This window comes from Cannabis sativa, chromosome 2 (genome assembly GCF_029168945.1).
Source record: "Cannabis sativa cultivar Pink pepper isolate KNU-18-1 chromosome 2, ASM2916894v1, whole genome shotgun sequence".
NCBI classification, from domain to species: Eukaryota; Viridiplantae; Streptophyta; class Magnoliopsida; order Rosales; family Cannabaceae; genus Cannabis; species Cannabis sativa.
Window position 1 is genome coordinate 62,849,712 of NC_083602.1, and position 60,948 is coordinate 62,910,659.

At 30.1% G+C, this 60,948-nt stretch overlaps 2 protein-coding genes and 1 long non-coding RNA gene across 5 annotated transcripts in view; 1 reads left to right on the top strand and 2 right to left on the bottom strand.

The window, feature by feature from the left end:
- LOC115718547 (telomere repeat-binding protein 5) overlaps positions 1 to 2,115 on the bottom strand; it is a 5,870-nt gene extending 3,755 nt beyond the window's left edge. The window contains exons 1-3 of one of the 3 annotated variants that reach the window (XM_030647346.2): positions 1,771 to 2,115; positions 248 to 448; positions 1 to 146 (exon numbers count right to left, since the gene is read on the bottom strand). The exon at positions 1 to 146 is cut by the window's left edge and continues 698 nt beyond it. In XM_030647346.2, the coding sequence (XP_030503206.2) occupies positions 1 to 146; positions 248 to 328 (227 nt within the window). In that variant the 5' untranslated portion in view covers positions 329 to 448; positions 1,771 to 2,115. Of the gene's footprint in view, positions 147 to 247; positions 449 to 1,063 lie in introns of all 3 variants that reach the window. The other 2 variants (XM_061110740.1, XM_030647347.2) reach the window with 2 other exon arrangements.
- Positions 2,116 to 22,356: 20,241 nt separating this feature from the next.
- On the top strand, positions 22,357 to 23,532 carry LOC133034434 (uncharacterized mitochondrial protein AtMg00810-like). The gene has a single exon (XM_061109521.1). The coding sequence runs from the start codon at positions 22,357 to 22,359 to the stop codon at positions 23,530 to 23,532; it is 1,176 nt and encodes a 391-aa protein (XP_060965504.1).
- A 16,640-nt stretch (positions 23,533 to 40,172) lies between these two features.
- On the bottom strand, positions 40,173 to 60,496 carry LOC133035068 (uncharacterized). Its single transcript, XR_009686347.1, has 2 exons — positions 59,784 to 60,496; positions 40,173 to 40,662 (listed from the first exon to the last, which is right to left on the bottom strand). It is a non-coding gene; the product is annotated as an uncharacterized LOC133035068 (long non-coding RNA).
- Positions 60,497 to 60,948: the final 452 nt, after the last annotated feature.

A 60,948-nucleotide genomic window follows, 5' to 3' on the forward strand; every position in this document is an offset into this window, starting at 1 on the left:
ATTATGCACTTGTCTTTCTGATTCGATGTATTACTTGAAGCGGGAGTACTCTCTTTCTCAAGCAATAACTTACCAGCTACAGTTGCCAGCAAGTCAAATGCACACATTTGATTTTCTTCAGCTCTCTTTTTAACTGTACCCCTCCGCTAAAAACACAGAAAAATGGACAATATGAATAACTAATGTTTGAAACAATGGAGAAATTAACAACAGAGCTGATATTGATTGAATAATAGATTGTACTTACCCTAGCTGATCTAGTAGCTCGAGGCATGGCAGGTACTTGATAACCATTGAATCCATAGTCTAACCTCTTCTGCAACACCATATCGGGAAATCATAACACTTATTAATCAATCACAAAGAGATAGCATTCCTGGGGACGTTTGTTCACTACACTAGGGCCTTCACTAGTCACTTTTGATCACAAAGTCCGAAAAGAAACACCCTGAAAGAAGAATGAGACAAATCAATTAGTACGATCAACATAACTGCGAATATAGAACATTAAACATCTATAACACCAACCCTCTATCACTAAAATGCTTAATGTAAGATGAGGAAGGAAAGACATCACCCTCAGCAATAAAGAAATTATATATAATTCATGTCTTAATCAAGATTCAATCTCAAACTTTCATAAATTTTTCATTTTTATAATGGTAATTTGCACAACATCAGGATTTCAAACATTGTCCAGGACTTGAGGTTTAAAGACCACTTCTATCTCTTGAAACTTTTGAAAGCGGAAATGAAAATTAACACAAACTAGAAGAAATATCTATAATTAAACCCCACGACTCTACCAGATCCACATGATCTGCCTATACGAAAAATAAAAAGCATTTAAAAGCCAACCCAGGTAAAAAAAAAATGTGATGACGGGGAAAAAAGTACACAACACAGAAAAGTTGCATTATTTCATAAAAGATGATAAACCCAAGAACCCAATTGTCAAATAAAAAGAATCCACCCAAAAGGTAAGTAAAACAATTTTGATACAGAAGAAAAACACTAATTTGTAAGGAAATCAACTGAATATTATAATTAGAAGAAAGAAAACCTGTTATAATATGAACTAGTATTGCATACATAGCAACGAACAAGGGAAACTAGACGAAAGGAAAATCCTTAAACCACTGCAAAACCCTAAAAGACAGAGAGAGCGGGATACAGATCTATGCAACAATTCTGGGCGTGGACGGAGAAAAGTAGGTAACAATTGGACAAAAATGGATTCAAGAGATTTATTATTAAAAAAAATCCAAATTTTCAGAGATCCAAAATCTCACAAAAGAAAAACCCTGAACTTTTTTCCATCCTGCCCCAGCAATCAGAAGATGATTAGAAAATTGATCATACAGTCAACTTGCTTGAAATTTAGAAACAAAAATGAAATATATTTATATAACCACCCATCGCGGATCAAGTCCACAGAAAACTCCGAAATTTGGACGAAGTATGAATCAACCGGAAAACCCAGATAAAGGAGAGAAGGGAATAAAAACCGACGGACGTTCACGAGAATTTAAAAAAAAAAAAAAAAAAAAAAAAAAAAAAAAAACCAGAATTTGTAGACATGGTGGAGTTATGAAGCTGAATTGCACCAACAAATCACATTTTTCCCTTCCATTTCCTCCACAGATTATCGGGAACTAAACAGGGGTTTAAAGGACAAACATCGTCACAAGAACCCAAAACCCACAAACAAAAACGCAAGCTTTTTGATCATTCGGGAAGCGAAATCGACGAGAAACACGAGATTCTCACCTTTCGGAACCGAATTTCTTCTAAAGTTCAAAACTTTACGGTGGAGAAACAAAATTCAGTGAAATTTTGAGGAGAATGTAGGATCGTGGGATTGTCGGACAATTCAGAGAATAAGGAATTTTCCCTCCACAAAACAAAAATAAACACTTTCCCACTCAATTTTCTATCCCATATTTGCCCGGAAAACAAAAATGATACAATTTTAAGGTTCAAACACAATCCATTTCGGTGATCTTCTCTTTCTGAAATGAAAAATCTCAACCTCAATCTCAATCTCTATCTGATCGCCAAAACCCTCTGAAAACCACCCAACTCTTGTCTTAAACCCCCAACTCTTATACCATTGACCCCTTTACAGGACTTATAGGTAATTTCATTACGGCCAACGGGCTATAGCCGGTTTCATTAAACCACCTAAAGACCGGTTCCTCGCTATCGAGTGACCCACCCATATTTTTAATGTCCTTAAGATTGTGACACGTGGAAATTTCTCTAAATCTTGTGGCCACCTACAGTCTGCTTGATCGAGAAAAACGTTCATTCACGAACAGGACTATTTATTTATTTATTTATTTTATCTATTTTCTTTTATTTTTGTTTCTCACCCCATAATTTTGGATTGGTAGAAAAGGATATCCATTTGTTTTATTCTTTTTCATTTTATTTGCAATTTGTTTTTTCTTTAATATATTATAACTACCAAATAAAATCCCAGTGTTTGGTTATCAAGAAAAAGAACGCCAGTTTGTTCATTTCACATATTGGTAAGTTTCAAAGCAAAAAAAATTCACATATTTTTTCTTTTTTAACTTTGTTAAGGTCCAATTTTGCATAATTAGTTTAACTGCCCACCAAACTCAAACCAATTAAACTCAAACTAATTACAAGGTAGTAAATAATATCAATAATATTTTCCTCATATATTATTAACTATTTTTTTAAATAAAATACATGAATACATAAGAAAATGTCAAATTTCGTAGTCATTACAAAATAAATTAGTTAGTATAAAAAATGGACTGATCATACCAGTTACATTACAACTAAACACCGACTTAATTATATTATGACCGTAAAATTATAGAGTCTAATAATAAACCAAAAATTACAACTTTATTAATTATCACACCATACATATATATATATATATCAGGTAAAACATTGTTATTATAAATTATAATGCCATGCATATTAAAGTAATCATGTAATAAGCAAGGAATTAGGGGTTTTACTCTTATTTTACGTTTATTTATAACTTTACAGTTTAAAATTTTTAATTATCAAAATATATTTATAAAATTTTAAAATTACAAATTATATTTTGTTCAATAAAAATAAAAGAAAAATAACTAAAAAATAATAAAATATTAATTTCACCATATCTATAAAATGTCTAAAAAAAATAATATCATCACAACTATAATATAATATAATTATAAACAAATCATATTTATAAATAAAAAAAATTAAAAAAGATTATAATAATGTACTTTTATAATTTCTTTTCTTTTAAATTTTTAATCTATTATTTAAGTTTTTCTAATAAGCAAGTACAGTAGATATAAAAAATTATTCTGAAAAAAAAAACAAAAAAAGTACAATGTGTATTTTAAATCATAGAAGGTGAAAAAAAATATGGTAGAAAAAGTAAATAGTAAAAAAACGGACAAGTTACAATGATCAAAGGGAAATAACGCACACAAGCAACAACGTTAGATGGTTTAGATTAGAAGCGGTTGTAGAGTTGGAGTAATTTATCACGTGTGGGTACAAAAACAGATCTAAAGGAACTAAAAATATTCAAATTCATTTATCAAAAAAATATATATATAAATATATTCATGTTTATATAATTATTTATTTATTAATAAATTAAAAATATATGCTTTGCTTGTTATTATGGGATGAGAAAGATCCCCTTCTCCTTCATCAGATCTAAAAAGAAAAGGTAAAGGTTCTTCGAATAGGATCCACGAGGGTCACATTCGTCATTTTAACCCTAATGCAGACGTATTTGTATTCGAGCAGTTATCCCGATAAGCATGTTAGATTGTTAGCACACTTTTTTCTTTCTTCAATTTAAAATAAATAAAAATTGGGCACAAAACTTGTGGTCCTCTTTGTTTTTTTAATTTCCTTCTCTCTTTTGGAGTATTTTGCCACGTAGGAAATAGGTCCAAAATCCTACATGGAAAAAGGGAGGGTCTCTATTGGTTACTTTTTAGTCACCATTATCATAATAAGCCATAAAATAAAAAAGGTAAAAAATATATAAATATATTTGAAACGAGAAGGAATATTCGTAAAAGAAAACGTTGACGGTGGAGGGCAACAAGCACCGAGACCGTAACGTAACGTGGGTGGTGGAGAGGTGAGATAGTTAACGTCGTTAAGTTCGGGGATAAGGAGGGAGGGTATGTGGGTGGTGGGACCGATTGGAGGACTTGGTGGGCCCCAAATTAAGGGGTCAAAAAAGTCAAATTCATAAACCTGGGGCGATGTAGAAAGAATGGGACGTACCACGGTTAAACTAAGTGATGACGTGGCATAAATGTTATGTGTGTATTTTAAACACGTGTCGAAGGAGATAGTAAATTGGCCCAAAAAACATGGCTCTTTTTCTCTCCTATTACAAACGGGGTTATCTTTACACGTGGCATAATTTAAGTGGCTTAAATCTTACTCTTCAGTTTCAGGAGCTCTCTATTCCGTCGCCGTTTGTTTAGGAAGTGGTCGTTAGGGACACTCGGCTAGGAGCATTAAGTTATCAACACGCAAAGATTCTTTATTTATTATTTTAATAATTTTGCAAATAAATATCAAAGTGAACCGACTTCCTATTGTTTGTATTTTAAAATGTATTTCCATTGCTTAAAAAAAAATTCAAAAATTATTGTGTGGGTCGCCTTGAATTAGATCTTTGTTTTAAGAATATGTAGTGTTTTTAAAAAGGTAAATGTGATTAAAATGATCCTAAATTTAAATTTAGAAATTAAGTTAGTAATTGTTATTGGGTGATTTTATGATACACTCCTTTAAAAGTAATATATTTATGCACTCCCTACTTGTTTCGACATTTAAAAGATTTTTTTAGTCTATTTTTTTTTTCATATTTATGTACGTTATAGTTATTTAAGATATTTTTACAAAATTTTAAGAAATTTGAAATAATTTACAAAATAAAAAATAATGTTCAAACAGGCTATTTACACGCGTATAAAATAAAATAATCACTTGTGCAACACACTATTTAGAATACAATTTTCAGCGATGTCTTAAATAACTATAATTTACATGACCATGAGAAAAAATTTGATAACAAATTATTTTGAATATTAAAACAGATAATGATGTATCGGTACATCCCTGTTAAGGGAATGCATTATAGAATTTTCTAATATTATTTTTAAAAAAAAAAAGTTAAAAAAAAATTGTTAAATATAATAAATTAGCTAATAAAAATTATAAAAATATATACTATATATTATTTTTTAAGAAAAATTATATAATAATTAAATGAAGTTATATAATTTTTTTAGCATTCCATATTATTACATTGTAATAAAAATGAATAAATATACTAGATCATTAAATATATACAATAGTATTTGATATATTGTATCACTAAAAATTAATATATCATATTAATAAAATTATATACCACAAAGAATTATAACAATACTAAATTAATATTCAAATATATATATTATGCTAACAAAATTATTTATACCATTATAAAAATATGTATACATACTAAAAAATTTATATATAATAAAATAAAAACTAAACATCATAATGATATACTATAGACAACAAAAAATTTATATATACCATACAACAAAGTATATATATACCAACAATAAAAAATAAAATAATACAATGCAATATTATTAAAAAAAATTGTATATACTATATTAACAAAATTATATATTATCTTCATACATAATAAAATAAAAATTAAACATTAATGATCTAAAATAAAATGATTACCTATACAATAAAATTTATATACTGTATAACAAAAAATATATACCTTACAATAGAAATATATATATAATAACAACAATAAAAAATAAAAATATATAGGATGCTAATAAAATTATATATCATGTCAACAAAAGTATAATAAAAAATAGAACTTAAATATTATTTTAAAAAAATATATACCGTATAACAAAAATACATATACTATTCAACAAAACATATATACAAACAATAATAATAAAAAATATATACATTACTAATATATACATATATATACTATACTAACTAAATTATATACCACAATTAAAATATATATCATGACAACAAAATTATATACTACCATTGTATATAATAAAATAGAAACTAATTAAAATATATATATCTTACAATTAAAATATATAAAAATAATAATTAAATATATATATATCATGGCAATAAAATTATATACATACATAATTAAAATATTTGTATTATGCTTATAAAATCATATACCACTATTATACATAGCAAAATAAAAAATAAATAACATATAAGAATAATAATATACCATACAATAAAACACAAATATACTATACAACAAAATTTATATACCAACAACCCACAACAACTCATAAGAAATTTATAAAAAAAAAAAAAAAAAAAATCGACATAACATTTAAATAAAAAAGATTTTGACAAAATTAATATAGATATATCATAGTTTTTAAGTAATTTGCTTTTAATTCTAAAAAAATATGAAAAAAAAAATACTGATTTTTTTATGTGGCAAAAGACAATATAAATAATAAATAGTCTGAAAAGGTCATTTCTCTACAAGTTTTGAAACGAGGATATTTACTAACATAGTCTTATGATTTGGAGTCATTTAGTATAATTTTCTCAAATGTTATTTGCACCCCACAAAATGATAAGTACACCTTAATATTTGAAAACATTAAACTTAAAATAATTTTTAAAAATCACTCTTAATATTATTTTTTATTAAGTTTTACTGGTTAGGTTTTGTTAGTTTAGGTCCAGTTGGTTGTATCTTATTTGTATCTCTGTTATTGCACATTGTAAGTTAGTCTTTTAGTTGGTTAAGTTCGTTTTCTGTTATAACGGTTTTGTTAGTTAAAACTGTTGGTCCCTAACTTCTTGGTCCTTTTCTCTACTGAGGTTCAAGCTATATATAGGCTTGCCTCTCTTTTGTTCTGTAATTAATGAAAATTCCCTTTTTCCTTTTTCTCAATATGGTATCAGAGCGGGAGAGATAAGCCCTCCTGTCCGATCCTTCCAGCCGCCGTGTCTTCTTCTCCGGTGTTCCTGCGTTCCTCAAGCTTCATCTTCTCTATCTCCGGTGATCCTCTTATCCGTTCTGTACATTAATTTCGCACAATGGCTACAGAAGAAGATCAAACCAGAACTCATGAGACTATTGTCGATCTTGGCGATTCCTCTACTAATCAAAGTCTTCGAATCGCTGCTGCCAAGAAACCATTGGAAGACCCTGACAGTCCTTTCTTTCTTCACCACGGAGATAATCCTGGAAACGCCCTGGTGTCTTAACCTCTTACAGGGCAAGACAACTACGTTGCATGGAGCAGGGCGATGCAACTCGCGATCTCTGTGAAAAACAAGATCGGATTTCTCGATGGTTCCATTCCTAAACCCCATATTTCTGAACGGAATCTTTATAATGCTTGGTATCGTAATAATAACATTGTCATATCTTGGATTTTAAATTCTGTTTCTAAAGAGATTTCATCTAGTATTCTTTATGATGAAAGTGCCTTGGCTATATGGAATGACTTGAGGATCCGTTTTCACCAGAAAAATGGTCCTCGTATATACAATTTAAGAGAAGATCTAATGAATCTTAAGCAGGAAAACCAGAGCATTAGCATGTATTTCACTAGGCTCAAGACTATTTGGGAGGAGCTAACAAATTACAGACCTACATGTACATGCAACGGATGTACATGTGGAGGAGTCAAGAAGCTTCAAGATCATCATCACATGGAGTATATCATGTTGTTCTTGATGAGGCTCTCGGATTCTTACTCCCAAGTCTGAGGGAGCATACTCCTCATGGACCCTTTACCCGAAGTCAACAGGGTGTTTCATCTTGTTACTCAAGAAGAGCATCAAAGAGGAACTGGAACTAACTCGAACAATGGCAATTCTGCCATGGCATTTGCGTTTCAAGGTGATAAAAAGGGCAACCAAAAGGATGACAATCAATCCATGAAATCTCATCCTCCTAGGAGAAATCGACCTTTTTGCACCCACTGCAATATATTGGGACATACAGTAGAAAAATGCTACAAAATCCACGGATATCCTCCTAGATTCAACAAACAGAACAAGAACAAGGAAGTCGTTGCAAATCAAATTCAATTTGGGGAAGAGAGCAACTCGACTACCAGTGACAATCATGCGATCCTCCCTCAATTGTCCACGGCTCAATACCAACAGTTGCTTAACTTGCTTGCTTCACAACAGAATGGTATGAACGTTAATGACCCTAGTACTTGTTGGAAATTATTTTACCAGGATCTTAGATCTACTCACAAGTATGTTTATTAACATCCTAAATAAGAACTTTCTAAAACGATAAATTAAACACATATAAAGTTTAAGAAACCTTACATTGGTTGCAGCGGAATTAAATGACTCCTTCCGTTCAGATATCTAGCCCTTGATTCCTTTCTGTAGCAGAGCATTATCAATATCTGAACCTGGATCTCTTTCTCTGAATCTTTTATGCTCAAACTCCTTTGCTGATGATCTTTCTTCACGATCTTCCTCACTATGATTGAGGTATCACTTGCTGTGTGTGGGCACTACTCATACACTAAGAAATTTCGAAATTTCAAGAGGGAAGAGAAAGAAGAAGTGGCAGCTAAAGATAGGGAGAGAGAAAGGCTCAGGTTTTTCTCTGAAGGAAAAATAGAAAATTTTAGTGTAATTTTCCTGAAGCCTTCACTATCTATTTATAGCATTCCACTAGGGTTAGATTTGAATTATATGGCATTAAAATAATGAAAAAATCAATTTAAATTTCCTACAAAAGTGGCAGGCCATACACTTAGTGGATTGGGCCTTGCTTTTTGCAATTTTGCAATTTTAACACCTTTTGTATCTGATTTTCTCAAAAATGCCAATTTCCTAATTCAAACATTTAAATGCCAATTCTAACTATTTAATAACTATAAATAATTATTAAATAATATTGTCATTTATCATATTTATTAATTGAACCATACAAAGTATCATAATTAACAAATATGCCCCTATTAACTCTTTCTTTACAATTTCTCCCTTACTTAGTGAAAAATTCACAAATAGACATAGTCTAATTTGAGAATTATAATTGATTAATCAAAATCAATTACATGAGTCTTACAAGCAATATTATCTCAACTAGTGGGGGGACCATGGGTCTATATAACCGAGCTTCCAATAAGTAGATCAAGAATTTAGCACTAAAATTCACTAACTTATTAATTCTTCGTTGAATCCACGCATAGAACTTAGAATTGCACTCTCAGTTATATAGAATGCTCTATATGTTCCACCATATAGACACATCATTAGTTATCCATTGTTATAATCCTAATGTGATCAATGATCCTCTATATGAATGATCTACACTGTAAAGGGATTAAATTACCGTTACACCCTACAATGTATTTATTCCTTAAAACACTTGACCCCGTATAAATGATATTTCAGCTAATGTGAAATGAGTACTCCACCATTTATGTTCGTTTGGTCAAGCTCGAAGGAGATCATCCTTTGCTTACTATTCGCCGGTATAGAAGCTATAGATTCCATGTTTATGATAGCGCTCCCACTCAATTGCACTACCGTGTTCCCAAAATGTACGTATCACCCTGACCTAAAAGTAGGCTTAACTAACAAATCAAAGAACACGAATAGCCTTTCAAGATTGAGCCTAATCATATCTGGATTAAGATCATTTGATCTAGGATCAACTAGGCGATATTGACTTGAATAGATTTTACGGTAAGTTTAATTAAATCTAAGTCAAAGTTCAATATCGGTCCCTTCCGATGCATACTCCATGCATCCAACCTGAGCTTTTACTTTAACCAATGTTCTGGAAAGAACATAGTATTTCTCCAAATACAAGTAAACTCTTGTTGTAGATTATCATATCAGTAAAACCCTGTGTCTGATAAATCTAGGAAACTTTATTCACATAGTCATGTTTACTTTCCAATGTGTTGACGGCACAATAAACAGGATCAAGTATGTGAAAAGGGTTTCAGATGAATTTATACATTATGTACATATAATCATGAAATAAATCATGTGAACCATGCAACATTAAATGTTATTTCGATCTATATTAATAAACAAATCGATTATATTGAAATGAGTTTTATTTAGGGCATAAAACCCAACAAACTCCCACTTGCACTAATATAAAACAAAAAGTGCGTTTCAAATAATCTCAACACCTTGATATGCAAATCAAGTGTAGTAGTAGTAAACTCCTCGTAATAGGATCTGAAAGGTTGAATTAACCACAACCTTTTCTCCACTATTACTCTTCCTTAATCACAAAATCATTGATAATGTGAAATTCCTCTCTATATGTTTACTCTCTTGGGATACTGGATTCTATATCTTTGGCAACTACTTTTGGTTAATCAGGAAATTAACACTAGTAGTTTAAGGCAATTTGGAATGGTGCCAAAGATGTATAGAACTTTCCTTAGACTGAATAAGTACCTTTCCTGCAGCTTTAACATTCAGTCTCTCTCTGGTAGACCTAGAGACTTCAGATAGGTTTTTACACTTCTCCAAAATCACTATTCCACCCCCAGAGTAACCACCATCTTATCAGAAATATTTACTAGCACATAGGCAAATTTCGAAATCTGATATGGTGTAGTCTAAGAGTTTTAAACACACCCTTATAGACTAACATATAGTTCCTCTTCTTTATCTTAGGATTTACTTGATTGTCTTCCAATGTTCTTCTCCTGGATTAATCTGATACCTACTCATTACTCCCACTCAACAGCAGGTGTCTGGTCTAAGGCATACAAAAGCATATCTAAGACCTCTCACTGTTGATGTAAGAAATTCTTTCATGGCTTTATCTTTTCTGGAATAGTCAAGACTTTTCCTTAGATAAATAAAATCTATACCTAAGAAGTTGTGAAGCTTCTATAGATTGCCATTAGAAAGAAAATGCTTCAGCATCTTACTAAAGTAAGTTGCTTGCATTAGAGTAAGTAATTACCAGGTATACCACAAGCCATAGGTTTAGATAAACTCAAACCTATAATACTAGGAACAGGAAGTTCGTTAAGTCCATTGAATAGACTTATTAACTAAAATTTCCTTTTATGTCCTTGTGATAGAAAACTTTAGGTTATTCCATGTGACTGGATTAAACCATAGTTCTTTTGGCTTTCTTCTTAGTTTCTTATCTTGACAATCCATTACTTGTTTAAACTCACAATGTATTTTAATCACTAGTGTCTCCCAAGTCATAAGAAGGTGAGTTCCTAGAAACTCTCCCACTACGACAAGGTACCGTGAATTATGTCGAAGAAAACTAAATGGTATTGATCTCTTCGGTTGTGACAAGACAACAGAGGCAGTGGGATCATCATATGTTATATAAGATGATAGAACACTTTTGGAATCAAGAAAAATATCTCCTTTATTTGCTACTTGTTTTCAGGCTTAGTCATTATCTTAGAAAAGTAGTATTTGTTTGAACAAACACTTTCTTATCTATTGACAATGGGATGGTCCACCCCTAATCACTTAGAATAGCTAACAAACCATGGTTAACAGTTCTAGCTTTTCTTAAGATTTTGATTAGGTCATCCATGAATCTAGTAATGATCTACATTAAGTATACAACCATTACATCATTCTGAAATTGTATTACCATAGAAGGAATTAGGCAACGACGAGTAACTAATCATCAACATGCAACTCGAAATTTCTGGGGAGGTAAGTTTGGATATAATTCAAAAATCAATTTAATGATCTTTGAACTGCATATCTACTAACTATTTCTCCACCCCTATCAGTTCGCAAGATCTTTAACCACTTACCTTAATGGTTTTAACCATTGCTAGAAATTAATGAAATTTTTCAAACATTTCAAATTTCTTGCTAAAAGGTATAATCTAGAGTTATCGTTTGAAGAATACAACGAAAAACTCATATCCACCCCTGAATGTACATCCATCTGCGAATGAGATGAACTACTTTCAGTGGATATAGGCATATTATCTCTTTGCAGAGATTGATCTTGTCAAATCCACTATGAACAAGATACAAATGCCATAGATTAAAAAAAATGTGGTAGTGTCTATGATGACATAGGTTTAGTTACATCAAAGAGTTCTTAGAATAGTGCAAGTGGATCCTGGTCACAGAATACCTAACTCATATTCCATACAGTTTGAATCCACTAATAAAAGATGGATATTTAAACACTTGAGAAAGTGTAACTGTATTGTATTCTGGAATTAGAAATATAAGAAAATTTCTATTTGGAATCTAAAATTAAAGTCAAAGACTTAAATTTATACCAAATATTATGAGTAATTCTATCTTGGACCACCACTACTGATACAAACTCTAAGTCAGATTTGCCTATACAAGTAGGAGATTTCTAAGATTGAGGATTTATATCAATTGGGAATAGAATTTCGGGATTATAATCATAAGCGTCATTTAATTTCTTAAGAGAAAATATAATGACATGAAATGATTTATAGACCATTCATCCAATGATATATTTTTAAAGCTAATTCGAAATGAATAAGCTAAGAGGAATTAGGATAATTTCGTTTATAAATAAGAATCCAACGATGTTTCGATTAGCGAAAGACAAAGTAATCTTATTTATGTAATCTTCTTGTTTCATATTGTAAAAATACTAGTCTAAGGTGTCATCAATTGATGAACAGTTAGTTGTCGCATATACAATACTTATCTTTCGAGATCTTACACTATTATGTATGTCTAATGGTGAAAATCCACTAGGGATTTACTCATTAGATAAACAAACATGTTGGACCAACAATGAAGATTCGAAATCAAACTACAACTTAATAACAGAAAATAACATGGTTCAATATAAATTCATACACAATTCAGAAATTATAAGCATATAGCAAGTAGGAATGACTAGTGAAAATACTAAAACATACAATCCTAAATAATTTCCAAGGTTTTCAACAAACTGATACAAAGGTCCCTAAGAGGGCGAGAGTCAAAGCATCATTTATTGAATAGAGTTGTCAGCTCTTCTAAAATAGAAACCATTCTAGCAACCTTTTATTCGATCAAAATAAGAATCCAACGTTGTCCCGGTAGGCGAGAGTCAAGGTTATTCTCATTTTATGAGCTTCCACCATCGTTTCATGTTTCATAAGTTTATCTCTAAGTAGTCACCGTAGGGGAGAGTCTAATAGAGACGAAAACTTACAAAACACTTATCAAATGAAATCTTACGGTGTTAAATGCGTTCAACGAATAACCATCCATAGGGGGATGAAGTCTAGCGTCTCGAGGTTATATTGAAAACATTTAACTTTTGTAAGACCAACAATGGAGATCGAATATCTTAATAATAATCAAGCTCATTATTTAAAGTGAGTTGTATTTTCTTTGATTCTCTTTATTTAATCTATTTATTTTAAATATATATTTATTTAAAATTTCCAATTTAGAATGAAAAATTCTAAATATAAATTTTAATTTAATATTTATAAATTTTACTTAGATGGATATGAAAATAATATGAATTATTTCCATCTTAGTAATAATTTCCAATAAATATTTAGAAAAATATTCAATTTAAGTTGTTACAAAATTAATTTAAATTAATTTACAACTCAAATTTAATTTTCTATAAATATATATTGCATTTCGAAAAATTAAAGTATTTAAGAATACAATTTTCGAAAAATGCATATTAAAATAAAAATAAATCCTGGAAAAATTATTCTAATTTAATGTTGGCCCAAAATTAATTAATAAAATTAATTTACAACAAAAAATATAATTTTCCTATTTAATTAAATATATAAGAAAAATTTCAAATATTTAAGTATGATGATGAAAATCAACTTAAATATTAATTTTCTATTTAATTAAATACACTAGAAAAATACTTCAAGCAAAAATATCATCTATCTAGATTTTTCTTTGACTAATTAATTCAATTTCTAATAATATACTTTAATTTAATTTATTTTAAATTAATCAATAAATGAAAAAAAAATCATTGATTTAAGTTGATCCAAGAATTAATTAAAATAAATAATTAATTTACAACTTAATCTATTTTTCAAGATAAAATTCGAAATTCTAGCATTTAAGAAATGCAATTTCGAAAATTGATTAATAAAATAAAAAATAAATATATTTTGAAAATTATTTAAATTTAGTTGAAAAATTAAATTTCAACTAAAAATAATTTTCTTTTTTAATTAAATGTCATGAAAAAGAAATATTTAAGTATGATGATTAAATCAACTTAGATATTTTATTTTCAAATTAATTAAATGTATTAAATTCAAGAAATAAATAATTAAGTGTAGAGAAGGCTTAATTATTAATCTCTAGTTTAATACTAGGAAAAATATACTTAAAATAAATTGTACCAAAATTAATTATATAAATAATTAATTTCACAATTTATAATATTTTCCTATTTAATATTAGAAATAATAAGTAGTCTAGAAATAACTATCTAGAAAATATCTTATTTGACTAAGTATCTTTTCCACAAAATTTGAAAAAATATCTAATTTAAGTCGTATTAGAAAAAATCTAGAACCTAAATATTTTTCAAATTTAAATTTAATTAAATATCAAAAATTAAGTTGTAACCACTTAATTTGAAAATATTCCATTTTAAGTTAATATTCGAAAAGATATTAACTTAAAAAATATCTAAAGAATCTTAATAACCAATGCCTAAAATTCCTCAACTTAATTTTGAAATTTGAAATTCAAAAGATATTCAGATTTAAGTTGGTTAGTTGAAGATAACTAAATATCAACTTAAATAGGAATATTTAATGAAAAATTTAAATTAAGTTCCAAAAAGAATCTAGATGGTTATAATTCTATATTTAATTAAATACAAGAAAATACATATAGTTTAGCTTAGAATATAAAATTCCTTAAACTATATTTTTCTTAAATTAATTTCAAAATAAATGAAATTAATTATGTTGCTAATCAATTTTAATTAGGTTAAACTAGTGTAATTAACCTAGTACAGTCATTCAAATCAGGCAAATGGGCCTTCACAAATGGGGTGGTTTATGTGAGGGGGTTCAGTATGTTGTACCCACTTCTATGGCTCCCAACTCTCACACAAGGCCCAAAAGAGAGGAATTTAACCTTAATAAGAACAACTGTTATTCATTGAATAAGCCCAATAACTAAATGGGCCTAAATAAATTCTATCAAGAACTATGATAATTTATTTTAGCAACAACAACCTATATGTATCTATAATCAAATTAAACACATAGGCTCACACAGGCACACTTTGGATGAGTCCTATCATGTTGCTAGGTCATACACAGATGAAAGAAGATTGTAAAATTTACCTGTTACAAATTATTAACTTGACCAAGGGAGGCATCAGATCATTAGATCTGGCAAAAAGTAACCATGGCTATTTGCAATCAAGTAATAATAGGTTTTGAAAACTTACAAACAAGCTAAAACACATACTCCTGCAACAGGGTTAGCTGGATAGTTGGAAGTAGGATTTATTTAATTTTAAATAAATAATTTCGAATAAATAAATAATTAAATTAAAAAAAATTTAATATTCGAAAAATAATTTAAAAAAAAATTAATTTCGGAATTTAAAATTAAATTTCGAAAATAAAAAAAATTTAAAATTAAACCTACTTTTTATCTTATATCTATTTAAAATTACATGATTATAAATATTTATTTTAAATTTAAATAAGGTCAAAATATCTTAAAAAGATTTAAAAAAAATCTTAAAAGATAAGATATTTTTAAATATCTTAAAAGATAAGATATTTTAAAATATCTTAAAAGATTTTATAAATATCTTAAAAGATATTTTTAAAATATCTTAAATATCTTAAAAGATATTATCAATATCTAAAAAATCTGACCTTAAATTTAAAAAAAAATATAATCAAATTTAAAAATAAGATAGATTTTTAAGCAAAAAAATAAATATTAATTCTATTCGAATTCAAATTACACTAATATCTTGAATTAATTTTAAAAAAAAATTAAATTAATTCAAAATGATAATTAGAATTGAATTAGGAATAGTAATAGTATATATACAAAACCATACAAAAAATTGGAAGTTAATTCCATGAAAAAGTATGAAAAATTGAAGAAAAAGGAAAAAATCCGAAACTGTACGGACAGTTCTCATGGATCGTGTGAAACTATCAAGATGTACTCGATTTTGTCAAATCTTCAAAAAATCATAACTAATTCAAATAAAATCCAAATTGAGTTCTGTAAAAGGCTAACTTGCTTAATTTTTTCCATACTATCCAATAAAAATAATTCCAGAAACGAAATCACAATTATTTTTCACGAAAATTTCACAAACATCAATCAATCATCAAATAACACTCAATACAACATGATACCATCCAAAGAACATACAAACAATCGTTTTAAAGTCCAAATTTCTTGCAAGTAAATCAATTACCTTGGCTCTGAGGCCAGTTGTTGGAAATTATTTTACCAGGATCTTAGATCTACTCACAAGTATGTTTATTAACATCCTAAATAAGAACTTTCTAAAACGATAAATTAAACACATATAAAGTTTAAGAAACCTTACATTGGTTGCAGCGGAATTAAATGACTCCTTCCGTTCAGATATCTAGCCCTTGATTCCTTTCTGTAGCAGAGCATTATCAATATCTGAACCTGGATCTCTTTCTCTGAATCTTTTATGCTGAAACTCCTTTGCTGATGATCTTTCTTCACGATCTTCCTCACTATGATTGAGGTATCACTTGCTGTGTGTGGGCACTACTCATACACTAAGAAATTTCGAAATTTCAAGAGGGAAGAGAAAGAAGAAGTGGCAGCTAAAGATAGGGAGAGAGAAAGGCTCAGGTTTTTCTCTGAAGGAAAAATAGAAAATTTTAGTGTAATTTTCCTGAAGCCTTCACTATCTATTTATAGCATTCCACTAGGGTTAGATTTGAATTATATGGCATTAAAATAATGAAAAAATCAATTTAAATTTCCTACAAAAGTGGCAGGCCATACACTTAGTGGATTGGGCCTTGCTTTTTGCAATTTTGCAATTTTAACACCTTTTGTATCTGATTTTCTCAAAAATGCCAATTTCCTAATTCAAACATTTAAATGCCAATTCTAACTATTTAATAACTATAAATAATTATTAAATAATATTGTCATTTATCATATTTATTAATTGAACCATACAAAGTATCATAATTAACAAATATGCCCCTATTAACTCTTTCTTTACAATTTCTCCCTTACTTAGTGAAAAATTCACAAATAGACATAGTCTAATTTGAGAATTATAATTGATTAATCAAAATCAATTACATGAGTCTTACAAGCAATATTATCTCAACTAGTGGGGGGACCATGGGTCTATATAACCGAGCTTCCAATAAGTAGATCAAGAATTTAGCACTAAAATTCACTAACTTATTAATTCTTCGTTGAATCCACGCATAGAACTTAGAATTGCACTCTCAGTTATATAGAATGCTCTATATGTTCCACCATATAGACACATCATTAGTTATCCATTGTTATAATCCTAATGTGATCAATGATCCTCTATATGAATGATCTACACTGTAAAGGGATTAAATTACCGTTACACCCTACAATGTATTTATTCCTTAAAACACTTGACCCCGTATAAATGATATTTCAGCTAATGTGAAATGAGTACTCCACCATTTATGTTCGTTTGGTCAAGCTCGAAGGAGATCATCCTTTGCTTACTATTCGCCAGATAGAAGCTATAGATTCCATGTTTATGATAGCGCTCCCACTCAATTGCACTACCGTGTTCCCAAAATGTACGTATCACCCTGACCTAAAAGTAGGCTTAACTAACAAATCAAAGAACACGAATAGCCTTTCAAGATTGAGCCTAATCATATCAGGATTAAGATCATTTGATCTAGGATCAACTAGGCGATATTGACTTGAATAGATTTTACGGTAAGTTTAATTAAATCTAAGTCAAAGTTCAATATCGGTCCCTTCCGATGCATACTCCATGCATCCAACCTGAGCTTTACTTTAACCAATGTTCTGGAAAGAACATAGTATTTCTCCAAATACAAGTAAACTCTTGTTGTAGATTATCATATCAGTAAAACCCTGTGTCTGATAAATCTAGGAAACTTTATTCACATAGTCATGTTTACTTTCCAATGTGTTGACGGCACAATAAACAGGATCAAGTATGTGAAAAGGGTTTCAGATGAATTTATACATTATGTACATATAATCATGAAATAAATCATGTGAACCATGCAACATTAAATGTTATTTCTGATCTATATTAATAAACAAATCTGATTATATTGAAATGAGTTTTATTTAGGGCATAAAACCCAACAGTACTTCCACGGGAAATACAGGTATCATACGATCACATAGTTCTGATCACATAGTTCTAGTTCTCCTCTACATAATTCTTGGATTGTGGACACATGAGCTATTAGGCATATTTGTTCAAATATGAAACTTTTTCAATATATGTGTAAGATACCCTCAATTAAGCTCATACTTCCTAACCATGATTGTTTGATTGTGAACCAAAGGGGATCTGTCAAGTTAGAAAATAAAATGATCTTAACTGATGTACTGTATGCTCCCACATTTAAGTACAATATCATATCCGTAAGCTATCTCACTAACAAGTCTGCCATTTCTGTTCTTTTTCCTCTGATGGATTCACTATGCAGGAAAATGTCAGCAAGAGGATGATTGGAAGCGGCAGTTTTGTCAAAGATCTCTACATTCTTGACAATACACCTAACTCTAGTCAAATTCTTTCTGTTGCTGCTGAGACTTGGCACTCTCGTCTTGGACATTTATCTCACAAACGATTAAATCTCCTCAAAGATGTTTTGAACTGTAAAGTTTCTGATTTACACAAAGAAATACCATGTTATGTTTGTCCTGTTGCGAAACAGAGAAAACTTCCTTTTCAAAGCAATAATACTCTTTCTAATAAAGCTTTCGATATTATTCACTGTGATATTTGGGGACCCTACCACATTGTATCACACACGAATCACAGATACTTTCTTATTTTAGTGGATGACTTCTCTAGATTCACATGGATATTTCTTCTACAGCATAAATCTGATGTTAACTTTGTCATACCTCAATTTTTTACTTACATTCAAACTCAGTTCAATCAAAGTTTCAAAGTGTTTCGTTCTAATAATGCTCCACAACTTGGTTTTAAGGAGCTATTTTCAAAGCACGGTATTTTGCATGAGTTTTCATGTGTTGAAACGCCAGAGCAAAATGCAGTCACTGAACGAAAGCATCAGCACCTGCTGAATGTTGCTCGATCCCTGCTGTTCTAATCCAAAGTTCCCATAAAATTTTGGAGTGAGTGCATATTAACTGCTGCGTACTTAATAAATAGAATTCATACACCGCTGTTAAAGAACAAAACTCCATATGAATTGTTATTTGAAAAGTTACCAGATTATCAACATCTACGCACCTTTGGATGTCTCGCCTTTGCATCTACTTTATCTTCTCATAGAAGCAAATTTCCCCAACATGTGTCTTTATGGGATATCTCCAAGGAATTAAAGGATATAAGCTATACAACATCAGCAACAAACAAGTTTTTGTTTCTCGAAATGTTGTTTTCCATGAAAGGATTTTTCCTTTCCAAAAACTTAACACTGAGGATACCAACATAGACCCCTTTATCCAAACTGTTATTCCTAATTCTATGATTTCTAACATACATGTTTCTGAGTATCCTGCAGGCAATAGTACTGTCATAAGCACACCGACTCTAGAAAACAATGCAGATGTTAACGATGAACATATACAGCAGGAAACAACAAACACAGATGCACAAGAAGCACCTGAAGCTCCCCCTCAACAGCCATCTCAAGAAGGCGCAAGAAGATCAAATCGACAGTCCAAACCACCAAGCTACCTAAGAGATTTTGAGTGTTACTCACTCATACAAGACAACTCTTCCACACCACATAATATTGACAAATTTATCAGACTCTCACAAAGCCTTTACTTTTGCAGTCTCTTCAGTCAAAGAACCGAGGACATATTATGAAGCCATACAAACAATAGCTTGGTTGCAAGCCATGCAATGTGAACTAAAAGCTCTTTCGGATAATAAAACTTGGACCATTGTCCCTCTTCCTGCCAACAAAAGAGCTATAGGATGTTGATGGATTTACAAAATAAAATACAATAGTGATGGAAGCATAGAAAGGCTTAAAGCTCGACTTGTTGCACAAGGTTACACGCAACAAGAAGGGCTAGACTTCTTTGACACTTTCTCTCCTGTGGCAAAGATGGTCACACTTAAACTTCTTCTTGTTATTTCTACTATAAAGAAATGGAACACTCTACAACTTGTTGGGTTTTATGCCCTAAATAAAACTCATTTCAATATAATCAGATTTACTTATTAATATAGATCAGAAATAACATTTAATGTTGCATGGTTCACATGATTTATTTCATGATTATATGTATATAATGTATGAATTCATCTGAAACCCTTTTCACATACTTGATCCTGTTTATTGTGCCATCAACACATTGGAAAGTAAACATGACTATGTGAATAAAGTTTCCTAGATTTATCAGACATAGGGTTTTATTGATATGATAATCTACAACAGAGTTTACTTGTATTTGGAGAAATGTTATGTTCTTTCCAGAGCATTGGTTAAAGTAAAGCTCAGGTTGGATGCATGGAGTATGCATCGGAAGGGACCGATATTGAACTTTGACTTAGATTTATTAAACTTACCGTAATATCTATTCAAGTCAATATCGCCTAGTTGATCCTAGATCAAATGTTCTTAATCCTGTTATGATTAGGCTCAATCTTGAAAGGCTATTCGTGTTCTTTGATTTGTTAGTTAAGCCTACTTTTAGGTCAGGGTGATACGTACATTTTGGGAACACGGTAGTGCAATTGAGTGGGAGCGCTAACATAAACATTGAATCTATAGCTTCTATCTGGCGAATAGTAAGCAAAGGATGATCTCCTTCGAGCTTGACCAAACGAACATAAATGGTGGAGTACTCATTTCATATAAGCTGAAATATCATTTATACAGGGTCAAGTGTTTTAAGGGTAAAATACATTGTAGGGTGTAACGGTAATCTAATCCCTTTACGGTGTAGATCATTCATATAGAGGATCATTGATCAAATTAGGATTATAACAATGGATAACTAATGATGTGTCTATATGGTGGAATATATAGGGCATTCTATATACTGAGAGTGCAATTCTAAGTTCTATGCGTGGATTTAACGAAGAATTAATAAGTTAGTGAATTTTAGTGCTAAATTCTTGATCTACTTATTGGAAGCTCGGTTATATAGACCCATGGTCCCCGCACTAGTTGAGATAATGTTGCTTGTAAGACTCATATAATTGGTTTTGATTAATCAATTATAATTCTCAATTTAGACTATGTCTATTTGTGAAATTTTCACTAAGTAAGGGCGAAATTGTAAAGAAAGAGTTTTAGGGGCATATTTGTTAATTATGATACTTTGTATGGTTCAATTAATAAATATGATAAATGACAATATTATTTAATAATTATTTATAGTTATTAAATAGTTAGAATTGGCATTTAAATGGTTGAATTAGAAAATTGGCGTTTTTGAGAAAATCAGATGCAGAAAAGATAAAATTACAAAATTGTAAAAAGTGAGGCCCAAATCCACTTGTATAGGGCCGGCCACTTTTGTAGGAAATTTAAACTGATATTTTCATTATTTTAATGCCAAATAATTCAAACCTAATCCTAGTGGAATGCTATAAATAGATAGTGAAAGCTTCAGGAAAATTACACTTTTCTTCTGACTTCTTCTGATTCAGAAAAACCTGAGCCTTCTCTCTCCCTATCTGGCTGACCACTCCCTCTCTCTTTCTTTCCTCTTAAATTTTGAAATTCTTAGTGTAAGAGTGGTGCCCACACAGAGCAAGTGATACCTCAACCATAGTGAGGAAGATCGTGAAGAAAGACTTTCAGCAAGAAGGAATTTCAGCATCAAAGATTCAGAGAAAGAGATCCATGTTCAGATATTAATAATGCTCTGCTACAGAAAGGAATCAAGGGCTAGATATCTGAACGGAAGGAGTCATATTATTCCGCTGCACCCAATGTAAGGTTTCCTAAACTTTATACGTGTTTATTTCATCGTTTTAGAAAGTTCATATTTAGGGTGTTAATCAACATACTTGTGAGTAGATCTAAGATCCTAGTAAAATAATTTCTAACACAAGTTGATGTTAATAACGCCTTCCTAAATGACGATCTTAAAGAAGAAGTTTATATGTCTTTACCACAAGGACTTACACTTCCTTCCTCTCTCAATGCAGGTGTCAATCTTGTGTGCAAATTGCACAAATCAATCTATGGATTAAAGCAGTCCTCACGGCAATGGTACAATAAATTGTCTGATGCTCTACTCCAAGAAGGATTCAAACAGTCTCAAGCTGATTATACTCTGTTCACTAGAGGATTCGATGATACTTTCATTGCTTTACTTGTGTACGTTGACGATATAATCATCACCGGCCCCAATATATCTATATTGCACCAGTTGCAAGAATCTCTACACCTCAAATTCATACTCAAGGCTCTCAGAGATCTCAAATATTTCCCCGGATTTGAAATTGCTCGCGCAGAAGAAGGATTATTCCTATGCCAAAGGAAATACACCCTCCAACTCCTTGAAGATTCTGGTTTCATGGGTAGCAAACCTTCCAAGACACCTATGGATCCTAAGCTTAAGTTGGATAATGAACATGGGGAAGCATTGGACAACCCATCACATTATAGACAGCTTGTTGGAAAGCTTCTCTACTTGACTCTATCTAGACCCGACATAACATATGCAGTAAATTCTCTTAGCCAATTCATGGCAAACCCCCGTACCACTCATCTTCAAGCTGTCAATCACCTTCTTCGCTACATCAAAGGGAATCCTGGACAGGGACTCCTCTATTCAAAGTCTTCTTCCTTGCATCTTTGTGGGTTCTCGGATTCAGATTGGGCATCCTGCCCCGTTACACGACGCTCTACAACGGGATTCTGCATATTCTTAGGAGATTGTCTCATTTCCTGGCGTACCAAGAAGCAACCAACAATCTCGAAGAGCTCAGCCGAAGCTGAGTACCGTGCCATAGCTACTACAACTAGTGAAATTACTTGGCTACAATATCTCTTACACGACTTTGACATACCACAACCTCACCCTGCTTTCATATACTGTGACAATCACTCTGCAATACACATTGCCAATAATCCTACCTTCCATGAAAGAACCAAACATATAGAGTTGGACTGCCACTTCATCCGTGATAAGATCAACAACAATACAGTCAGACTGATTTCCATTTCCAGTGCTCTACAACTTGCTGACGCATTCACCAAGCCTCTAACTTCACCAATTATGGGAACTCATATTTCCAAGATGTCGGTTTACGACATACACTCTCCATCTTGAGGAGGGAGTATTAAGTTTTACTGGTTTAGGTTCTGTTAGTTTAGGTCCAGTTGGCTGTATCTTATTTGTATCTCTGTTATTGGACATTGTAAGTTAGTCTTTTAGTCTGTTAAGTCCGTTTTCTGTTATAACGGTTTTTTAGTTAAAACCGTTGGTCCCTAACTTCTTGGTCCTTATCTGCACTGAGGTTCAAGCTATATATAGGCTTGCCTCTCTTTTGTTCTGTAATTAATGAAAATTCCCTTTTTTCTTTTTCTCAATATTATTTTGTGTTAATTTCAATTTATTTTAATTTTATTTTCATAATTTTGTTTAGATCATGTATTTTTTTTACTTTTTTCTAATAAAATGTCACATGAATTTTTTATTTAATTTTTTTTATAATATTTGAAATATTATTTATTTTTGTTTGATAAGTATATTTTTCAAGAATATGAATTGAAAGAAAAAAAAATTAAAAAAAAAACTAACGTAATTAAAATATATATTTTATGTAAAATAAAATTTATTAAAATGGAGTGTATTTATAAATTTTTTGGATGCAAATATTGTTGGAAATTATTTACTAGGATCTAGATTTGCTAACAAGTTTGTTTCATTAACATCCTAATATGAATTTCTAAAACAGTGAAATAAACACATATAAAGTTTAAGAAACCTTACATTGGGTGCAGCGGCATATAATGACTCCGTCCGTTCAGATCTCTAGCCCTTGATTCCTTTCTGTGGCAGAGCATTATCAAGATCTGAACCTGGATCTCTTTCTCTCCTTCTTGAGCCCGATTCTCCTTCTTGTTGATTGGATTCTTCACGGTCTTACACAGTATGATTGAGATACCACTTGATATGTGTGGGAACTCACTCTATCACTCAAGGGTATGAAAATTTGAAGAAGAAATGAGAGGAAGTGGTTTCGGCCTAATAGAAAGAAAGCTCAAGCTTCTGAAAGTGAAATTTCATCAATCTGTTAAGTGTGAGCCATCACTATCTATTTATAGGTAACCATCTAGGTTTAGGTTAGATTTAATTAGCATTAAAATATTAGAAAAATAAATGGTAAAATCCATGCATAGTGGCCGGCCATGGGTTGGATAATGGGCCCACTTTGCAATTTTGCCATTTTGTCATTTTCCCATCTCATTTTCTCAAAAACGTCAATTTTCCAATTTAACCACTTAAATGCCAATTCCAATTATTTAATAACTAAAAATTAATTATTAAATAACATTGTCATTTAATATATTTATTAATTAGTCTTAATAAAGTCTCTTAATTAACAAATAAGACTTAGGATCTCTTTGCTTCACATTTAAGCCCTTGCTTAGTGAAAATTCAACATTTTAGTAATTTCATTGAGAGTTGTAGGAAGCTTTCTAAAAGAGGAAATCATAAGAAGTCACATAATATAATGGTATTGTTATTCGTGATCTTGAGCATGTGACACGTGGCATATAGAGGAAGAGATTAGCCTCATAATCTCGCTAATTAAAATCCCACATTGTAATCTTATCATGAAGAAGCTTCACAAAACTAGGAACAAGTCAATATTGAGAGATAAGTAGAAGTCATCCTTGCCTTATCCTAGCTTCCCAGACACAGAAGACATATTCTCTCTCGGACCTAGAGTGTTCCAAATATGGAAGCTTGCCCAGGTGATACCCGAATGGGTACTCAAAGGGCCTATCGCGGATATTGATCGCCCAAGAGTATCGCAGACGTCTACCTTTGGTGCAATCTGGATCGCCTAGTGACATATATGCTTTTTCTGACATAGGATCAGATCTTGTCCCCTGTGCAGGCATGGTAGTGCTCGCACCTCATCCACCTTTTTGTCAGACGGTTATATTAGACGTCTACTTTTAAAGGTGAAACCTTTTGGTGACACAAGCCCTCTACTTTTAAAGGTTAAACCTTTGAGCGACACATGTCCACGACGTATAATGGTCCCCAATTGTCCAGTTGCAATATGCACGAGCATAATTGTTTCCAAGAGACCTAATAGTTAGCTCTCTTGTGCATGTTATTTACTTTATTAGTGGGCTTTTAGTAGAAACCCTAGGCGGGTCATGGGCATGTCCATACCCGCCCTTAGCCTACAAATACACTTCTATATCCATACAAAGGGGGGATCATAACAAAATTAGCCAAAGCTTTGGCAACATTTCTCTAAGTCTTATTCTTATTCAAGAGAAACTGAAAAACATACAGAGTTAGGGTTTCCTGCAAAATATTGCAAACACATTAAAGACGGCCTTAGAGGCTAATAGACTGACTCGTGGACTAAGGTTAATTAATACCTGAACCACGCAAAAATCTCCATCTCATTAATGTTGGGAATATTTTACCAGGATCTAGATTTACTAACAAGTATGTTGAATTAACATCCTAAATATGAATTCTCTAAAACAATGAAATAAACACATAAGGGTTTAAGAAAATCTTACATTGATTGCAGCGGAATATAATGACTCCTTCCATTCAAGATCTCTAACCCTTGATTCCTTTCTGTAGCAGAGCATTATCAAGATCTAAACCTGGATCTCTTTCTCTCCTTCGGGTTTGGTTACCACCGTCTTACTCACTATGATTGAGTACTTGACTTGTTATGTGTGGGCATGGCACTCTTTCACTATGGGTTTCGAATTTGGAAGAACAATGAAGGAGGTGAGAAATCACTAAGGAAGGAACTCTCTATTCTAGGTTGGTTGAATAGTCAAGTTGACAAAAAGTTGGATGAGCGAGAGCATCATGTTCCCTTTATAGTGTTTCAACTAGGGCTAAGGGCTGAATTGTATGGATTAAAAAAGAATAAAATATTGGGCAAAAATCCACTTCATCACTACTACAAAAATGACTTTTTGCTTTAGTTGTAAAATGACACAAAAACTTTTTGCTTCGGTTGTGTAACCCGACGTAATAACAAGAGACGCAAATAGTCAACTTATTTGCTTCATTTCTGAACCGACGTAAAAAAATTTTTAGCGTCAGTTTTGGAATGAAGCAAAAAACATAGCTTCAAATTATAATCGAAGCTCATTAGAATATAGCGTCAGTTATAACTTGACACATAATGTTACGCAATTTTTCTTTTTTTACTTTTTGTGTCGGCTATAAAGTGACGCATTGCTGTAGGTAGGAGAAAATTGTAAATTTCTTTGCAATTTTCCCCACCTACATTTTTAGACATTAAAATTGGCTTTCATAACAATATTTATATGACTAACAATAACATTTATAATATAATAATGATAATTAAATTTTCCATGTAACTTAGAAATGGCCGTACACAATAATGGACCAGTTTCTAGTTAGATTTTTGCCACTTTATTTCAACCACTTATTCTTCTTTCAATAATACTATATTTTCCAAATCAATCCTATAAATGCAAAAATTATTTATTTAATAATTATAATTAATTATCAAATAAATTTTCATTTATGTAATTTATTAATTAGACCATGCAAAGTCTCTTAATTAACAAGTTGACCCAAAAACCTCTTTTCTTCACAATTAAGCCCTTGCTTAGTGAAAATTCATAAATAAGACATAGTCTAATTTTAGAATTATAATTGGTTAATTAAAATTAATTGATTGAGGCTGCAAGCATTATTATCTCAACTAGTGAGGGGACCATGGACCTATATAACCGAAGTTTCAATAAGTAGATCTAGAATTCACCAAGTAAATTCTCTAACTTATTAATTTCGCCTTGTGCCACTATAGATTTGGAATTAAATAGCACTCTCAATTATATAGAACGCTCTATATGTAACACGATATAGATACGTTATGATTATTCATTGTTATAATCCTAATAGTCAAAGATCCTCTATAGATGATCTACACTGAATATGGACAAATTTACTGTTCTACCCTTCAATGTATTTTATCTTTAAAACACTTAGCTACCTATAAATGATATTTCAGTAAACAAATATAAAAATTGAAATGAGATCTCAATCATTTATCTCTATCAAGCCAAGCTCAAAGAAAATCATCGTTTCACTTCTAAATACTTATAGAAGTTATAGATTCTATATCTATGATCAGCACTCCCACTCAATTGAACTACCATGTCCTTAATCTGTATGTGACGAGAAGATCCAATTGGTCGACTTTAACGAACAAATTGAAGAACATAAATAATACAACTAAGATTGAACCTAACCATATCAGGATTAAGATCCATAGACCTAAGATCAACCATTGATATTGACTTAGAAATTAAGATATAACGGTACGTTTTTGATATCTTATCCAAGATCAATATCGGTCTCTTCTAATGTATACTCCATACATCCGATACTGGTAAACTTTGTCAATACCCTGGAAAAAGGACATAACACTTATTCAAGGTGTAAGTATACCTTATCGCTGATTATTATGTTAGTCTAAATCCAGTGAATTGACAAATCATGGGAATTAAACTTTTGAACATATAATCATGATTATATTCCACTGTGTTGACGACACTATAATCATGAAAAAATATATATATATTTATATATGTTCTGGACTTAATAGAATTTATACATTAAACATAATCATGAAATAAATCATGTGAACCATGCAACATAGAATGATTTCTGATCTTTTATTAATTAATAAATTTGATTATATTGAAATGGGTTTTATTAGGGCACAAAATCCAACAGAAAGCTCATAAGATAGAATGGCCTTGACTCTCGCCTAAATGGGACAATGCCGAATTCTAGTCTTGATCGAATAAAAGGTTGCTAGAATGGTATCCATTTTAGATGAGTTGACTACTCTATTGAATGTATGATATCTTTGACTCTTACCTAAACGGGACACTGTATCAGTTTGTTGGAAACCTTGGAAATTATTTAAGATGTGTTTCTTTTGTATTTTCACATGTCTTTCTTACTTGCTGGATGTATGATAATTTTTTTATGTGTGTGAATTTATATTGAATCATGTTGTTTTCTGCTATTAATGTTGTAGTATAAATTTTAAATCTTCATTGTTACTCTAACTTAGTTTGTTGTTTTTAATGGGACAAATTTCAAAGGATTGTCATCCGTTAGATAAACATAATAATGTTAGATCTCGACAGATAAGTATTTATAAATGCAACATCTAGTTGTACATCCAAAGATGACAACTTAGACTAGTATTTACAATATGAAATAATACTTTTACTCCAATTATAAAGAGAAATTCTTTATCTGTACCTAATTATAAATAACGATCATGACAGGTAACTGCATATAAAGAAGGAACTTATTAATTAAATTATATTTTAAAAAAAACGTCAACATGAGATTTAATGACATCATAACATCAGTATTAATGACCCAATAATCCCTGAAGAAAAGCTTATTAGTTATGTTACTTAATTACCACCTACAACAATGGCTATTTAGTATTTATAAGACCCGAACTTAAATATTTGTGTTATCTGAATTTTAAGAAGGAAATCTATTACTACACTTTTACTTTCATAAATATATAAAAATGACAAATTTTTTATATTCTTATAGATTTGCTTTTTTTATATATATATATTATGAATTTTTTTTTTTAATAAAATACGGAGTGTTGTTTTCGAAAAAATATTATTTTAACGTTGCTGTTGGAGGAAAACAACATAAAAGTAAAAAAAAATAAGTGGAAACATGTAAAAAAAAAAAAAACCAATTTTAAATGCATTGTGTAAATTTTACTTAATTGAGTACACTTAAAATATTAATTAATAATTAAGAATGAATATAATTAAATAAACTATATTGATTTGATATAATAAAAGTAGTTAAGAGCACCAAGTTGACTATAAATAGCTTATATAGTTCTTTTCTCCAAATGCGTTTGGTTAATTTCTTCATCGACCCATGCCACTTTTTCTCATATTTATCTAATTAAGATAACTATGGTTAATTAATAATGAAACTAAAACTAAAGTACCCATATTGAAAGAAAATGAATATATATATATATTTTTGGTCAGAAAGTTGGTTAATGTTTCACTCCTATTAGATATAATCCATATAATAACTAATAGGCTGCTCTTTAACAAGTCCGCCCCATGTTACTGTATTGTTTTCTTAAGCTATAAATATATGACCATTTTTATATATATAATAAATACATATATGAGCATTGTTATGATGTTTATCATTAACATTACCATGAAGTCATTTTATAATTAGTTAATAATTTTTTATAATATTTATTAAAATAAAAGAAATAAAATTGATATTAAATTATACCAATAATAATATTACACCTCATAATAATATTAGATAAGATAGATGTCCTTTATATATATAAATACCCAATTAAGGATTATATTTTTACTTTATGTAAAGCTGCAATAAGTTAGCCACCAACCTAACAGGAAAAAAATCAATGCAAATAAGCGTTCTAAAATTTTATTTCATTCTAATGTTAGCATATTTTGGCATATTGACCATTTTATGTAGATCTGGTTGGCTGGTTCCCTTTTACGTCAAGTAATCTCTATTGTTACGTGAACTTTCATTTTCTTCCAAACCTTCTGTTTTTAAACATGAAATATATAAATAATATACATTTTTAATTTTATAATATACTGCTTTACACACACTTGCTAATTACAAAATTCATTTTCCATTTTCTTGGAAGAAAAAAAAAATCATTTTCCATTTACATAAAGAGATGTTTGAAAGTTACTGTATCATATGATGTAGTTATTATATACCTACGTATTAATTAAGATGATTTATTTATATTGTCATGGTTGGCAACATCCAACATAATTAGAATATTTTTAGTAATTACACAATATAATTAACATAAACGATTTATTATGAAAGATTAATATATATATAAACAAATATAAAGTGTCGTGGAATTATTACTAATTATAAATAATTTGTACTAATATATAGCTTAAGAAGCATATATATATTATTATTTTTTTTTTTTTTGAAAGAAGCATATATATATTATCTAATTTAGAAAGAAAAAGAAACTTTAACTTAAAAAACAATGTTGAATAAGTGGTCCCATTGTTGGCAATTCCAAACATGTATATATGAGCTGGCAACTCAACAAGGAAGTAATAACATCTAATATACCATAAGCACATCTCTATTCTCTTGTATATTTTTCACTAATTTTGAGTATTGCATTTCCTGCAGTGCACCCAGTTTTCATATCACATAAAAAAAAATAATAGAAACGTTTCCAGCTTTCTTGGGATGGATTGAAGAATAATTAATATACTGATTAGAGAGAGAAGATAAATACTCTCTTTGTTTTTGTCATTCTGGCATGTGGGCCAGCCTATCCAGTTTCTTAAATTCCAAAGTTTCACATGTGCTCTTTAATACAAATACAAAGTCATGTGCCTATCATTTATTTAATTTTTGTAATAGTAATTAATAATAATTTCAATTAATATAAATATATTACTTTTAAAATTTAGGTTGTTTTGGTTATAAACAACACAACATGCATATAGCTTAATCCAATCCATTATTGGAGCGAGAATATGTACTTTGTCGGCATAATTATATATATATATACATAAATAGATATAGATATAACATGTATGAAATATTTTGTAATTTGTATTTTATATTTATATTATATATATTGTTTAGCTTTTGATTAATGAGTAGACCAATCACAATGATATAATTATTTTGGTTGAGAATTGCACGAAGTTCAACTAGCTAATTATGTTTACTTATTCATCATTATATAAAAAGAAAAAAAGTTGTCAACGCTAATTAGTTCTGTACTATGTATATATCTCTCTAAGAGACTGTTGCTATTTTTGTATTTTCTTTTTATATATATAATGAATCTGAATAAAATTTTGGATTATATGACTAAACAAAATTATGTATTTTTTTATTCATAATAAAATATGACGGTTAGAGTCAGATCTAGGCTAGTTCTAAAAAAATTGTGGTACCTTGAATTTGTGATTTGATCTATATAAGTGATATCATTAATTAACAATACCGAATTAAGCCATATATTTAATAAATGGGACAAAAATTTACAATGTTTTACTGTTATACGAAATGTTTTTACAAAAATACTATATTTTTATAAAACAAAATAGAAAAATTAAAATAACAGTAAAACAACTAACAACACAGAATAACTGTGAAAACTTAACACAGTAAATATACAGTATTTTTAAAAATAAATTCCGTCTCACAGTAAAAAAGTTAAAAATTTCAAGATATAGTGTAAAAACCTCTTAATAAATTATATACATAGATTAAAAAACAAAACAAAAAGAAAATAAAAGTCCACCGATTTGATTTACGAATTTAAGTGCACTAATTAAATAAAACTATAATGATAAAAATAAATAAATAAAACTTAAAAGGAAAAAAAAAAGTTAAAAGTGAAATTAGAAAGTATCCAACTTAAGCTCTGTTAGGGTTTTGTTGGGTTTGTGCCTTCTCATTCTGACACTGATTATTTTGGTCCTCCTCCAGCAGGGGATTATGCTCTCGTGATTCATGAAGGGCCTTCTCAGTATACTCTTGGAGTACGGTAACAATAGAGGATTTGTAGGAGATAGAATTTGAATGTGATAAATGATGAAGGCTGGGAAGTGGACGAATCGAGTGTAGTGTCTAGCGGCAAGCTATGCCTCTTAGGTCGCCTCTGTACTCAGCAAGAATTCTATAAGTCGTTCTTGAAAAAGATTCCTTGACGTATCTAGAATTCTATAGGATTGTATTAAAGATGTTGTGGGTTCTTAACATGGATTTTTTATTCTTGAACGAATGGATAAAATCCCTTCGAATTAGGATTGCATGTTTGTTGGCTATTCTAAAGTGACTAGAGGTAGACTATACTATGGTCATCAAGACAATAAAGTGCTTATTTTCGCAAATACTACTATTTTTTCGAGGCGTTGATTATATAGATATAATTTCAAAACTAAAGTAGCAACAAAGTGGGGATACCATTTAGTTTCACCTTAAAAGTGTTCTATCATCTTCTACATCGAGTAAGGGATGATCCAACTGCCTTTGTTGAACCAACCCAAGATGTGACAACTGAAGAGGACAATATCACTAATATCTCATAAATATAAAGTCACAGTATCTTTTTTTTTTTTTTATGAATCAGAAAATGTAATGGCACAAAAACAAGTGTTTACAGTCTAATAGCACCCATCAAGGGCCTAAATGATCATCTATACATGTATTCCACAAAACCACAATTAATTCTATACAATTACGTTATTCACAAAGTCATAAACCATTGTTTATCCTCCTCTGAAATTTTCTTTGGCCAAAACAAATGTATCCGATGAGTTACTTCAGCTTTTAGTTCTTTGATCAACAAACCAGTTTCTGGTTTTTCTTTCTCCCAATAACACCTATTTCTCAATCTCCATGTATTGTATGTCAAGTTGGCTAAAGAGGCAACAAAAAAGTCACAGTATCTTGTCATAGTGCGGGGGTTTCAAGGAACTCATCTAGTATGACTTGGAAGACACTAGTGCTTGTGGTATACCCTAGTGATTTACGTAGATGGTATCTTAGTCATTGGAAACAATGATTGAGAAATTATCAAGATGTATATATGTAAAACAAATTACTTGCTCTCTCGTAAGTAACTTACATTATTAGTAGGATGATAGAGTGTCTTTCAATGGCTAACACTAATGGAGGTCACTTGACTTCCAGACATGGAATTCATTTATCTAAGGAGTTGTTTCCAACTACTCTAGAAAAGATAAATGCCAAGAAAAAAATTCCCTAAGCATCAATAGTAAGAGGTCTTATGTATGCTCTTGTATGCACTAGACCAGACATCTATTTTTGAGTGGGAGTTGTGAGTAAGTATTAGCTCAATCCACATTGGATCATTGGAAGATAATGAAACATATCCTGAAATACAAAAAGAAGAACTATTTGTTAGCTTATAAGGGTGGTGCATTAAAACCCTTAGGCTACACCAAACTAGATTTCTAGACTTGCGTCAATGCTAGAAAGTCTGCTTAAGAAATGGTGATGCTATAGGAGTGGAGCAGTGATTTTTAGAGAAGCTTTAAAACCTATTCAGAATCTCTAACTCTACTAGTAAGGCTGAATTATAAGACTGCCTTAGAGATAATTAGGGAATTATTCAAACTCGAGAAAGTTCAATCCAGACTTAGCCATTATTCCAAACATGGAATAACTGCTAGTGTTACTTAATGATAACACAGATGTAGTTTCCAAATAGTAAAGAATCCTGAACCATAAGAGGAGTAAAACATATAGATGTGAAATTCACAAATCATGGATTTTATGACTAAGGAGAATGTGATTTTGGAGAAGCTTTATACTGAATACTGTTGGGATTTACTTTTACTAGGATCTGAATTCACTAACAAGTATGTTGATTAACATCCTAAATATGATTTTTCTAATACGATAAAATTAAACATATAAGAGTTTAGAAAACCTTACATTGATTGCAGCGGAATAATATGACTCCTTCCGCTCAAATCTCTAATCCTTATTCCTTTCTGTCGCAGAGTAGTAACGAGATCTAAGCTTGGATCTCTTTCTCTCCTTCGGGTTGGTTACCATTGTCTTTCGCACTATGATTGAGTACTTGATTTGCTATGTGTGAGCATGGCACTCTATCACTATGGCTCGAGTATGAAGAACAATTAAGGAGGTTCGAAATCTCTTAGAAGATGTCTCTCATCTACTAGTTGTCAGAGAATGAAAACTAGGTTTAAGTTGGTTGAATAGTCAAAAATTGGATGAGGTGAGAGTTGTTGGGTTTTATGCCCTAAATAAAACTCATTTATAATCAGATTTACTTATTAATATAGATCAGAAATAACATTTAATGTTGCATGGTTCACGTGATTTATTTCATTATTATATGTACATAATGTATAAATTCATCTGAAACCCTTTTCACATACTTGATCCTGTTTATTGTGCTGTCAACACATTGGAAAGTAAACATGACTATGTGAATAAAGATTCCTAGATTTATCAGACATAGGGTTTTACTGATATGATAATCTACAACAGAGTTTACTTGCATTTGGAGAAATGCTATGTTCTTTCCAGAGCATTGGTTAAAGTAAAGCTCAGGTTGGATGCATGGAGTATGCATCGGAAGGGACCGATATTGAACTTTGACTTAGATTTATTAAACTTACCGTAATATCTATTCAAGTCAATATCGCCTAGTTGATCCTAGATCAAATGATCTTAATCCTGTTATGATTAGGCTCAATCTCAAGAGGCTATTCGTGTTCTTTGATTTATTAGTTAAGCCTACTTTTAGGTCAGGGTGATACGTACATTTTAGGAACACGGTAGTGCAATTGAGTGGGAGCGCTAGCATAAACATGGAATCTATAGCTTCTATCTGGCGAATAGTAAGTAAAGGATGATCTCCTTCGAGCTTGACCAAACGAAAATAAATGGTGGAGATCTCATTTCACATAAGCTGAAATATCATTTATACGGGGTTAAGTGTTTTAAGGATTAAATACATTGTAGGGTGTAACGGTAATCTAATCCCTTTACAGTGTAGATCATTCATATAGAGGATCATTGATCAAATTAGAATTATAACAATGGATAACTAATGATGTGTCTATATGGTGGAACATATAGAGCATTCTATATACTGAGAGTGCAATTCTAAGTTCTATGCGTGGATTCAACGAATAATTAATAAGTCAGTGAATTTAGGTGATAAATTCTTGATCTGTTTATTGGAAGCTCGGTTATATAGACCCATGGTCCCCGCACTAGTTGAGATAATATTGCTTGTAAGACTCATATAATTGGTTTTGATTAATCAATTATAATTCTCAAATTAGACTATGTCTATTTGTGAAATTTTCACTAAGTAAGGGCGAAATTGTAAAGAAAGAGTTTATAGGGGCATATTTGTTAATTATGATACTTTGTATGGTTCAATTAATAAATATGATAAATGACAATATTATTTAATAATTATTTATAGTTATTAAATAGTTTGAATTGGCATTTAAATGGTTGAATTAGAAGATTGACGTTTTTGAGAAAATCAGATGCAGAAAAGATAAAACTGCAAAATTGCAAAAAGTGAGGCCCAAATCCACTTTGCATGGCCGACCACTTTTGTAGGGAATTTAAACTGATATTTTCATTATTTTAAATGTCAAATAATTCAAACCTAACCCTAGTGGAATGCTATAAATAGATAGTGAAGGCTTCAGGAAATTTACACTAAATTTCTACACTTTTCTTCTGACTTTTCATTCAGAAAAACTGAGCCTTTCTCTCTCCCTATCTTTGGCCGACCCTTTCTCTTTCTTCTTCCTCTTCAATTTCGAAAATTACTTAGTGTTAGAGTAGTGCCCACACACAGCAAGTGATACCTCAACCATAGTGAGGAAGATCGTGAAGAAAGACTTTCAACAAGAAGGAGTTTCAGCACTAAAGAATCAGAGAAAGAGATCCAGGTTCAGATATTGATAATGCTCTGCTACAGAAAGGAATCAAGGGCTAGATATCTAAACGGAAGGAGTCATTATATTCCGCTGCACCCAATGTAAGGTTTACTAAACTTTATATGTGTTTATTTCATCGTTTTAGAAAGTTCATATTTAGGGTGTTAATCAACATACTTGTGAGTAGATCTAAGATCTTGGTAAAATAATTTCCAACAAGAGCATCATGTTCCTTTATAGTATTTCAACTAGGGTTTAGGTTTAAATTATATGGATTAAAAAGATTAAAATAATGGGAAAAATTCACACACTAGTGGCCGTCCATACATGGGCTTTACTAGTTACAATTTCGCCACTTTATTTCAACCACTTATTCTTCTTTCAATAGTACCATATTTTCCAATTTCAATCCTATAAATGTCAAAAAAAAATTTATTTAATAAGTATAAATAATTATCAAATAAAATTTCCTTTTATATTATTTATTAATTAGACTTAACAAAGTCTCTTAATTAACAAATATACCCCAAAACATCTTTTATTCACAATTAAGCCTTTGCTTAGTGAAAATTCATAAATAAGGCATAGTCTAATTTTAGAATTATAATTGATTAATTAAATTCAATTAACTGAGTCTACAAGCAGTGTTATCTCAACTAGTGAGGGGACCATGGACCTATATAATCAAGCTTTCAATAAGTAGAATAAATTCTCTAACTTATTAGTTCCTCCTTGCGCCACTATAAATTTGGAATTGCACTCTTAATTATATAAAACACTCTATATGTACCAAGATATAAATACGTTATAATAATCTATTATTTCAATTCAAATACTCAAAGATCCTTTATAGATGATCTACATCGAATAGGGACAAATTTACCGTTCTACCCTCAATGTATTTTATCCTTAAAGCACTTGCTACCTATAAATAATATTTCAGTAAAATAATATAATTACTGAAATGAGATCTCAATCAATTATCTCTATCGAGCCAAGCTTGAAGGAAATTATCGTTTCACTTCTAAATACTTATATAAGTTATAGATTCCATATCTATGATCAACGCCCCCACTCAATTGAACTACCATGTTCCCAAGATGTAAGTGATCAGTCGACTAGACTTAACAAACAACTCTAAAACATAAATAATACAATAAGATTGAACCTAACCATATCAAGATTAAGATCTATAGACCTAAGATCAACTAGTGATATTGACTTAGAAAGATATCACGGTAAGTTTATGATATCTTATCCAAGATCAGTATCGATCCAATCTAATGTATATTTCATACATCTGATACTGGTATACTTTGCCAATGTCCTAGACACTTATCCAAGGTGTAAATATACCTTATCACTGATTATCATATCAGTCTAAATCTAGTGTATTGACAAATCATGAGACTTAAACTTTTAAACATATAATCGTGATTATATTCCATTGTGCTAACAACACTATAATCATGAGTAAATGTATATTCTAAACTTAATAGAATTTATACATTAAACATAATTATGAAATAAATCATGTAAACCGTGCAACATAAAATAATTTATGATCTTTTATTAATTAGTAAATCTAATTATATTGAAATGAGTTTTATTTAGGGCAGAAAACCCAACAAACTCCCACTTGCACTAATATAAAATAAAAGTGCATTTCAATTAATCTCCACACATTGATATCGAGATCAAGTGTAGTATGTAGTATTCTCTCTGTAACAGGATCAGACAGGTTGTATTCAATATAACCTTTCTCCACCATTACATCTCTTTAATCACAAAATCCTTGATATTATGAAATTCCTCTCTATATGTCTTCTCCTCTAGGGATACTTACTGGATTTTTTACTTTTTGGCAACTACTTCTGTGTTAGTTAGGAAGTAACACTAGTAGTTAATTCGTTATTGGTATAACACCAAAAACTGTATAGAACTTTCCATAGGCTGAATAAGTATCCTTCCTACAACTTTAACATTCAGTCTCACTGGTAGAGTTAGAGACTCTGGATTGGTTTTTACACTTCTCCAAAATCACTGCTCCACCCCAGAGTAATAACCATCTCATCAGTAGACTTTCTAGCATTAATGCAAGTCTAGAAATCGGATTTGGTGTAGTCTAAGAGTACTAAAATTCTACCCTTATCAACTAACATATAGTTTCTCTTCTTGATCTTAAGTTTTATTTGATTATCTTCTAATGTTCTTTACCTAGATTAATCTGGTACCTACTCATCACTCCCACTCAACAACAAGTGTCTGGTCTAATGCATACCAAAACATACATGAGACCTCTCACTGTCGATCCTAAGAAAGTCCTTTCATGACTTTTATTTTTTCTAGAATAGTTGAAGCTGTTCCTTAGATAATTAAAATCTATGTCTAGGAGCCAAAACACTTCCTATAGAATTAGCCATTAGAAAAAAAAAAAACATCAGCATCTTACTAAAGTAAGTTAATTGTTAGGCATACTACAAGCCACAAGTTTAGATAATCTTAAACCTACTATACTAGGATCGGGAAGTTTTGTTAAGTCCATTGACTAAACTTATTTTTGAAGTTTCCCTTCTTGTTCTTATAATAGAAAACTTTTGGTTACTCCATATGAATGGTTTTAACCATAGTTCTCTTGGCTTTGCTTCTTAGTTCCTTATCTGACTATCAATTACTTGTTTAAACTAACAATGGATTCTTATCACGAGTGTCTTCCAAGTCATAACAGGTTGAGTTCCTTAAAACCCTCATACTACGACAAGGTATTATGACTATCTTTCTAAGAACATAAGTGGTCTTGTCCTCATCGGTTGTGTAAAGACAACAGAGGCAATTGGACCATCTTATATAGAATAAGATGATAGAACACTTTGGAATTGAACATATCTCCTCTACTTTGCTACTTTGTTTTTAGATTTAGTCATATTCTTAGAAAATTAGTATTTGTTGAAACAAAGACTTTCCTACCTTAATGACCATAGGATGGTCCACCCCTAATCACTTTAGAATAGCTATTAAACATGCAAATCTTAGTTAACAGTTCTAGCCTTTCTTAAGTTCATGATCAGGACATCCATGAATCTAGTAATGGTTTACACTAAGTACACAACCATTCTATTATTCTTAAATTTTCTTATCACTAGGGTATATTCCTAGAAGGACTTAGGCAGGTACTAGTAACTAAGCATAGACCTTTTACCGTCATCAATATGGCATCAGATTTCCAGGGAGATAAGTTTGGATACAATTCAAAGTTTAACTTAATGATCTTTGAACTGCATAACCAACTATTTCTCCACCTCTATCAGTTCGCATGATTTTTAACCACTAACCTTAATGTTTTTCAACATTGCTAGAAATTCATGAAATTTCTCAAACATTTCAAATTTCTTTGCATAAGGTAAAATCTAGAGTGATCATCTTAAGAATTTAACTTTAACTCATACACACCCCTGAATGTACATCCATATTCAAATATATATGATTTACTTTCGAGTGGATATAGGCATGTTTTCTCTTTGCAGAGAATGATCTTGTCAAAACCACTATGAACAAGATGTAAACATTATAGATATATATTATGGTTGTGGTCTTAGGATAGTCCAATTAGATTCTGGTCACAGAATACAAAACTCATATTCCATACATAACATACAGTTTAGATCCATTGATAGATTATGGATATTAACAACTTGTGAAAGTTGTATTGTAATGTTCAATGTATTCCGGGAGACTGAAATTTAAAATTTTTATTTGGAATCTTAAATTTAAAGTCACAGACTTAAATTTATACCAATTTTATTTCTTGAGTAATGATTCATTCTTAGACCACCACTACTAATCTAACTCTAAGTCTAGGTTGTCTTAAGTAAGAATATACAAGTATGAGAGTTCTAAGATCGATGATTTATATTATTTCGGGATATAATTTCTGGAATATAGTCATTTGTGTCATTCAATTTCATAAAAAAAAAAAAATAGAATGACATCATAAGCTGAGGATTTATAAACCATCTATCCAATTATATACTATCTAAGCAATTTCATAATAAAAAAGTTAAGAGAAAAAATAAAGGATAATTTTGATTAAAATAAGAATCAAACGATGTCCCATTTAGACGAGAGTCAAAGTTATACTTATTTTATAAAATACCATTAACAAAATAAAAGATACTAATAATATATTATAAGAGCAATTGACTCTAAACTAAACTATTCCTATCTTTCATTCATTTCAATTGTATCTAAGTAAGCATCACTCATCAGCATAATTTTCATATAAATTAAATACGATCAATTTGGATTTTTCGAATTGTAAGAGCGCAATTTGTATGCAAAAAAGAGTAGTTAATTATGAAACCAACTTCACTACTATACAATCAAGTGGGACATCTTAATTTATGACCATTGACCACTCAAAATACATCCAAACCTGAATCAAGAAACAAATAATGATATCCCAGATATGTTGATGGAAATTGGAAAATACTTAACGGAATCTTGTGAATGGATCTGAGCGCACTCTTATGGTACAATAGATGTGAATATATATGCCACTTTAAGATAATTAATCTATCTCGTATACATGTATGTGTGAAAATTACCTTTGGTTTTGGTGAAAAGAATTAAGGAATGGATGTTTGATTCTTCTTGTCTGTGCGGTTATGGGACAGCCTGGTGTGTGAATGTCTACCTATGATTTGGATATGAGAAATAAGGGGCACTAAATGTCAAGTACTATAATAGGTATGAAATTGTTATTGGTGTAATTTAATATCAATTCTCATATTTTTTTTTTAATTTAATAAATAATAACATGCTACATAAGTATAGTATTGGGTACTTTTTTTTTGAAAAAAAAGTATTAAGCACCCTAATATTAAAGATATTACTGTGATTGTGAGTAGCCTCCTCAGCTTAATTCATACAACATGGCCCAATCAATATAAGTGCTTAACCACATCGTAAAGAGGTCTCAATATCCAAATTTGTGCATCCAAGCATCATAGCCTTATTACTTGTTTGACATATTCTTTAATAAAGTCTTTAGTGATCGATACCATTATATCAATAATTATGTTAAAATTCTTTATCACTCGTAAAATATGTAATAATATGATTTAGGGTGATTCTACAATGCACCCCCTTAAAAGGGATGTATTTATGCACCTTTAACTTATTTCGGCATTCAGAAAAAAAAAATTAATCTAATTTTTTTTCATATTCATGTACGTTATAGCTATTTAAGATATCCTACAAAATTTTGAGAAATTCAGAATAATTTACAATATAGAAAACAATGTTCAAACAGTCGATTTTACACGCGTATAAAATAAAATAGTCACGCGTGCAATACAATGTTTGAACATAGTTTTCGGCGTGTTAAACTTTTTCAAATTTCTTAAAATTTTACAGGATGTCTTAAATAACTATAATGTACATGACCATGAGAAAAAAATTGACTGAAAAATTATTTCGGATGCTAAAACAAATAGGAATGCATCAATATATCCATTTTAAGGGTGTGCATTGTAGAATTTTCCTAAGATTTAATTTCATGGATAAATGTATTACATATTATTATAAGTATATAACCATAGATTTAAAAAATACGTTTGTTGATGCTAACAAATTCCTTAGTGATGTCACTTAGTGTAACTAGCAGTTAATTAGCCTGTATTATTGTTAGTTATTCTTGTTATGCTTTTTTGTTATTGGTTTTCATCTTCTTGTATTGTAGTAGTCTCAATATATAAATAAATGCATTGGTCTACTATGTTGAGTAAGGCTTCTCTTCCATTCTCTATTTTCTTCTTCCTTCTTTGTTGTCTAGCTTTTCTTGGTTCTTCTCTTTCGACATGGTATCATCGTCCTTTAACTAGCATCCATGGGGTCTTCCACTTTAGATCCTCAAGCTACGATTCTCGCTGCTACTCTTACTCAGCTCACAAACACCCAAAATCTATTCTCCAACTCTCTAACAGCTTCCCTAACCCTAAAACTTGATCACAAAAACTTCCTTTCATGGAAGTCTCGGGTTGCTCCCACAGTCATTGGCCATGATTTGGACCAAATTCTGTTCTTACATGTGTCTCCCCCTGCTACTCTAGTCACTGGAGCACCAAATCCAAAACATGCTCAGTGGAAAAAGAAAGACCAGCTCCTCCTCTCATGGCTTCGATTGTCAATGATGGAACCAGTTCTTGCATCAGTAGCCAACTTTAGTACATCGTTGACTGTTTGGCGTGCTTTGGAACAACGATTCTCAAGCCAAATCAAAGCTCGTCTTCTTCAATTAAAAGGATAGTTCTCACATCTGATGAAGAACAATCTCTTGATCTGTGAATATGTCAAAAAAGCTCAATCGATTGTTGATGCTCTGATGATTGCTTGATCACATATGACAAATTAAGATCCAGTTTTGCAGCTCCTCAACGGTTTAGGTCCTAAATTTGATCTTGTAATGTATAGTATGTTGGGTTTTGTGCCCTAAATAAAACCCTTTTCAATATAATTAGATTTACTAATTAATATAAGATCAGAAATCGCTTTTATGTTGCATAGTTCATATGATTCATTTCATGATTATGCTTAATGTATAAATTCTATTAAGTCCAGAACATATATAAATATGTATATATTTGTTCATGATTATAGTGTCGTCAGCACAGTGAAATATAATCATGATTATATGTTCAAAAGTTTAATTCTCATGATTTGTTAGTTCACTGGATTTAGACTAACATGATAATCAGCGATAAGGTATACTTACACCTTGGATAAGTGTTATGTCATTTTCAGGGCATTGGCAAAGTTTACCAGTATCATATGTAGGTAGTATACATTGGAAGGGACCGATATTGATCTTGGATAAGATATCATAAACTTACCGTTATATCTTTCTAAGTCAATATCAATGGTTGATCTTAAGTCTATGGATCTTAATCCTAATATGATTAGGTTCAACTTAGTTGTATTATTTATGTTCTTCAAGTTGTTCGTGGAACTAACTTTTGGTTCTGGCAGATATTTACATCTTGAAAACATGGTAGTTCAATTGAGTGGGAGCGCTAAACATAGATATGGAATCTATAGCTTCTATAAGTATTTAGAAGTGAAATGATGATTTCCTTTTAGCTTGGCTTGTTAGAAATAAATGATTGAGATTTCATTTCAGTAATTATGTTAGTTTACTGAAATATCAATTATAGGTAGCTAAGTGTTTTAAGAATAAAATACATTGAACGGTAGAATGGTAAATTTGTCCTTATTCAGTGTAGATCATCTATAGAGGATCTTTGACTATTAGGATTGTAACAATGGATAATCATAACGTATCTATAATGTGGTACATATAGAGCATTCTATATAATTGAGAGTGCTATTCAATTCCAAATTTATAGTGGCGCAAGGCGGAATTAATAAGTTGAGAATTTACTTGGTGAATTCTAGATCTACTTATTGAAAGCTCAGTTATATAGGTCCATGGTCCCCTCACTAGTTGAGATAATACTGCTTGCAGGCTAAGTTAATTGATTTTAATTAATCAATTATAATTTTAAAATTAGACTATGTCTTATTTATGAATTTTCACTAAGTAATAGCTTAATTGTGAAGAAAAAAGTTTTGGGGTCAATAATTTGTTAATTAAGAGACTTTGTATGGTGTAATTAATAAATTACATTTGTATGGTGTAATTAATAAATTACATAAATGATAATTTTATTTGATAATTAATTATAATTATTAAATAAATAATTTTGACATTTATAGGATTGAATTGGAAAATATGGTATTCTTGAAAGAATAATAAGTGGTTGAAATAAAGTAGCAAAATTCTAACTAGAAACTGGTCCATTATAGTGTACAGCCTAGAAGTAATTTTTGCCCAATATTTTATTTTTTTAATCCATATAATTCAGTCCTAATCCCTAGTTGAAACACTATAAAAGGAACATGATGCTCTCACTCATCCAACTATTGTCAACTTGATTATTCAACCAACCTAGATGAGAGAGTTTCTTCCATAGTGATTTCACCTCCTTCATTGTTCTTCACATTCAAAACCCATAGTGAATGAGTGTCATGCCCACACATAGCAAGTCAAGTACTCAATCATAGTGAGTAAGACGGTGGTAACCAAACACGAAAGAGAGAAAGGAATCGAGGTTCAGATCTTGATAATGCTCTGCGACAGAAAGGAAGCAAGGGCTAGAGATCTTGAACGAAAGGAGTCATTATGTTTCGCTGCAACCAATGTAAGGTTTTCTTAAACCCTTATGTGTTTATTTTATTGTTTTAGAGATATTCATATTTAGGATGTTAATCAACATACTTGTTAGTAAATCTAGATCCTGGTAAAATATTCCCAACAACTGGCCCCAGAGCCATGGTAATAATTTACTTTCATGTAATATGGATTTAAATGGATATTGTTTGTGTGTTGATTTGGATGTATTCATGTTGGTTTATGTGTTATTTAATGATTGTATGTGATTTACGAAATTTTTCCATGAAAATAATTTTATTTTCGTTCTGAAAATTTTTTATTTGGATTCCTTGTGAAAAAATTATGCAACTTTGGTTTTTACAGAACTCGATTCCGATAAAAATTGACAAAGTTATGAAATGTTAAAGTTTCGGGGTTCAATGGTCCATCGAGTGCACCAGGCACTCGAACAAGGCAGCCACCCGCGCGCAGAAGCATCAGACAGATGCTTGTCTGAACACGCACGCTTCAGACACGCCACCCTTCAAATTGACATGTCGAGAGGCTACAAATGTCGAGAATCCTTAGCGCCTGAGGCTGCTTTCCCCCCATCTGCGTACGTACTGGGCTGCTTGCAGCCTGGTCGTGGGCAGCCTTGGCACAAAATGGGATTTTTGTGAGATTTTCCCCCAAATTTTAATATTTTTTCAATTTTCAAACCCTAAATTTCAAAATAAAATATTATTTTTAATATATTTAAACATAAATATCAATTTTAAATTAATAACATTTAATTTTTAATATATTATTATTAATTTTATGATATTTTGAGGTTTAAATTTAAAAATTGATTATTTTATTTTAATTATGGTCAAATTTTAAAAATTTATTAATTTCTTTAATATTTATATATTATTTAATTATAAGATCAGATATTTTAATATTAATCATATTTTAAATTAAAAGATAACTTTATCCTTTTGATTTAAAATATTATATTAAAATTATCTTATAAGACAAATTAAAGAATTAATAAATTTGAAATTAACCTAAATATTTTTATAAATATGCTAACCATAACATTTTCAAATTCAAAATTGGTTATTTAATTAAATATTAATTGTTTATACATTATAAGTTAGAAAAATGATATTTTACATCATTTTACTTATTAGAAATTTATAAATAGTGTTTTAAATATTTAAATAGCCTAGATATTTTTGTAGAAATTTGGAAAATACTTAATTTGAGATATTTTGACATATAATTAGGATAATGATTATTTGTTTATTATTTTATTCTTAAAATAATAATTACCTAACCATATCCATTTTAAAATTGGTTTATTTTGCTATTTTAATTTTATTAAATTATAAAATTAGAAAATGATACTAAAAATATCTATTTAATTATTTTCAAATCATTTATCTTATTAGATATTTAATTTAATTTGATAAAATAATTAAAATAAACCTAGATATTTTGAATTAGTTTTATTTTTGAACTTTAAATTTTGAAGAAATATTTAAGGTTGTTTTTAACAACCCTAAATTTTCAAAATTAGTGTGTTAGTTAAAATAACAATTTAATTATATAAATATCTTACTTCACAATCTGTTACATGGAAATTGTTTGTTATGTATTTATATTGTTTATTCATAAACTTTTTTTTAACAAACCTATTATTTATTTGATCTAAATCGCTATGATTAACTTGTTGGCAGATCCAATGATCTGATTTAAATCATAGTCCAATTTTCAATAGATCTTATAAATTATTTGTAATAGGCAAATTTTGTATTTCTTTCATCTGTGTAAACCTAGAAACATAATAGGGCCCATCCAAATCAATTTGACATGTGTAAGCCTATATGTTTACTATAGGAAACCCATTTATTTCTAGATATCGCCTTATTCAATGAATAACAATTATTTAATTTAAGGTTAATTCCTCTCCTTTGGGTCTTATGTGAGAGTTAGGGGGCCATTAGTAGTGAGTACGACATACTGAACTCAACCCTCCCTCACATGAATATCACAATTGTGAAGGCCCATTTGCCTTATTTAAATAATTGTATTAGGCTAATTATACTAGTTTAACCTAATTAAAATTGAATTAGCAATATAATTAATTTTAAAATAAAAGAAAATAATTTTTCATTGGATTATTTTAAAGTTAATTTAGAAAAACACACTTAGTTTAAAGAAAAGATTCTAGATATTGATTTCTCGTAACTAATTTATATTTTCTAATATTTATTAAAGTAGAAAAATATATTTAAGTTGAAAATTAATTTGTTAATTAATTTTAGACCAACTTAAATTAGAATATATTTCTTAGAACTTAAATTAGAATAATAATTAAGTTGATTTTATTCAAAATACTTAATTATTTATTTCTATTCCATGAAATTTAATTAAATTAGAAAATATATTTAAGTTGAAAATTAATTTTAATTAATTTTAGACTAACTTAAATTAGAATATTTTCTTAGACATTAAATTAGAATTAATTATTAAGTTGATTTTATTCTAGATACTGTTATAAATGTTAATAATTATGTGGATGTCCAAATCTTTTATTTATTACCATTAATTGTAATCAACATTCCTCTTCTTCTTAGTTTCCATTTTTCTTAGTTTCTTAATATCACACTCTTGTATTTGTATAAATAGGGGTTCACCCCATTGGAATAAATAACTCAGAAATTCTCATTCACTTTCTCTTTCTCTCTTCATCTTCTTCTTCTTTCCTCTCATCTACTTTATATTATTTTATAACACGTTATCAGCACGAGTCTCTGCCTAAGCTTCAAGCATGAGTCTCTGCCTAAGACCCAATGTAAGTATCTTGTTAAAGTTCTTGAATTGTTTCAAAGTCAAAATACACTAAATATATATAGTCCTCTGACTGAAACAATTTCAAGAATCATTTGGTTTCTTTTTTCTTTTTATCTATATATCTATATATTATATATGTATGTATATGTTTTTATATATTTATTATTGATTTCATATATATATATATTATGTTCTTATCATTCATAATATTTACAATATATGTGTGCCTATGATATGATAGAGAAAATCTATATAAATTATACATATATCCAAAAGATTATGTATTATCGATAAAATATTGCATATATCCTAAAGATTATGCATCATCGATAAAATATTGCATATATCCTAAAGATTATGCATCATCGATAAAATATTGCATATATCCTGAAGATTATGCATCATCGATAAAAAATTGTATATATCCCGAAGATTATGCATCCTCGATAAAATATTGCATATATCCTGAAGATTATGCATCATCGATAAAATATTGCATATATCCTGAAGATTATGCATCATCGATAAAAAATTGTATATATCCCGAAGATTATGCATCCTCGATAAAATATTGCATATATCCTGATGATTATGCGTCCTCAATAAAATCTTGCATATATCCTGAAGATTATGCAAACGTAATATTCATTATATAGTTGATGGATATATAATGAAAGAGATGAATACATATTTATATATATGTTCTTGTATTCTTTGAGGACAATGAAAAGTAATCTAATATCGATATAGATTTTGACAAACATTTCCTGAAGTAAATGTTTTATATTTGTCAAAAAAAAATGGTTGTATTTATGTGAATACAACTAAAGAATCATTAAAAATGATTATTATTGATGCAATTTTATAGTGGGTTTTGAATATCCAAAAAGAATATTAAGAAAATTGCATTGAAACATCAAAGTATAAGAATAACAATGAGCATGACTAATGTTATTTAAATACATGAGGCATGTATTTATTGTTCATCATTCCCTGCAGAGAATGATACGAATTGAAGTCAATTACTTTTAAAGATTCCTCGTATTAGTCATGTTATTATACATTGTTATTACTTGTAATGTTGCAAATTATTGAATCTGACATATATTAAAGATTAAATTTTGCATACATCTTGGAGACTATGCAAAAATTGCATTCATATATTCTTTGAAATATCGTAAAAGAAATTGTTGAATAATTTTTTTTTATTTTTATGGATGAACAAGTAATAAATTTTTAAGAAATTTATAATAATGTTCTACTTGTTCAACGTCATTCCCCGAAGTGAATGTAATGATTTTAAATAATCAATGACATTATTTACTACTCAAATATTTCCAGAAAAAAGTGGAAACAACCAAAAGATGAGATACCACACACAATCAAAGTGCATGAAATCTATATATCATGTGTGGAATTGAATAATAGTGGTCGCGTACCTGTAGTACGGACACACTTATAATCAAGATAAAAGTATACTTGATTATTTAATAGAATGTGAATTGTACAAACTTATTGTACATTTAGAATATTTAAATATCATTACCTAAAGAGAATGAATAGACATGAAATTCTATTTCAAAGAATATAGATTTAACATATATTGGTAATGCCAGAAGCAAATTAATATATACATATTTTATTATTTCTTGAAATCAATAGTTTTAAACTATTGTTGGTACATGATATGTAAATATATAGTTACAATATAATTCAGTTTGCATATTCCTAAAAGTGGATATATAATTTACTAATATTTGTTAGTGATCCAATATAATCAAAGTGATAAAGAATCACAAAATGATTAGTTGAAAAGCTTCCTGAAGAAGTCTTACATACAATTGCTACTTTGAGTAGTAAAATGTCTTTGTATGTACCTAGATGTGTAACTTTTATCTAGTTATGAAAGTGATAATAAATAACTTATTATTATATGTACTTGTTGTACATTTAAATATATAATATATCAAGTCATGATAATTAGACTGATGAATAGTCTATTAATAAATTAGACGACTTGTTAAAAAGATATCAGGAAAAATGAATGATATGTTATGGTTATATCTATTTGACCATTACAATAACATGATGAAGTTGTCATGTATCTTTTAAATTATACACATCATTGAATTGATGATAGTGATTCCTGAAGAGTGTATATGTTTTGAAGAATAATATAATTATATTATTCGTGTATATAAAAATGAAACTTGTAATGATTATGTTGTAATGAATTTACATTACATTTTGAAAGTTTCATTGAAATACAAATTATAGTGAACCTGAAGTTCATGAATTGAATTATTTTGACATGATCAATCATATGCAATAAATTGTCAAAGAATTTGACTAAATTTTGTTGAAGAGCCAGAAGATTCTTCTCATTGTTATTTATAAGGCTCAAAAGAAGAATGTGCATATATTTGCACATAGAAAATATTTAAATTATATTTTCTTAACAATCTTGAGCCATTGTTAGATTTTTATTGCATAGTTTCTTATCAATGTGATAAGATTATATGATCATGCATTTACAAAATGTGTAAATTTATGTATTTCTAATTATACACGTATGACTCATTCTTAGAAATGAATTAAGTTCATAAGGATTGAACTTGAAACTGAAGTTTATTGAACCTGAAGTTCAATGTCATATAGTATATATGAGTTTAAATAAATATTGATTCATTGTGATATATTGAAATCCCTACAGGTATATTAATATTATTAGATATCACAATTTTTAAAAATTCTCTCGATCAGGGGGAGAGAAGCAGTTGGGATCGATGATAATTTTTGAAAAATGATCCTTGCACAAAGTATATAAGAACAATATAGTTCAAAATGATATATACCAACTGCAAATCAATATTATTCAAAGTTGAGATAGAATGAGTTGAAAACGCCTGAAGCGTAAATGAACAATGTAGAAATTATTAATAAATGTTCATTTGATTTGTCCTGAAGTTATTAAATCTAGAGGTACTCATGGAGATACCTTAATGTTATAAAGTATTAAAATGATAACCGTGATGAAAACGGTACTCGAAAAGACTCCCAAGAGAAGTTAGACATAACACATTTGATCATAATTGAATCCCTGAAGTGATTCTATATAGGTACCTATAAATGATAAACATATTTGAAAAATATGTAATTTAAAGAGATCTCTATAAGTTATGTCAATATGAGAGGAAATTATCATTTATTGAAATTTTTGTCGACAATAAATATTGAATGTTTGCATATGCAATAAACTAACATGAGATAGCAAGGATCATGGTATTAGATTTGTCGAGAATCATCGACATACATTTTGATTTTTGGCCAAAATATTATGACGCAATCCAGGCAAATTTACTCACATAAAGTGAAGTAAGACCTGTAGGGTGTGCAAATAAATATTTCTAATGAGAAATTTGCATATATGTATTTGTACATAATGAATTGTTGTACAAAGTTTGCATAGACATGAGATTGATTGAAGTAGGGCTTAAATATTGAGAAAATATAATCATGATTTGATTATAGCCTGGAATATATTTTATGAGGATTTATAAGCGTCACATAAATGTTGCAACAAAAGGTTATTTATTTGGAGCTCCTAATATAGTGAGAATTTGAAATAAGTCTTATCTAAAAATTCTAGAAGAATTTAATACATGTCTTAAGTGATATAAATTCTAAGTCGCGCGCACTATATGACAAAGATCTTTGTATGAAATAAAGACATGTAAGTAAATTATTGTTTGAAAAATACGTATGGTTGTCTATGCAGTATAAATACGTAAATTATACGTTGTGATAGACTCTTGAAGAGTTTTTGATTAATTGAAGAACAAACTTTTATTTCTTTTGTATTTCGAGAAATATTAATGTATAAAGTTTGTTCATTAGTATTGAAGTCCTGAAGTACTTCATATGTATCAAGAATTATAGATATATGATCATTTGATATGGAAATTAAGATCATAAAACAAGATGGAATAAATATATGGTCTTAGAGTACCATCATTGTCACAAATGAAAATTTGTAGTACCATTAATGTGTTGTGTTCATATCTACTTGAAATTTTAAATTTTCGTATGAACAAAGTTATGTACACACATGAATGATACAATTAGTTGGATAAAGACTAATGTTCCACGAACCCCTCATCTATAATTTAGAAGTCCATACATACTCTGAAAGAGTTATAGAAAATATATGATCAAAGATATATATGGTGATATTTTAAAAGTGATAACAATAATCTTATAAGATATATTATCACCAAAAGAATTATGGATCATATGTGCATGAGGGGGAGACATATTCATGTTGCACTCTTTTTCCCTTAGTTCAGGTTTTGTCCCACTGGGTTTTCCTGGCAAGGTTTTTAACGAGGCAACTTGCAAATAATTATGAATATGAAATATGTATTGTACTCTTTTTTTCCTTAGCTCAGATTTTGTCCCACTGGGTTTTTCTGACAAGGTTTTTAAAGAGGCAACTTTAAATCATGTTAACATACTTGCATTTTATGAAGCAAGTAGAGAATGTGTGGGAGTGAGATCATTGACATAGCATATTCGGGAAACATATGGATTGCACTCTATAAAGAAGTATCAACACAAACAGTTCTCTATGAAGATAATACTGCTTGCATCGCTCAACTAAAAGGAGGGTACATTGAAGGAGATAGAGTTAGAACACATTTCACGAAATTCTTCTTTATACGCTTCAAGAAAATACATATTGGTGTTCAACATATTCAATCAAGTGTCAATCTTGCAAACTTATTCACAAAGTTATTACCAACATCAACATTTGAGAAGACGGCAGACAAGATCGAAATTCGTCGATTAGAAGATCTCCACAAATGCCTAAATGAGGGGGAGTTAGCTTACACTATACTCTTTTTCCTTTGATCAAGTTTTCAGCAAGATTTTTAATAAGGCAGTTATTATGGACATCCAAGGGGGAGTGTTATAAATATTAATAATTATGTGGATGTCCAAATCTTTTATTTATTACCATTAATTGTAATCAACATTCCTCTTCTTCTTAGTTTCCCTTTTTCTTAGTTTCTTAATATCACACTCTTGTATTTGTATAAATAGGGGTTCACCCCATTGGAATAAATAACTCAGAAATTCTCATTCACTTTCTCTTTCTCTCTTCATCTTCTTCTTCTTTCCTCTCATCTACTTTATATTATTTTATAACAGATACTTAATTATTTCTATTTTAATGAATTTAATTAAATAGAAAATTATATTTAAGCTGGAAATTTTTCAATTTCAGACCAACTTAAATTAGAGTAATTTTTAGAATATATTTTATTTTATTTTAATAATCATTTTCTCACATGCTAATTTCAAATTGCATTATTTTTAAATGTGGATATTTCGAAATTTTTCAATTTTGAAAATTAGATTAAAGTTGAAAGTTAATTTTTTAATTAATTTTAGATCAACTTAAATCAAGTAATTTTCATTAATAATTTAATTAAAATAAATAGACTAAAATATATTATATTTTAATTAGAAAATTGGTAATTAGTTTATGAATTATCTAGATAGATATTTTCTAGGTAGACTTTTGGTATTTTTTTAGATATATTTAATTGAATAAGAAAATTAATATTTAAATTGATTTTATTCTAGACATTTAAAAATTTGATATTTTTCTTAAGATATTTAATTAAATAGAAAAATTATATTTATGTTGAAAATTAATTTATTTTATTTTGGACCAACATAAATTAGAATAATTTTTCTAGATTTATTTTATTTTATTTTAATATGAATTTTGAAAATGTTTTTTTTTTTTTAAATACATTGGATTTCAAATTCTGTTATGTATATTTATAGAAAATTAAATTTGAGTTAAAAATACATTATTTTAATTAATTTTGGACCAACTTAAATTAAGTAATTTTCATAATATTTATTGAAAAATTATTACTAAGGATGGAAAATATATTTTTTTTACTTTTCAGATCTTCCTAAGGTATAATTTTATAATGATTTTATTATAATCTATATTTAGAGTTATCTAAATTAGTAATTTTAATTAAATAAATATATATTAAAATAATTATCAAAAGAAAATACAACTCCTTAAAATAATGAGCTTTTAGTTATAAGGATATTCGATCTTCATTGTTGGTCTTGTATGGTTAATTATTTCCAATATAACCTCGAGACGCTAGACTTCGTCCCCCTTATGGATGGTTATTCTTTGAAGCATTTAACACCGTAAAGATTTCAAAAGATAAGTATTTTGTAAGTTTTCGTCTCTATTAGACTCTCCCCTGCGGTGACTACTTAGAGATAAATTTACGAAGTATGAAACAATGGTGGAAGCTCATAAAATAAGAATAACCTTGACTCTCGCCTACCGGGACACGTTGGATTCTTGTTTTGATCAAATAAAAGGTTGCTAGAATGGTGTCCATTTTAGATGAGTTGACTACTCTATTCAATGAATGATTACTTTGACTCTCGCCTACCAGGACAGTGTATCAGTTTATTGGAAACCTTGGAAATTATTTAGATATGTTTGTTTTGTATTTTTACATGTCTTTATTACTTGCTAAATGCTTGATAATTTCTGAATTGTGTATGAATTTATATTGAACCGTGTTGTTTTCTATTATTAATTGTAGTAAAATTTCAAATCTTCATTGTTGGTCTAACTTAACTTGTTGTTTTAATGGGACGAATCCCAAAGGATTGTCATCCATTAGACAAACAGAATAGTGTTAGATCTCGATAGATAAGTATTTGTAAATGCAACATCTAGTTGTTCATCCAAAGATGACAACATATACTAGTATCTACAATATGAAACAATGAAGAAATTTATAAAATAAGAATAACTTTGACTCTCGCCTACCGAGACATTGTTGGATTCTTATTTTAATCAAAATTATCCTTTATTAGTTTCCTCTTAGCTTTTTCATTAAGAATTTGCTTAAATAGTATATCATTGGATGAATAGTTTATAAATTATCTTCTTATGATGGCATTCTATTTTATTCTATGAAATTGAATGGTGCATATGACTATATTCCCGACATTCTATCCTGAAATAATATAAATCCTCGATCTAAGAAAATCTCCTACTTGTATATGTTTACTTTAGGCAACTTAGACTTAGAGTTAGATTAGTAGTGATGGTCCAAGATAGAATAATTACTCATTGTATATTTGGTATAAATTTAAGTCTTTGACTTTAAATTTTAGATTCCAAATAGAATTTTCAATTTTAGTTTCCAGAATAGATTGATCAATACATTTATACTTTCACAAGTTATTAACATCCATTTTCTGTCAGTGGATCTAAACTGTATGTTTATGTATGGAATATGAGTTTTGTGTTCTGTGAGCAGGATCCACTTAAACTATTCTAAGAACTCTTTATTGTAACTAGATCTAACTCATCAAAACACCACAACCACATTTAAGATATTTATGGCTTTTGCATCTTGTTCATAATGGTTTTGACAAGATCATTATTTGCAAAAAGAAAATATGCCTATATCCATTGAAGGTAGGATCATCAATTATCGAATATGGATGTACATTCAGGGGTGGATATGAGTTTTTGTTATATTCTTAAAACGATTACTCTAGATTTTACCTTATGCAAAGAAATTTGAAATGTGTGAGACATTTCATGAATTTCTAGCAATGGTGAAAACTATTAAGGTAAGTGGTAAACAATCTTGCGAACTGATAAGGGTGGAGAAAATTTGGATATGCAGTTCAAAGATCATTAAGTTGATTTTTTGAATTGTATTCAAACTTACCTCCCCAAAAATTCAATTTGCATATTGATAATAGTATAAGGTCTATGATTAGGTACTAGTAGTTGCCTAAGTCCTTCTAGGGAAATACCCTAATGATAGGAAAATTTCAGCATGATGGAATGGTTGCGTACTTAGTGTAAATCATTACTAGATTCATGGATGTCTTGATCGTGAACTTAAGAAAAGCTAGAATTGTTAACTAAGATTTACATGTTTGATAGCTATTCTAAGTGATTAGGGGTGGACCATCCTATGGTCATTAAGATAAGAAAGTGTTTGTTTCAACAAATACTACTTTTCTAAGGATAAGACTAAGTCTGAAAACAAAGTAGCAAAGTAGAGGAGATGTTTTTTTCTTGATTCCAAAATGTTTAATCATCTTATTCTATATAAGATGGTCACACTGCCTCTATTGTCTTGACACAACCGATGAGGCCAATACCACTTATGTTCTTAGACATATAATCGCGGTACCTTGTCGTAGTGGGAGGGTTTCAAGGAACCCGAGAAAGTTAATATGGTTGCAGATGCCTTGAGTAGGAAAGGTCCTCGGGTAGATTTTTAGTACCAAGATGATTTCTCCTCGGTTGCCAATTGACATTGTTAAAGTGGGTATTGAGTTTGTGGTTGGAGACTTGGTAATTTGACGCTTCAGTATGATCTAATAGAAAAGATTAGAAGTGCTCAAGCAGAAGACCCTGAGTTGGTTAAGTCTCAGGAGGAAGTTTTAGCTTGTCGGGCTAAAGGCTTCTCAGTATCAGACAGTGGGATGTTTCTTTATAAGGCTCGAGTTTGTGTTCCAATCAGTGGTGAGCTCAAGAAAGAGATACTAGATGAAGTCCACACTACACCCTACTCGTTGCATTCAGGTACCACCAAGATGTATCATGATTTGAAATCCTACTACTAGTGGTGCGAAATGAAGCTCACAACATATATAGTGGATTAGTACCCTGATTTATATGTAAAGGAGATTGTACATCTCCTTGGGCTCCAAAGTCCATTATTTCAAAAAGAGATCTAAAGTTTACTTTCAAATTTTGGGAGAGTCATTAGAAGGTCATAGGTACGAAACTGAAGTTTAGTACAATTTTCTACCCTCAGACAAATGGACATTCCAAAAGGACAATTTAGATACTAAAGGATATGTTAAAAGCCTGTGTGATGGATTTTGAAAGTTTGTGGAGTAAATATTTTCCTTTGATAAATTTTTCCTACAACAACAGTTATCAGAGTACTATAAGGATGGTTCCATATGAGATGTTGTATGGTAGGAAGTGTTGTTCTTCGATTCATTGGGATAAAATAAGGGAAATGAAGTATTTGGGTGCAGATTCAGTTCAGTAGACTAGTGAGGCTATAAAGAAAATAAAGACCAGGATGCTTGCTTCTCAAAGCAGGCAGAAGAGTTATGCAGATCCAAAACGCAGAGATATACATTTTCAAGTAGGGGATAATGTCTTCCTACGAGTGTCACCAATGAAAAGGGTGAAGTGCTTTGGAAAGAAGGGCCAGTTGAGCACTAGGTTTACAACGCCTTTTAAGATTCTCGAGAAGGTTAGATTAGTAGCTTATCATCTAGCCTTCCCGCCAGCATTATCAGCAGTGCATAATATTTTTTATGTGTCAATGCTATAATGTTTTTCATGTGTCAATGTTGAGGAAGTACGTGTCAGATTCAACTCATGTTTTGAGTTACGAAGCCTTAGAGCTACAACCAAATTTATTCTATGAGGAGCCACTTCTGTAGATCCTCGATAGTAAAGACAAAGTCCTTTGGAGCAAGACCATAGCATTGGTCAAGGTACTCTGGAGAAACAGTAAGGTGGAGGAAGCCACTTAGGAATCAGAGTTCTGAGGGCTCAATATCCGGAGTTATTCAGATTAGATTTTGAGGAAGAAATCCTTTTAACAGACGGATAAATGTAATGACTACATATTTAGATATGGAAATTAGTAGCACATTAGTGATTTAATTACTGTTTATGTTATATATGTGCATTAGAACAAAATAAGACCTATTGTCAGAAATAGGCATTTGTGAAATAATTTCTCAATTATGGAGATTTTATTATATTCTAGGTGTGTCATGCATGTTAATTATGAATTTTAACATCTTTATATTTTGTGCCATGGAACTGGAATCTGACAATGTGGCCATTAGAGTCACATAGATAGGGTTAAGTATCTTGGAATTAGCAGAGCAAGTTATTTGGACATTTAGAATGTCAAGATTGAGTGAGGTTATGGGTTTTTACCATTTTACCCCTAGATTCTAAGGTTACTTCATGGGGAAGAAAGGCATTTTGGGGATTTTTGCCTTAAGTTGATTTTGTCTTTTCTTTAGTGGAATATTAATGTTTTAATTAAGTTTTATAAGCTAAAATTAATTAAGGGTAAAATAAGAAAATAAGGGATAATGATTAATTAATTAAAAAAATCAAATTCTCTCTTTCCTAACCATTCTCTCTCTCGGCCTCTCAAGAAACCAAGCAAGACCAGACCAAATTCACCCTTTTTCTTGGTGATTCATTAGGAATTCAGAAGGTTTTCAAGTAAGAATTGAAGGTAAAACCCTAGCTCCTTTATCTCTTTGATTCTCTAAGTTGATAATTTGGTTTTGAGTTGTGAATTTGTGATATTGCTTCTCTTAGGGTTTGAATTGTTTAGCAATTATTTTGAGAGCTTGTTTTAGGGTTGTTTTGGTTGTTGTTATTGGGTTTTGATGGTTGTAGTGAGGTTGAGAGGGCTGAGCATGCAACCCGGTGGGCCGACCAACCCGGCCAACCCACACCGAAAATGGGCCGAACAACCCACTAAAATTTGGGTCGAAGTTGAAATGGGTTGGAATTTTAGCAACCCGTGTTCATTGGGTCGGAAACGGGCCAGAGCTTTTGTGGCCCAATCAACCCAACCCGGGCCGGCCTTTCTTTGTTTTTTTTTTTAAAAATATAATTATATATACTCTCATGTAATAACCCCTCTCTCTCTTATCTTATATTACAAACCCTAACCCTAACCCTCACATAAACTGTCGCCTCCCTCCCTCTATTGACTCAGACCCAAACTTCCTCCCCTCCCCTGATGCACGCTCCAGGACACATTGCCTTCTTGGCTGGGAAAGGCTCATGCAAAGTCAGCAAGGTAAGCTATCTCTCTTCTCTAATTTCTAATTTTTGTTTTCTATTTTTCTTTACTAGAATTGAAAAGATTCTTTCTCAATCTTAGTCTTCATTTTTCTTTTATTTTATTTTCTAGAAAAAATTCAGCAAAGGTTTAGGCTTTTTCTCAATCTTATTGTAAGACTATGGTCTCTTACTAAAAGAGAAAGACAAATTCTCGTCTTTCTAAATTTCAAATAATACCAACCTTTTTTTTATCAAAACATAAAAAAGAAAAGGAAGCAGAAGAAAATGTCTTATCAAGCAAAGTTGTGTTTTTTTTTCTTCTTATGTTTATTTACAAGGGAAATCAATATCAGAATCAATGGTAATTTTCATTTCTATATGGATTTATTGATTTATTTACAGATGTCTTGAGGTAAACATTTGTAAATTTGATTTTTTTTTTTTGTTTTGAATATATCTTTTAGGATTTGAAAGATTCAGTAGGGTGGTAGCTAGAGTTGCTTTGTAGAGGGATGATATTACCGATCCATTCATCACCACTGATCTTATTAAGTTATTACACGGTATTATTCTTTTCCATAATTTTTTTTCTATCAAATCATAATAGTGTAATGTTTTGAGTTCTCTGTCATACAGCATTTTATCTCAAAAAAAAAATCTGTCATATTCTTTTAGTTAATATAATATTTATGATATTTGATAAATATTTTTTTTTTTGTTTGATTGAGAAATTAGAAGAAAGGTATTATACTCTTTGGTTTGATTAATGTATTATTTGTATTTGTGTGTATGTGTGATTTATGTAACTTGTAGTCTTTTAAGTGTTTTGGTATTTTTTGGTCTCTTAGACTGTGTTGTTGTTATTTTTTATTTTGGTTCTAATAAAAAATTTCTTTGATTGTTGTCAATTTATAATTATAATAATATTCTTGTTTTATGCTTATTTATTTTAAATAACTTGAAATTTTTTCTATTTTGAATTTTGGCAATAAACAGGACAAAGAAATACCAAAGACCAAAGGAGAAGAAGGCCATTGAAAATCATAATTGATGATTATGTAAATACTAGATTTTATTTACAAATTTGTAATCACTATCTAGTTGGTGGTACTTTTATTGGATGATTGTAAATTTTTAATGTGTAGAACTTTGAATTACTTTAACTATGTTTAAATTTTTTATGTTCAGTTCAGGTATGAACTTGAGATCATTTTTCGATTTAAAATTTATAATTGTGAAAAATAAGGGTTGGAACCCAACCCAACCCAACCCGACCCATACAACATGGGTTGGGTTGGTTTGGGTTGTACATAAAATATAATATGAATGGGTTATAATTTTGAAACCGATTTAATTGGGTTGGCCCATTAAAATACTCTCAACCCGGCCAACCCAACCCATGATCAGTCCTAGGTTGAGTTGAGTTTGAGTTTATGAACCCAAACTTAACTCAAAAATGGCACTTTTGATTTTAAGGCTTTAATGATGCATTTTTTCTTGAATTATGTTCATATTTGTGTTATTAGGAATTTTAGAAGGTTTTGTGAAGTTTGGGTTGGAATTGAGTTAAAGAACTCGAGTTTTAGTTTTTTTTGCTAGGAAACGGTTAACTAGGAAATGGTTAACCATTTCCTGTTGAAACAGCAAACCGTTTAGCCTAGCAGGACCCCCAATAAACGATTCGTCGTTTAGGGATCTAGTTTACTGGTTGGGTGTTTTTCGAGTGCCTAGATTTTTGTATTTCTTCGATATTTAGAATATTTCCACGATATTTATCAATAGAAAAACTTCTGGATCTCAATTTAAGTTCCTAAAAGTGAGTTAGCAGGTCGCTTACCTATTTTGCATTATTGTGACTTAGAGTCCCAGAATTATTGAGCAATACTTCCACTCGGATTGTTTGGTATACCTGATTACGGAAGTGAGGTAAGATTAGCATAAAGGATGCACATATATATACATGTTGTATGCATGCATTATGAAATATAAGATAGTTCTACCAACATTAGTACGTTAGAGGAACTAAGTGCATGTGGTATAGAGACTCAAGCTAGTTCTACCAACACTAGTACGTTATTGGTACTGAGTGCATGTGGTATAGTGACTCGAACTAACCATACCGACACTAGTACATTAGAGGTAATGAGTGCATATGGTAAAGAGGTTAGGAGGTTCAAACAAACCCTACTAACATTATTACGTTAGAGGTACTAAGTGCATGTGGTACAGAGATAAATGGAGATTCAAGGGGGTATGGACTATTTGTACTCTTGTCAAGAACGTTCGAGACTTGTATGCGTTGGACGCATGATAATTACTCGGTATAAGGTGTATAGGCGCCTAAGATATAAAGGCAAGTTGTATCTTATATTATGATTTTCTTACTGAGTCTGTTAACTCACAGATATGTGCTTCATGTGTATGTAAAGGCAAGGCAAAGACTAAATAAGCGATGAGTTTGGAGCTCGATGAAGATTGTATATATCGAGATGATTAGACTTGGAGGGTTCAGATCTTCGAGACATCATGGGCTCGATTATATTATTTCTTGGGTGACAACTTTTGAACTATTGTATTTTGTAAATGTTTGAAAAATGTATACATATCCTAAAGTTTGTAAACTTTATATTTTGTTTATATGGTAAAGTTATGTTTATTATAAAAAAATTTGTTAATCATGTTTTTCAATAAACTCTTTGATTCGTAAATTGCACAGTAGCTGAGAAGAACATTGTAGCGCGCCTAGACTAGTAAAGTGTTACAAATAATATGTGTAATATTTACTTATTTGAATATATATATATATATATATATATAAAACCTGTCTTTATCTTTAATTTTACCCTGTCAAAAATTCAAGACAAATTTGAACCGTTAACTATTAATTGTAAATTCATGAACAATTTGTGAATTTGAATCTAAAATTGTGTTTCTCTTATGATATAAGAAAATTCAAATGGATACATAACTATTTTTTTTCTGTCGATAAAAAAATATTTATC

Excerpts from the sequence above, each read along its gene's own strand:
- LOC133034434 (XM_061109521.1), top strand. The coding sequence starts at position 22,357 with ATGTCTTTACCACAAGGACTTACACTTCCTTCCTCTCTCAATGCAGGT.